At 51.2% G+C, this 72,089-nt stretch overlaps 1 long non-coding RNA gene across 1 annotated transcript; it reads right to left on the bottom strand.

Annotated features, from left to right (window-relative positions):
- Positions 1–41,643: 41,643 nt before the first annotated feature.
- On the bottom strand, positions 41,644–48,755 carry LOC119851901. Its single transcript, XR_005291449.2, has 3 exons — positions 48,589–48,755; positions 47,126–47,326; positions 41,644–42,732 (listed from the first exon to the last, which is right to left on the bottom strand). It is a non-coding gene; the product is annotated as an uncharacterized LOC119851901 (long non-coding RNA).
- Positions 48,756–72,089: the final 23,334 nt, after the last annotated feature.

Below are 72,089 nucleotides of genomic sequence, written 5' to 3'. Positions count from 1 at the left end.
AACCTCGCAGCCTTATTCATTGACAACAGACCCCAATTTGTCTTGGAAAAATTCAAGGAACTTGCAAATGGGAGTTTGGGCACCACACTTCCTCCCCAGCATGCCCAGAGAAACGGGATGGTGCAATCAGCTATGAAAACAGCCAAGAGACTGTTACACAAGGCTGTTTCTTCTGCTTCAGACCCCATTTTGGCATTTTCAGCCCACGGCAATACCCCATCACAGAGGTGCCAAACAGTCCAGTACAGGCACTGGGAGGGTGAAGGATCAAAACCCTGCTAGCAATGAGGGAGATGTGTTGCAGCCAGAAAGATGGAGATACCACCAAGGGGACATGGCCAACAGTCAGACAGCACTGGTATTATAGTACAACAGGTCAGCCAAGGACCTGCCAGCCCTGGAGACAGGCACTCCAGTGAGGATTCAGCCATTAGAGAGACACAAGGCGGAGTGGAGCCGTGAGAGATGCAGGAGCACCCAGGTCATGCAAGAGAAATGAATGATGTGAAGGAACAGGAAGCTCTTACGAGCCAGCAGACACAACATCCAGAGAGAGCCTGTGGAGATATGGAGATCATCCCAGAACGGAGAGACAGAACCACCCAGAGGCCAACCCCAGAGGGCTGGACAAGACCTCCACAGAGAGATGATTTGCTAGACCCAGACCCAGGAGACAGGGAGACAGAGATAGGTCACTCCCGGTGTGGTCACCTGTGGAGGAGACCAAACCATCTCAAAGCCTGTGTAACCAGCTGAGTCAGTGGTAAAGACAAGAGTCCAACTGGGCTACCTTTTAGCAATCTCTGGCCGAAGCAACCTGGGGTGGGGCGCTGGACAGCGCTTATTTGTTTTTAATGCTTATACTAAACTGTTTGTAAAAGAGGGAAGATGTCTCATGATCAGCAGAACTGGAATCGGGTGGCCCATGTTCTCTTGCAGGGCTGCTATTGATAGGACACCGGGGGAGCAGGGCCCGCAGGGAATGGGGCTGGAAGCAGTGCAGCCATATGGACAGAGCAGTGCCTGGGGTTTAATAAAGTCCCACTTGTTCAGCAAAACCATCTTTCAGCATCTCTTTTGGAAAATGAAACAGGGCTTGGGTGCGCAACCAGCTCAGAAGGCTGAATCCTGGGCTCTGCCATACCGGATATCTGCCGGATATGGGTCCTGGTGCTGGTCGGGGCTTCTCTGCTGGGTCTCAGCAGCTCCCCCAGTCTAGGTATCGGATACGGTCGTGGGTACAGACGGGAAGCGCAGAAGTCTGAACTCAAGGCTTGGCAGGTATTTCAGTTCTGCCTTAAAGGCTGGTTCTTTTCTGAAAGAGGGGCCTGTACAAATGCTTTTGGAGGGCCTTGCAATGATTCCAGAGCAAATCTGATTGCTGCAGAAGTAAAAGGATGGTTTTCCTAACCGCCAGCCCTATAAACTCCCCCTGGGATCTGCGAGTCAAGCTGGCCTCTTTCTGGCTCCTGCCAGTAGTAAAGATCCTGTGGGCGGAATTCTGCCCTCTGTTACACCTGTGCATCCCAATGAACTGGGGCCAGCACAGCTAAGCAGAGCTGGGGGAAAGGTGGCCTCCACTCCATCCTGGCCAGGCCAGAGCGAAAAGGCTGCTCTAAGTTATGCCAGCGACCACTGAAGCAGCTGAGGATCATGTGCTCTGTTCTGTTTCCTCCTGCCACTAGCACATCTTACTACTCCCTCCATTGGTGGGGAGAAATGTGTGGCAGGGGACAGGCTACACTGGCTTTACACCAGCTCACAGGGGAGTCTTTCACTACCGTACTAGGGCAGCTTTCCAGCTCCCGAAGCAGCTCCAAGTGGCCGGTGTCAGGAGTCTCCCAAGTTAGTGCTGGTGTCACCATGGGTAGAATTTGGCCCGTGGGTTTGGAAGCCAGTTAGCAATGCTACTAGCAATGCACAGGCCAGAATGAACCTCAGCTCCCTTCCCCAGAGCTCCCGGAGAGCAGTAAAAGCCAGGTGATGTTGAACGGGTCCCTGAAGAGAGACGCACTTCCTCTGAATATCAGGGCCACTGAGTGAAAAGGAGCCACAACATGCCCAAAACTATCGAAAGGAGTGAGCTTTGGCTCTGCCTTTTCCCTAAAAAACTAGCAGAAAAGTTGCTTTTTGGTCAGGTCCTTTATTACTAGTGCATGCATTCCACGAGCACCTAGAGGCCGCAGCTGAGATCAAGGCCCCATGTGCTAGGCCCTGTACATCACATGCTAAGAGACCCATCCCTTCAAGAGCTTACACCCTAAATAGGAGAATCAGAGGTGAAGCAACTTGATGCAGGGCGCACAGGAGGGCCGAGAAGGAACCCAAGGAGCCCCCTACCTCCCCATAGCTCAGTTACTGCATCCCACCTTGCTCGCCCCTTCCTTCCATTTCTGCTTCCTCCCTCTAGTGCCCTGTCTCAATCCTGCCTTTTCTCTGGTTATTTAAACAAAATGGGGGGTTTCCCAATCTCCAGGTTTTGTCTGGGACACTCAAAAATTGAATCCCTCCCCACCAAAGGCATTGCCGAGGAGCTCAGCCCGGCCCCCATCAAGGGAGGAGGAGGGAATTCTCATTGTTTGCTTTCCCATGTCACTCTCCTGCAAAAACAAGCAGAGGGAAGGGTGAGAGAAGCCAACGAACAGAGACAAGGGAAATGTTTAAATTCCCTTCTTAGCTTCATTTGACAACCCGGGGCCCCGATCCTCCAGACCAGTGGTTCTCCACCTGTGGTCCATGGGCCGCTCACGGCTCAACCAACATAGAGCTGCGGCCCATGTGACATCCTCAGGGCCATACAGGTAGTATTGGATGTGGCCCACATAACACCTGGTGTTGAGAACCAATAGGCTGAGAACCACCTCTGCAGACATGCCCAGCGTTAATGACGTGAATAGTCCCTTAAAATCGGTGGGACCGCGCACATGCTGAAGGCCATAGATGCAGACTTCTACTGTTCCCCAGGGGCGCTCCACCCCTGCTCCCCCCCGAGGCCTTGCCCTTGCTCTGCCCTCCTCCCAGAGGCCCCGCCCCCCGCTCCACTCCCCGTGAGGCCCCGCCCCTGCTCCACCCCCTCCCATGAGGTCCCGCCCCGCTCTGCTCCCTCCCCCAAGGCCCTGCCCTCACTCTTCCTCTCCCTGCCCCTACTCTGCCCCCTCCTCGAGCACCCAGCCCCGGAGCACCCATAGAGTCCGCGCCTATGCTGAAGGCTACGCACAGGTGTGTTGGCTGAAGTCTGAAGCAGCCAGGGGTGCTGCAGCGTTAGCCACCCACCCAGCTGCCTTCTTACTCCTTTCTTTCAGGCTATTGATGCCAGAAGGAATAAACCCAGCTCTGGAGAGAGGCACGGGAGAGACACAGACTGCAGAACCGGGGGTAAAGACCCACTACTGGGTAGCATTTTGCACCCGCTTTGGCACAGCGCAGCAAATGGTTGCAATGAATTGGGCCCATTGTGTTTTATCACAACCCAGATTATGAGCCGTCTAGGGCAGGGAGGAGAATTCTCCTGCATGACTGTAAAGCGTCCAGTGCCCCGATTGGTGCCCCGGGGGGCTACTGTCGTACAAACAATACAAGAGCAATCATAATTCTGCCGCTTGTAGGCACACAGCTCTCACCGAATTCAATGGGCTGGATGCTCCATGGGCCTGCCCCTTGCGCAGCGATTTTCACCATTGCAAAGGGAGGGTCAAATGTTCCCCTGCTGGGAGTCAGACTAGCTGACCCTTGTGGTCCCTTCTAACCCAGTTTGCACTGGGTTTTCACTAGTGTAAATAACAATGCAGGACAATGGAGCATTGTGCCCAGTAAGGAATCATTTGCACGTAGAGGGAGGCAGAATTTGGCCGTGTGTAAGACAGAGAGGCAGCTACAGGGAAGCGGACGTTAGATGGCTAGTTAGAACGAACAGGCTTAGAGAGGAAGAGACAGTGAGCCCAATTCCACCAATGCCGGGGAGCTGCGTAAGTGTGAGAAGAAAGAATTTAATCTACTGAATGTTGGAGAGGGGAGAGGGAGCCAGGACGTTTTCTCACTGTCTGTCTCTCTCTTTGTCTCGCTTTCTCTCCTGCGCCGGCTCCCGCTGCCCCCCTCGCAGACAATGGAGCGCATTAAGTTTGCAGAGTTGCAACGGCGGCATTGGGCGTCCGATACAATTACTCACCCGCTGCATCATAATTACAGCAAATGGCCCATTAAAGGAAAATTATCATCACTATGATATTATCAGACAGCGGGTAAATGAATAAAGGAAAGTGCTTAGTCTTCCATTGTCCTGTTAATAGAGACGTCTGAGATGGATAAAGTGAAGTGCACCGCTATCGCCTGGGTCAGTGCTGACATGCAGGCCAGCGGGGGTGACAGCATCGAAGGGGCTCTTCTGGAGAAGGGAGGGGTGGGTATGTGCACAGTCGTGCGTCTGGCAGAGGGTGCAAAGGGGTTGGATGAAAGCTCAGAAGCGAATGGAACCATAGGTGCACCTTATGCACCCAATGCACCCCTGCGCTGCCCTGCCGCCCTGCCCCCACTCCACTCCCTCCCCTGAGGCCCCGCCGTCTCTTCCCGCCCCTCCCCCAAGGCCCCGCCCTCACTCCGCCTCTTCCCACCCCTGCTCCACCCCCCCTCCCCCAAGGCCCTGCCCCGCCCCCCTCCCCGAGGCCCCCACGGCTTGCTGTTCTCCACTCTCCACCAAACCCCTCAGTCCCAGCTGCCAAACAGCTGTTTGGCAGCGCCTCCAATCAGCTAATGGGGGTGCCACCAAACAGCTGCAGCTGGTGGGTGCTGAGCACTCGCTATTTATTTTTTCCCCATGGGAGCTCCAGCCCCGGAGCATCCCGGGAGTCGGCGCCTCTGAACGAAACCCTTGGGCGTCACGCCGACTTCCCCTTTCTGCAGCGCGCTGGGCTCTCACACCAGCATGCGCTCACCAGGCCCAGGGGTGACTCTTTCATCACACCCAGTTCTCGCCTAGCTGCGGTTGTGGCTTCGCACTTAAAGCCCAGCGCCAACTGGGCACCAGCTCGCCAGCTCTCTGCGCAAACCCGGGCTCCAATTCAACCAAACCTGCTTGTGGCCCAGGTTGGCCTAAGCTGGAGGGTAGCTATCAAGGTGTTCAAATATTATGGTGAGGTCGGGAGGACCATATGAAAGCCTAGATAGATATGGATGGGTGCATTGGAGCTAGATGGATGGAGAGAGAGAGAAAAAGAAGGTGGGTGAGTAAAGGGCTGTTACATCCACCAAATAGGGACAGGATGGGGAGCAGAGAAAGTTTCCTCCACCATTCCCAGTCTATGTGCCTCCAAACTGAGCTGGAAGGGATGCATCTAGCAGGGACACGGGAATTCAGACTCCAGGTCCAGCCTCCCTGGCTCCTGTCCTTTAGGAACTGGGCTGAGACACGACCACTCGCTGAAGGCAACAATGCTACAGACTTGGGCTAGGTCAGTCCTGTATAAGGGAGGGGGTGTGACAACCTCTTGTGCATTCATTGCCACAGCTCCCGCACGGGTTCCCAGAGGGTGACGATGCTTCGCTGAGATGCTACAAGTCTGCGAGGAGCAATGATCTGACAAAACCGAGCCCAGGAAAATGCAGAGGGAATCCCAAGGAGCAACTTCCTCTTGGCGTGATCAGTTCTACTGTGGCCCGGTCTCTCGAAAGGAAGTGGTGGAAGCCCCATGGCATGAGTGCTGTAAGGGGCCTCCAGTAATAGCTCTTTCTCTGACCTGTAGGTGGCCAGATGCCGTGGTGATGGGCACCCATGTAAGATCACAGCTAGATAGCCCCGTTCCGATGGGATCCAGCATTCCTCTCCAGATCCCCGGTCTCCTCTGAGAGCCTTGTTTCTTAGGGAGGCCTGGGATGTGAAGCCTTCTGCAAAGAATGAGCTTCGGAATTCAGGAGGAATAAGCCCCGGTGGGCCAGGTTTGGCATTGGTCTCAAGTGTAAAATAGGCAGTTAGGGGAGTAAAGAGGATCTGCTGCTATTCATTTCACAGCTGTCGTGGGATTAGTGGAGCGAGCGTGAGGGGGTAAGCTGCCCCTTTTATCTCATTCAAACATGCTGCTAATTCAGCAGAGCACCGCGGCCAGGAGCGGCTCCCAGCCTAATGGCTGTGTCATTCTCACCCAGCGTGAAGAAACGAGAATTTTAATCCGCTCCCCCTCCCCCCCCGCTTGCCCAATCAGCTGCTCCAGCAGGGCTCCTCCTGGCCTAACCATGCAGAGGGACCCCTGGCACCCCGGGCACTGCCTCACCCGGTCCCTCCATTTGCAGGACCTTCAGTAGCCAGGAGAGGAAATGGCCAACTCCTCCTGTTTCTGCCCAGTGCCTCGAATGGGTCTTTGCTTTGTCCCATCTGATCCCATCAGCATGAGGCTCGACGGGCCACAGCCTCAGCTGGTGGACACTGGTGAAAGCTTTACTGATGGCAATAAAGTTTAGCTGATTTACAGCAGCTGAGAATCTGGCCCAGCCTCAGCAAACATCTGAGATCGATGGGGTTCTTCAGTGATTTTAAAGGGGATGGGACACAAAGCAGTGGGGAACCATCCTGCCGTGGTGACCACAGCAGGGACTAAATAGGACCTAACTCCTCTGGGTGGATTTATGAGCCCTTGAAGGAAGCAGATAAGAAAGGGGAAGAGAATTTGAAAGGGGGCATCTAGGAGCCGCCATGACACCTGCAGGTTTCATTGCTCCAGTGGATGTGTTCTAGCTACACTTTGATACTAAGGTAATAAGCCTGATTCAGTGTTTAATTTGTGCCAGGGCTTGCCAGGGCTGAGCCCCGACACCTCTAGACTTGGCAGTTCATAGCCCCGGCATCTCTGGGCTTGCCTGCATCATTTATAAATGTAAAAGATTGCTTGAGCCCTGGCCACCTCCTTCATTACAAATTAAGCACTGGCCTGAATCATCCTTTAGCAAGGATTGCACAACGCGCAGTTAGCCCCTGATTTCAGAAGGTCCCGAGCGCACCCTTCGATCTGGCACGCACTTACTTGTGCCCCAGAGCGTATTCGGACACGAAAGGGATCACAGTGTCTATTGTAACCTGACCTTTAACTCGGAGCAAGGGCTCATCCCTGAAACACCCAGCCTGGACTTGCAGCAGACAATACACCAGACACAAAAGTACACCTGGCGCACCCAGTCAGATGACTGGCTGTCCAAGTACTGCAAAATCTACCCTAAATGATTTGCAATCACAATTTTTTGTGGGTGCAAAAACTGAGGGTGGAAACTCAGAGGTCGCCTCTGAAAATGAGGTTTTTAAAGGTGTACGGAACACACTCACTTGCATGCATGGCAGGTTCCCCAAAATATGGTTCCCCTGAGCCTTTCTATTGTCTTTTCATCTGTGGATTCTCAAAACACTGTACAAAAGAAGGTTAAGTATCCCCCATTTTACAGATGAGTAAGCTGAGGCACAGAGCAGGGACCGGGACTGCCCAAGGTCACAGAGTTGAGTCCCTGGCAGAGTTGGGGAGTGGTATAAACCCTAAGACAACACAGAACCCAGGAGCTGATTCTCAGTTCCTATGGCATACATCTACTCAAACATAATTGTAACTTCTACTAAAGACCCTACGCAAACGTTTCCAGGACACAAATGTTTGTTCCTACTTGTATTTAACCCTAAAAAGCAGGAATTCAGCTAGAAGCAAATATGTCCTTTGCTACACTGGCATCAGCAGGTGATAATTAACCTGTGATTAAACCATGGCTACAACTAAAATATAGACATATCCACATTCTTGCAATGACTGCTTCCCTAGGTATGAAGCTCCTGCCAAGTGAGAGTGGTACATGCAGCTCAATAAAACTTACCCAGTCTCTCAAAGCCTGAGTCCAGCAGGGACTAGTGATGAGGGAATAACATCATAAGAAGGACCCTTTGGTACTATCAGCAGGAGCAACCATCAGTCAGAAACAGGACTGCGAAGAAGCTGCTGCAAGTCTAAGGGTCAGATTTTTTAAAGGTATGCAAGTGTCTAACACTGACTTCAGTGGGTGTGGCAGTGGCAGATTAGACACTGTGCCACGGGGCCTGTGCCCAGGGGCCCTGGCCAATTGGGGGGCACCCGGAAAAATGGGATCCCCTGTGCCCCGACATGCTCTGCCCCGCCTGGCGCTCCTGCCAGGCAGTCAGGGGAAGCCCCTGCACCCTGACCCAGCTCCCGGCAGGATATGCCTGGTGCGGGGGCGGGCCAAGCCCCTGTGCCTGACCCCATATCCCCAGCAGGAGCACCTGAGGGGGGGTATGGGAGGCTGCAGGCAGAAGGCGTGGAGAGGGGCCCTCACTTGCTCTGGCCCAGGGCCCCACAAACCCCTAATCTGTATGTGGTGTTGAGTGTCTAAATACCTTTAAAAATCTGATCGTAAATAAATTAGATTAGGTGCCACCCACCTAGCCATGGGCGAGACCCCTACAATATGCTCCAGTAATCCCCATGGCCCAGTTCGGAGGTAATGGTAAATGTAAACACCCTGTCCACCCCAAGCATTCAAACGTCACAAGTCAGGCCCACAAAGGTCTTGAGGGGGCTTGAACATCACGGGGATTTTTTTTTAACATCGTATATTGGAGATCTTTTCATTTGCCTTTCAGCTCTGGAGCCTTCAGAGTGCAATCATGTCACATTTTCTAAGCCAGCAGGAAGGCTGGAAACATACTTTTCATTTTCTTAATGAACGCAGAGATTCCCGTGTCATCAGAGGATTCTGGGAGCTGGGGGGCTTTAAGCAGAAACCAGGGTTCTGGTTCTGCCATTGGCCTGCGGGGTGACCTTGGCATGTCACCTTTCCTTGCGCTTCTGCTTCTTCTCTCTGAAATGGGTATATTTGCCTCCTTTGTGAATCTCTTGGAGAGCTACTGATAAATGACTAGATACACGGTTTTTTATTATTATCTTCTATAAAATTTAACAGGAAATGATCACTTTGTATAGATTTTATGGACCATTCCTTATTGATCAATAGAAAATTCTCTCCCCATTACAAAATTATATGGTGTTTCTAGAAACCTGTGGAAGGGATCCTTGCTCTCTGTTAAAATCTATAGTCTTCTAAAGCAAGGGTTGATACGTTCTATTAAACATCGATAGAATCCGGTTGGTTTAATCCCTAGTAATTCTAAAGGGTTTTTCCATATGGGATTCCAAGATGGGCAGATTCATTCATCTTCATTCTTCACCTACTTTCCTGCCACACAACCGGACCATGCTTCACTGTAAGTCTCTGGTTCGTTTCTAGTTTGAATCCTCCACCTGACCCTTTCCCCTTGGGAAAAGCGTTGTGTGAGTGTGGTTGTCACTTCTCCGCAGGCCACCAGCTCAGTGGCTGTGACGCTGTCTGTTCCCCAGGATCACCGTTTCACATCAAGACCTTACTGCGCGTCCTCCGTGGTTGTCTCTCACCCAACAGCGCCTTTGCCTAATCCGGTGCTGAGGCCAAGCAAAGCCCTCGCGCACAGCCCAGTGAAGTAATCCGTTCAGACAGTATGGGGAAATTACCTCAGATCTTCTGAGCATAAAGTTTGACTGGGCTATTGCCTTCGTTGGGAGAGATGGGAGCTACTGTGAAATGGGCACAAAATACAGTGGCCTAGGGCTTGTCTAGACTAGGGAAATTTGACCTGGTGTTAAGTGCATCTAGTAACCGAAGCCCAAATGTAGACGCGATTGTGCCAGTACAAAATAGAGACTCCGCCATTTACCAGAGCAGGCCCTGTCTTACATGCGTACCGCTACACCTCCACCCTGGAGGCCTGCACGCCCAGTGCCGGAAACACCAGTGTGGACAGGACACGGATCCACATTTTCATGCAGTCATGTGCCCGTAGGATCAATCACGGAGCGGGACGTGTGATACACACAGACCAGCAGGTCACCTACATCTTGAACACAGGTGCTAGGTGGCAACATCTTGCATGTGGCACAGATGTCGTGTGATTCCTGGAGTTGTGCATTTCAGCTGCCAGCACACACCACTCCATTCACCATTGTTCCCAGCACAGTCCCACCTGCTGAGAGACACGGTGTGTTTCACCTCCCAAGTTGTGCCCGCAGGAGTGAGTTTTGCATGGCTCTCCAAAGCAAAAGCCTGCCATGCGTCTCCAGGACCCTCTGCAGTACCACTGAGACATCTCCATAGGGTGCCGTGCAGCCTTGCTTGGGGGCGCACCCTCCGAAGCAAACCGATAGCCCAGGACGAGACTGGGCCCTTATGTTACTCAATCAAGAAGGGGCTGGTGGGAGGCAGCTGGACCCGCCGCGCTCAGCCAAGTGAGCCCCCATCTCAGGGCACGCCCCATTGCAAGCCAGTGGGGAAGGGGTTGGAGAGAGGTGGGGAGTTACAGTCCCAGTCTCCATCCCCCCGTCAGCATCTTACCCCAGTCCCAGTCTCCACCCCTCGGCTCCCTATCCCAGTGCCCCCAGGTCCCTAGTCCCAGCCCTGGACACACACTTCCTTTGGTTACTCATCCCAGCTTCCCTCCACCCCGGCTCTTCATCCCAGTCTCCTTCCCGCTCTCTTTGTCCCTGTCTCTCCCCCAGCCCCCAGGCCCAGCTCCTTCCCCTTCTGCATTCAGTCGGGATATTCCTTCAACCGTTTCCATGCAGGTGAAACATTGAGAGCACAATGGAGAATCTCCTTGCTCTCAGTTTCATGCCTGGCGCCACCCTGGGCCAACAGCAGCTGCGGGCAGCAATCGCAGGGGAAGTCCACCTCAGGCCCTGCATCCCAGGGATGCAGCATGCTCAGTGGTGGGTAGCTCCTGCTGGGATTTTAGCTGCCAAACTCCAACAACTCTCTACTGAGTGAGTGCAAAGAAAGATTTTCAGAGGCTCCTAACTTGGATACATTTGGGCATTTTTTTTTCCGGGAACAGCAAAATGCACCCGCCTGACACTAAGGCACCCACCTGCCAGATTTCAGATCCCCGCTTCCAAGCACGGAAGCGCCAGAGCATCTCAACAAAATGGTTGTAAGAGTTTTTAACAGGGGCAGAACAATCTCTTTTTCCCTGGCCTCGTTCTGAGGCACAGAAGAACCACTTTTGAGGAAACTTTCCAGAGCAATTCAGTCAGCAGCAGACACCCAGCAGGGGAAATTTCAGTCTCAGTCATTTAAGCTTGGCAAAGTTATATGCAACAAAAAAGAAGGTCTTATAATGGAAAGTGTCGCGGTACCTTAACTAGGACATTATTACCTGTGCTGCCTGGCATGAGAGCCAATAGGTGGATCTTGGTGCTGGGGGATCAGCAGCAGACACATAACCAGTTAACCTGTGAACTCCTTGCCAGATGAGTTGTGAAGCCAACACTATAACAGAAGTCAAAAAAGAACTATTAGCCAGGATGGGCAGGGAATGGTGTCTCTAGCCCCTGTTTGCCAGAAGCTGGGAATGGGCAACAGGAGATGGATCACTGATGATGTCCCTGTCTGGTCTTTCCCTCTGGTGCAGCCTGGCATTGGCCGCTGTCAGAAGACAGGATACTGGGGCTAGATTGGACCTTTGGTCTGACCCAGTGTGGCCGCTTTTATGTTCTAAACTATGGCCGGAGTTTTGTAGGTGGCGGTGCAGAAGTGAGTTTTAAAGGAGGAGATCTGACGGAGGACAGCGTGGCTTTGTGGATATCTGCAGGGGTGGGTGTGAAGGCGCTTGTTGGAAAACATGCCCCCATTCAAACAAACACAAGCGGGATCATTTAGCCAGAGAAACCAGCCTGGTGAGTATTTCAAAGGATCCATTTCGAGTGGCTATTTTTCTTTGTCTTACAGTGATGCCTGGAGGTCGAACCAGACTCAGCGCTAGCTGTACGAACACATCTCAACAGACACGAGTGGGAGGAGAAGCAGGGGGTGCAGACCGAGGCAGCCCCCGGTTACCCAGCCGTCAGTGGGCAGATCTTGGAACAGAACCCGAGGCAGCTGCCTAGCCATTTGTCCACACTGCAATCACACAAAGCTCCTAAGGCACAGAAAGCTTCTGAAAACATCTTCGCCAGCTCACAGTTTTGCACTCGGCCACAGGCCCGGCCCTGACCTCACCCCATCCTCCAAGCTATGCCCCCACCCTCCCCTTCCGCCCCACCCCCTTCCTGCCTCTTCTGCCCCGTTCCACCCCCAGCACTCCTGTGCCCTCGCTCTTGCCCTCCCTCCCAAAGCCGCCTGCCACACCGCGAACAGCTGATCGTGACGGGCCGAGGTGTGAGGAGGGAGGGGGAGGCGCTGATCAGCAGGGCCTGCCAGTGGGCGGCAAGCACTGGGAGGCAGGGGAGGAGCTGATGGGGAGCTGCTGTGGTGGGGTGCTCAGCACCCACGATTTTTTCCCTTGGTTGCTCCAGCCCCAGAGCACCCACAGAGTTGGCCCCTGTGCACTCAGCCGTCGCACACACAAGGCCAAGTGGAATTTTATCGCATTTCTCTCCTCTCAATATAAAAGGGAGACTGAGAACAAGCATGAGAAATTTCAACCCCAAGCGTTTTCATTCATCTCCCCCCTGCAAAAAAAACAACTAAAGGCGTCAGGACAAGGGCTAAGGAGGAAACGTTTCCTCCTCGGCCATGACAGCACCATCAATGGCTATCATACCCCAAGGGCCTGCTCTAGCGTGTACTGACACCAAGGGAAAGACTCCCTGGATGTTACTGGGGGTTGGAGCAGCCTATAGGGAGGACATACTGGTGGGGTGTTGGGTGATGGACCTGCTGCATAGCTGGCCAGGTGGAATCAGAGTGGAAAGGTGTGGACAATAACCCATGCAGCTAGAATCTGGAGCTGTCACTACTCCGGAGACTGCAGGTCTCTTCCGTCTCCGCCACCGTCTCACTATGTGAGCTGGGCAAGTCAACCGGTCCTCCTCCCTGTTCCTCACTGTCACCCTACCTTTGTCCCAGTGCAGACGGGTCAAAATGCTCAGAGGCGCCGATGCGTTTTCCCCCTTACCTGGGCTGAAATGTCCCAAGTGTGGCTTCGTTCAGGGACTCTTGGCTGCAGTCTGAGCCAAATGTGGAGAAGCAGTGCCCCTGCTCCTTTGGGATCCCGGGTCCTGTTTCAGATCCGAGCACCTCCCTGGCCCAAAATGGTCAATTGACCAACTCCTAACCACAGAGAACTCAGCGAGAGACCTCCCCATGGGATGGGGGTAAGTTACAGAAAGTACCAACACCTCCAGGCCTGTAACTTCCCACCTGACAGAGGGGCATTGATAATAAAGTAAAGGGGACACGTTCGCACTCTATTGCTCAAATCTAGGTGCTTATCAGAGAGAAGGCCCTGGCTGGGGACTCAGGAGATCTGGGTTCAGTTCCCAGTTCAGCCACAGCCTCCCTGTGTGATCCTGTGCAAGTCACTTAGTCCCTCCCTGCCTCAGTTTCTCCATCTGTCAAATGGGGATAATGATATTTTTTTGTCACTGTGAGCAATGTGGGCTGTAAGCAATTGACAGCTGGGATGGTCTTTTGTTGTTCTCCTTGTTAATTATTCTTATTGTCGTAGCACTTAGGAGCCCTAGTCATGGGACAGGACTCTGCTGTGCGAAGTGCCATAGAAACACAGAACAAAAGGACAGTGTGTACAGCGCCTAACGCAATGGAGCCCCAATCTTGGCCAGAGCCTGCCGGCATTTCTGCAGTAGAAATCAACACTAACCATCATATATTGAGACTCAATGAGATGCACCTCTCAGGCAGTAAATCTGTATCCTCCGTCTCATGTACTCGCTCTGCTCCAGGTAAGATTCCCAGCATAAAGCAGCATTTACCCAGCAGATCCATAGATACAGTCTGGGTCCTTCGAGGTCCCCGGATGGCAAGCAAGGAGGCAATAGGCCACGGTCAGTTCTGTTGGGCCTCCACTCACTTCCATCAGGGATGAATTCGGCGGCCCACACCCAGGCGAAATCTACAGGAGCATCTATGGATTCAGAGTCTCAAGCCGTCTTCCCAGAGAAAGCACCAGCGGCCACAGATGTTCTCAGAAGACAGGCCAGGGCAGTGCCCCCTGTGGGGAAGTTGTCAAAGCCCCGAGGAACTCGTGAAGAGTTTTTGGCTCCATTGCCCTCCAGCCCCCCGAGCCAGATCCTCACAGTGCACGGGGCCGCTCCCAGTTACTCCAGCTGCAGGGCTGGTCCAGTGGGACTGAGCCTGTGAGGAGACACGTATCTATCTGATTGCAACACCCCAGGGCAGGCAGTGGCCTTCTCCGCACCCCCTCTCTGCTGGATTGCTCGGAGGCAAGAGGGTAGCCCAACCAGCCAGAGAGGCACCGCTCTCAGCCCAGGCAGGGGGAGAAAGCACCCGGCAGCTTTATACTCGGCTGGATTTATCAGTCTGAGGGAGGCAGAGGCGGATTAAGGTTTGCTGGGGGGCCCCTCCCCACACCTTCTGCCTGCAGTCCCTGCCCCCGTTCCACCCCTTCCGCATGAGTTCCCGCCCGCAGCCCCACCCACGGCCCACCCCGTTCTGCCTCGTCCCCCCCACTGTGGACACGCAACCCATTTGCCTCCTTTCTTCCTCCCCACACTGCGGCCCCAAACCTGGAGAAGCTCTGTCCCCCCTACCAGGGCCCCGAGGCTGCAGTGGGGAGTGGGAGCTCCCCCAGTCCCGGGGTCACAGCAGGGTCTGGGCGCTGGGACTCTCCCGGTCCACCCTGCCCAACACTACTGCCGGGGACTGGGGTTGGGGCACGGGGGCTTCCCGCATCCTGCAGCTTCTGCCAGGGATGGGGTCAGGGACACAGGGGCTTCCCCTGCCACCCCGTGGCTTCTGCCAGGGAGGGATCAGGGACACAGGGGCTTCCCCCACCCCGTGGCTTCTGCCAGGGACGGGGACAGGGCACCAGGCTTCCCCCACCCCAGCTTCTGCCAGGATCCAGGCTTCCACCGCCCAGAAGGGGATTTCTGCTGGGGTGCCCATTTTTCCGGGAGGCCCAGTTGGCTGGGGGGCCCTGGGCACGGGCCCATTGTATAATCCGCCACTGCTTGGGGGCAGTGGTTGTACTGCTTGTACAGTGCCGACCTGCTTGTACTGCAGTGCCCCGCCAGCCAGCCCACCAAGCTGAGAATCTCTCTTCTTCTCCCGATCTGCCCAGTGATCCTTTGCTTGCATTCCTCCCACCTCCACCCCACATTGGATGGGATCAAGCTCTCTCTGGCATGCATAAACACCCACACAGCATGCACCACCAAACAAACCCATGCAGACATTGCCCCTTCTCTCTCTCTCTCTCTCTCTCTTCACACTCAACACACACTCAGAGTACCCCTGCCTCATACAAACAACACCGACCCGTGACCTGTCCCACCCAATCTAACGCATGTCCACTGTCTCTATCAGTTCCCAACGGGCACCTCCTCTCCCCTGGAGCCCGCAGCTTTGGCATCAAGAGAATTATGGGCTGGGGCCAGGGCGCCTGGCACCCCGCGGGCCTGGTCGAAGCCCGTTTCCAGTGGTGTTTTCCGTCCCTCAAATCCCCTGAAACTACTTCAATTGCACACCAATAAAAAGTGCATTATTAATACCCCTCTGTCTCCCGCTCCCTTGCGCTCTCTGATGGGCAATGAAATCTCTCTGAGTTATGCCACTCGGCACTCTTACAATTTAATTACATTTAAAGTCAATCAGGAGCTCCTGGAGCTGAGAGATGCTATTAAGGGGTGGGCAGCAGGGGGGGGGCGGGGCAGGATGGGAAAAGGCCCTATTAGCTGCCTTGCTGTGTTCACTAAACCAGTCCCTGGCCTTTGTCTCCTACCTGCCTGGAACACAGGGAGAGGAGGGAAAGACAATGGGGTCTTCCTTGATGATAAATCCACAGCATGACCGCCCCCCATCCATTCAGCAGCCCTACCCCCACACCCATTTCCCTCCATGGTGCCCCCTGCAGCATCACCACCACCATGTTAGCACAAGGCTATTCCCCAAGCCCCACGCCGCCCCCCACCCTCCAGCCTGCCCCATTGGGTAGCGGCATCCCCCTAATCAAACCATGGCAGGGGGGATCCTCCAGCAAGAACTGTGGGGGCTGCTGCTTGCAGGGCGGGAGAGCCCTGCTGGTGGGGCCGGGCAGCCAGCGAACCTTCCCTCCCCCCTTGTCATTGAGGAATGGCGCACGTCTCGGTTTTAATTAGATGGAGGTAATTGCATCGGTGGAGAATAACATTGTTCATGCCAGTGGGAACCAACGGGGCGTCAGGCTTGGCTGCCCCGCAGAGCCGAAGGAGAGCTGGGCTCTGCTCCCAGGGGAGTACGGCCTTCACTGAGCGATGATATTCATTCATTACTCCAGGAGGGCAAGGGCAACCTTGCAGGCGCTTAACCCTTTTACCCCCAGCCCGCACAGAGCCCACTCATCTCATTGCAGAGAGGGACGGAGCCCAAGGGAACTGGGAGGGGGGAGGTTCGCAGCCTCGGTAGCCATCGGGTAGAGCGTTGGGGTCCCTCTTTAAGAGCAGAGGAGGTGCCTTGCCGGATCAGCATGTTGCCGCTCGAGTCCTGGTGTTCTACCCTTACCTGCAGCTTTAGAGGATGGACGTGGGAGGGCCCCATTCAGTGAGACGGCCCCCGATGGCCTAGGCACTGTCCAGACAAATAACACAGAGTCCCTGCTGCAGAGAGCCCTAGCAGACAACTGTTAGCATCCCCATGGTACAGAGGGGGAATAGGGATACAGAGTGGGCACAGAACTTACCTAAATTCATGTAGGAAGCCTGTGGCTGTGCTGGGATAGAAGCCAGGTGTCCTGATGGCCTTAACCTCCAGGCCAGCCTTCCTCTTTTCCTGTACATGGCGGTAAATTGCTTCCTGACCCTTGAAGGGAAGCAGGGTGTGCCTGAAGCCTCATATTCGATTACCCTTGTCTTTGTCTGTATAACAGCAAGAACACTTAGGGCTAAATTCTTCTCTTTTACACCTGGGTAACAGCATGAAAGCCAAGAGCATTAGTCCAGATTTACACTGCTGTAACCAAGAGTACATTCTGGTCCTTGTACAGCAGCACTTCATGTAGCTTCAATGAGCAGTGCTATCATTAATGAACCACCCTCACAGCGTTGCGTGGGATAGGCTTGTTAGCCCCATTTCGCAGGCAGGGAAACCAGTGCACAGAAAAACCGACCCTAAGCCGGCTTAGGTTCCCATGCGCATTGCCGCTCCGAATGCAGTGAAACGGAGGACGGTACAGTGACAGATTTTAGAACTGATAAAAGAGAAAAGCTTGTCTACAATGTATGGTTAGCCTGGGATACTCACTGCCACTAAATATCATTGAGGCCAAGAGTTTAGTGGGATGGGAATAAAAATATCGTCGGCAGCTCCACTAGCTGGATAAATATTTATAAGGGATCTCAGCCCTTCTGCTTCAGGATACAAGCAGAGCACTAACCTTCTGGGGTTGGGAAGAAACTGCCCCCCCTGGCATGTTATCGGCTAAGTGTCCATTACAGGGTTTTTATACTACTCTCGGAGACAAGACATTGGACAAGGTGCCATTGGTCGAGACACTGTGGTGATTCCTGTGGTCCTGTATCATAGCTCATAAACTTAGCCATCCCTTAAAAAAAAATCCATTGACTGTCTTTAACTCTATACTGCCCTGAATTTCTCAGGCAGCATCATTGGCTGGGCAGCTGGTGGGGTAGTAACCTGTGCTGATCATGTTCTTCTGTTGCTACTGTGGATCTCCCCAGCTGTGCAGGCCTAGGGCTAGAGCACTGGATTGAACTCAGAAGATCTGGGTTCTGTTCCTGATCCTCCCACTGGTCTGCTAGGTGACCTTGGGCAAGACATGTCCCCTCCTTGTGCTTCAATTTCCCCAATTGTAAAGTAGGGATAATGAAACTGATCTCCTTTGTAAAGTGATTGGGCGAGCCACTGCTAAGAGCTAGGCATGGTGTGTGCTGTCTCATGTCTTGCACTGTAAGCTCTCTGATGCAGGGATCAATTTTTCATCCTGTATTTGTACAGCCCCTATCACAACAGTCCAGGGGGCTTCTAGGCACTGACATAATACAAATAACACACATGAATATTAAGAGCAACATGAAGATTCTCAGACTGAGCTGGTCAATTTCACCTGACATATCTGATCAGTTTCATTTCCCGCTGCCTATAGTTGCAGTCACATTTCCAACAGGGCAGCAAATGGTTTACATCCAGAGGAATGCTTTCACTGAGGGCTCCTCACACAAGAACAAGGGGACGTTCATTGAAATCGAAAAAGCGGCAAATTCAAAAGTGATCAAAGGAAATATTTTTTTCACAGAACACACAATGAGCCAGTGGAACTCATTGCCACCGGATATCTCCAAGGCTAAGAATTGCATGGGATTCATAAAAAAGTCTTTTTACACCTTCCTCTGTAGTAGACAGTACTGCTGTCAGAGATGGGACACTGTCATAGCTGTACCCTTGGTTTGATCAGTTTGACAATAACTTCTATTCATACTATGTTTGTAACAGCTCATCTTGTACCTGGTCATTTGCTTCAGGCTCCAAGGCTCCCACTAGCCTGACGGTGTCATCATTAAAGTGGTAGTCTAGGAGTCAGATTATCCAGGCTCCATCACTAACTTGCTATGTGACCTTGAGCAACGCCCTGCTCTGGAACTCAGTTTCTTCACCTGTAAAGCTGACGCTGGCAATGCCCACTTCCAAAGGGGGAGGAAAAGGCTCATTTCATTAAGGCTTGTGGTGGTGCCACAGGACAAAAGCCAGGTATTAGGAGGGGGATTAGTCTCTCTCCAGCTGCTCCCCTGGCCACGAGGGTTACCAAAGTCGAGAGACTTTCTCTGATCTATCTCACGCATCCACTGAGTGATGGAGAAAGTTTGCAGGTACTTGCAAAATCTTGTTCTCTGCCAAGGGCCAGCCATCTGGGATACACACCAGCTTGGGTGACCGGGGAGGGGTGCATTGCTGCAAACATGAGGGAGATTGTAATAATCACCTCCTGGCTATTCCCAGCTGTTGGTAATAAATGGGGGCAGAGGAACACAGTCAAACCTGCGTGAGAACAAATGAATTCAACTTCACTACCCTCCAGCCCAGATTCTGGGTGCCTCTTCCATGTCAAAGTGCTTTAATAGACATGAGAAGGGGATCATTTTCTCATTATACAGATGGGGAAACTGAGGCACAGAACTGGCAAGTGACTGGGCCAAAGCTACAAGGGACTCAGCCGCAGAGCTCTGACTGGACCCTCTTCCCCCACACAGGCCAGGGAGAGCTAACAAGCATGGCTGGTGCAGAGTCAGTGGGCGCGCGGCGGAAGGGGAGAAGCTGCATTTAAACAAGAGTCAGAAATCAGGATCTGAGGCAGCATTAGAGCCTCAGGATCCTCCCTGAGCCAAGGATTAAAACAGATGCAGCTGAACTTACTTGCTCCTCCCCTTACCAGGAGAGGGGAGAAAATGTCATCTCTGATTGCATCCAACGGGGCTCTGCCTGCGAGTGGGCATGGGAAGAGCATGGTGTGAAGCAGTCCCATGTCACTCGATGCCTGCCATCCCCTGCCTCCTGGCTTCTGGCAGCGGGAGCTACCAGGTTTGGGGAAGCCACTGCCTGGGGACAATGTGTGAGGCCTCTTGCTCTGGAGAGGGTTTCACCCTGGAGAGGACATCAGTGAGGGTAAGACAGGGCACTAGGTTTACGGCGGCTGGTTCTGCAGCGGTGTGGGGAAGAGGAGGTTGCGATTCAAAAGATGCCACCCTTCCCTCTGAGCAAGCGCCAAGCGCAGGGTGCATGACAGGGTCCTGTGCTGTCTGCCAGCAGAAACGCGCCACTGAAGGCTTGCGGGTCTTAAAGATCCGAGTGCTGCTGTGGCCTGTTTAAAGAGTAGCTGCTTCCTACCCCAGAGGCAGCTGCATTCCCACTGGACTGCCATACACACAGTGGGCAAAGCCTTTGTGATCCCTTCAGGGTGAAAAGTGCGAAGAGGGGAGTGTGGCCTACCGGTTACAACAGGGAATTGGCCGTCGGGACTCCTGGGTTCTGTGCCTGCTTCACTACAGCTCTAATCACAAATAGTAACCCCTGTTATAATACATTGACAGTGCATGTGATCATGTCACCCTCCAGTGGTCAGACCCAGAGAGGCTAAGATCCTGTTACTTACCAACACTAATTGAGTACAACTCCCAGCTAAGGGAGGGGATCCTTCATCTCCAGTATGAAGGGCTTGTACTTTTGATGCTAAAGGGTCAGACCTCACTAACAGCTACGGTGTCTGGATGTGACCCCCAGTTAATTACACAGGCACTTGAGAAGGAGCGATAACTCAGCCTGGATGGTGCAAAATTTACTCCAAACCTCCCTAGTATTCAGAATAAGGTCAGGTCGCTCGTACTGTAGCGCTTGGAGCGTGAAATGGTTTCAGAGGGGTTAAGATGGGGGAGTTTTACATAGAATGGTTAACTAAAATTTAGCATTAATTAAAGTCCCTTTGTCCTGCCGGGATGGACAACTGTCCATAAATGATGGCTCTAGCCAGCAGGCTTTGAAGTCTGTGTGTAACACCCCCCCCCCCGAGGGCTGACACCAAGTTGTGCATCCAGGCTCCCAAAACCTAGCTGTCTAAAGGCATAACTCCAGTAGTAGACTATTAACCTCTATATCAATGGTCCCCAAACTGTGGGGTATGCCTCCCTAGGGGGGCACAGAGGAATGTTCAGGGGAGTGTGGCAGGGCCTGGGCCAGCCTCCATAGGGGGCAGGGAGGGAACGCCATCCATCCCCACTCTGTCCCCAGCTCTGCTCCCGGCCCCATCCCCAGCCACGGCCCCAGTTCCTGGCCGCAGCTCTGCTCCCGGCTCCACTCCCAGCTGTGGCCCCGGCCTTGGCCCCGGCTTCTGGTCTGGCTGCAGCCCCAGCTACCAGCCCTAACCCTGGCCCAGCCGTGACCCCCCAGCCACAGCTCCGCTCCCGGCCCCAGACCCACCTCCAGCTGTGGCCACTGGCTCCCAGCCTAGCTGCAGCTCCAGCTCCAGCCTCAGCCCAGGGTTGCCAGGTGTCCGGTTTTTGACCAGAATGCCCAGTCAAAAAGGGACCCGGGCAGCTCTGGTCGGCACCGCCGACCAGGCCATTAGAAGTCCGGTTGGGAGCACAGTGGCGACCCGGGGCTAAGGCAGGCTCCTGGCCTGCCCTAGCTCCGCACGGCTCCCGGAAGTGGCCGCTGGGTTCTTGCAGCCCCTAGGCGCTCCGGTGGCCAGGGACTGGGAGGCTCTACGCGCTGCCCCTGCCCCGAGTACCGGCTCTGCAGCTCCCATTGGCCAGGAACCGCGACCACTGGGAGCTGCAGGGGAGGTGGGCAGAGCCTCCTGCCCGCCCATATGCCTAGAGGCCACAGGGACCAGGCAATCGCTTCCTCGGAGCTGCGGTAAGCGCCGCCGGGACCCCGCACCCCCACCTCCAGCCCCAGCCAGCCGTAGTCCCTTCCTGTGCCCCAAACCCCTCATCCCCTGCCCCACCCCAGAGCCCACACCCCCAGCCAGAGCCCTCACCTCCTCTGCAGCCCAAACTCCTCATCCCCGGCCCCACCCCCATCCAGAGCCCTCACCGCCACACACACCGCAATCCCTGGCCCAGCATGGAGCCCCCTTCTGCACCCCAAACCCCTCATCCCCACCCCCACCCCAGAGCCTGCACTCCCAGCCCAAAGCCCATACCCCCTCCTGCACCCCAACTCCCCGCCCCAGCCCGGTGAAAGTGAGTGAGGGTGGGGAAGTGAGTGACAGAGGCAGGGGATGGAGCAAGTGGGGGCGTGGCCTCAGAGAAGGGGTGTGGGGCCTCAGAGAAGGGACAGGGCAGGGGTGTTTGGTTTTGTATGATTAGAAAGTTGGCAACCCTATCTCAGCCTCTGGCCCTGACTGCAGCTCTGCTTCCAGCCCCAGCCCCAGCCATGGCCCCACTCCTGGCCCCGGCTCCCAACCACAGCTCGGGGGGGGGGGGGGGGGGCAGACAGGGGTAAGGGGAGACAGTGACGTAAAAAGTTTAGGGACACCTGGAAGGAGATGTGATACAAGCTTCACAAGAGCATTACATGAGCATGCAGTCATGTGTGTGCCTGGTACCTTGTAACATGTTACGGTGCCTCCCTCAAAGCGTTTGTGGTCTAAAAGTGCCCAGAGAGTTACCTTATGACGGTGGACGGGTAGGGGGGCCGAGGAGGCAGAAAGTGGGGGGAGGTGGGGAGATGCCAGAAGACTCAGGGTGGAAGTGCTGTTCTCAGGAGATGAGGTGAAGACGTAGAGAGCAGATAACTCTAGGGAACGTTTTGGTTTGTATGTATTGTGCTTGTTATGATTTTAACCGTCCTGAGGTGCTTACGGGGCCGTTTCTTGTTACTGATTGAAACGTCTTCCCTTAACGGATTGTCAGCAGTGGATCATACACATACAACCAGCGATTAATTAGTAAAGTAATGATACACAATTGTGCACCTCAGATTATCTAGCCCTCCCCTGTAGCAGCAGAGAGGCATCAATTGGCGCTCTAGAAACGGATGGCTGGATAAATGGAGAGATAGACTGGGTCCAGTGCTACCTGTTTGCCCTCTACCTTTTCGGCTTACTGGCTGGGAACTACATCTAGGCTGTCTTCGAACCGGAACTCTAGATGATGTCAGATGCCTCTAAAGGACATAACTCCTCCAGTTCTCCTTGGGGACATACCTGTAGCCAGCATTGTAGGGAGCCAGTAAGATACATTAGTACTGTGCCTTAAGCAGCGACTGCCTAAGTGAAGCGTCAGTCAAGCGCTCTGATCGCTGAGCAGAGCAGACACTCGCAGCACTTACAGACATCCACTCACTGTCTCGTTAGATTGCAAACTCTCTGAGATAGGGACTGGCTCCTACGATGTGTCTATGCGGCAACTAGCACAACGGAGTCTGATGCTGCCTGGGGTTTTGGGGCACCCCCTGCTATACAAAGAATAATGAGCAGTGATTGTTAAATAAAGGATTTCTCGGCTGTAAAGAGCCTGAACTGTCCATTTCACTCATCTGCTGTCAATCAGGGGAAGCCGCGCAGCTGGGATCAGACTTAGCTCTTCGTCCCCTATGCAGTACAGCTCACCTTGGTATCAATTGAAGCTAGTAACAAGCTTGCACATCTTCCATGGAGATGTCATCTTACACTTACATAGCGTCTCATCCCAAAGCACTTTACATGTGATGTGATATAGGAATCACTTTCCCCTCGCTCTGAAATGCAGCCATCTCTGGGGTAGCTCGCAGCAGCTATTTAACAGCACACAGTAATGCCATCCAGCATCTAAGAGCAGGATGCAAACACTGCATCCTGTAGGGGAACCATACAAAACTGGCATTTGGAGGAAATACTGGCATTTACAGCCCTGTGCTCTAGGAATTATTTGGGAGAAGTTTGATGGGCTGTGTTATACAGGAGGTTAGGTTGATCACAATGGTCCCATTTGGCCTTGGAATCTCTGAAGCTATTCTTGAGATATTTAACTTGCTGAAGAGAGAGAAGGATTTAGTGATTTTTCTGGAGACTAAGTTCATTTCCTACTACTGACTCGCTGAGTGACCTTGAGCAAGTCACTTAATAGCCCCGAGACTCAGTTTCCCCAATTGTAAAAATGAAGATAAATGTGATCATGTACTATGCAGAGGGATAGGGTAGAAGCATGGTCTTGTGAGTAAGGCACTACACTGAGATGCTGGGGATCTGGATTCAGACATCCCTGCATGACCTTGGGAGAGTCACATCCGTCTGTACAATGGGGTTAATAACATGTTCTTTGTCGGCCTTGCCTATTGCGGTCGAAAGCTCCTTGGGACGGGGACAGTCTCTCACGACGTGTCTGTGCAGCGCCCGGCCCAACAGGGTCTGATTTCAGTCGGAGCCTCTTGGCACTGCTGCAACACAAGTCACAAACAGCTGTGAAGCGCTTTGAGATCCCCAGGAGGCAGGTGCTGTCAGCGTTCGCATCCAGCATACCTGGACAGCACTGCCAAGCAGCTGGCACTGGGCTCCGTCCCGCATCCGCCCGCGGTTGTAATATCGTAAGTGCTGTTTCATGTCGTGTTTCTCCCGCTTTCCGGGATCCGAGGGGGGGGACTCTGACATGCAGCATTTATCTCAAACGGTTATTGATCCCCAGCTCTATAAAAATGATTACACTTGACCCCGGCCTGCACTCACTTCACTGTCTCTCTCCGACTGATAGAAGCAGCACACAGTACGTGTGCGGGGGTGAGCCGGGGGAGGGGGGAGGGCACGGGAGGCAACAACGCACCGAGTGATTTATCCAGAGACAAAAGGCTGAAAGCTGCTGGATTCCCCTCCCTTCTCCTCCTCCCTGGGCCAGAGGCTCACCTGATAGAGCCCATCTCATCTGAAGCTCCAGGAGCCTGTGGATTTGCCCTGACGGCTCCTATTCAATTAGATCCAAAGACCTATGTGCAAAGAGCCGTCGGGTTCCTAAGTCAGGCATGCACCGGTAAGGAAATGCCAGTATTCAGGTGGCCCAGACAGCCCCTGATGCGCTATGATACAGTCATTAATTCCATGCTCACAGCCTGTTTTCTTTCCCGCAGGACTCCTGCCTCATTCAGCCGACAGGTTCAATACTTCTCCTCCTCCTCATTCGATATGGAGCCGTGGCTTCGTTTACCCCAAACCTCGCCCTGACACCAGAATTATTCATTTCCTCCTGGTAGGGAGGACGGAGATTTCCTAATAGTCGGGGGAGGGGCAAAGGCCCCACCCCCGCTGTGGCCCAGCCCCTACCCCGCCTCATCCCCCTGGAAGCTAGAGCCGGGTCGGGTCAGAGCCATGGGGGGAAGCTGTGGGGACCCGCCTCCACCTACCCTGGGCAGGTACAGGCCAGGGGCTGCTCTCAGGTCCCCTCACCCCAGGCAGGTGGAGTGTCTGCGGCTCCCCACAGCTGCCTGGGCACCCCGGGCGGGACTCCGGCTTCCAGCCTGGCCAGGAAGAGGAGGGGCAGGGGGCCGGGCCCATGGGGAAAAGTGGACGGGCCAGTCCCATCCACTTTCAAAAGTGGGAGGACCGTGACCCCCTTGGCCCGCACTGTTCCAGCGCCCCTGCCTCCTGGGCATTTCTGTGGTGCTCTCCCCCTGGGATCGCTGGGCTTCCTGACCATTAATGAATTTAGCCTCACAACACACCTGGGAAATCTGGCAGTATTATTTTACAGATGGAGAACTAAGGCCCAGGGAGATTAAGGCCAAACATATCAATAGTGTCCACTGATTTTGGGTGCCCAACCTACGACATCTAGACCTGAATGTTTCCAGACTCTGCAGCATCTTTAGAGCATGGCATCTGTTCAACACACAGTCCCCCGGACTTCAGCTGCCCCGGGAGTGCTCAGCCCGTCTGCACTAGGTGTCCCCTGATGGTTACCACAAAAATGAGGAACTAGGAGCTGAAGAAGTGCCCTGGCCCCCCCATTCCAGCACCCCTGTGAGGAACACAGTTTGTGAACCGTTTGGCCGATGTGACCTGCCCAGCTTCCCATAGGAGCTCTGTGGCAGAGGCAGGGATAGAATCCAGTTCTCCAGGGCAGCATTTAGCTGCCTTAACCATAAGTCCACCCTTTCTCTTCCTGCAATCCCCCACCTCACCCACCACACACCTTCTAGCTTCTGCAACCAACGAGGGAGATGTCCGACAGCCAACAGCCTTCCTCACTACACAACCCAGAGCACAGTCCATTGTGTACACTGCGTGAGGCAAGGGCGCGGTGGAAACAGCCAGTATGTGATCATGTAATTAAAGCCTGTGTCATAATGCATACACACAAGGGCCGAGTGAAGGCTGCACGGGCACCCTTAACTCTGTCGTTGCCTGGCTTTGGAGTGGTGCTGGCTAACGTTTTTCAGACTAAACGTTTTTTCACTGCAAATTGTAAACTTGGGCTGATCGAAATGTTTTGCAAATTCAAGTCACCTTCACCCAGCGAGTTAGGTTGAAAAGAATTAATACAAATTCTGAAACAATGGAACATTTCATTTTCCCAATTTGGAAACAAAACCCTTGATTTTTTTATTCTAAATGACTCTTTGTTTAGAATTTTACTTCAAGCTTATTTTTAAAAACATTAAAAACTTAAAAAAAACCCAAGTCAATAAAATCATTGAATCACAGAAATGTCGAGCTGGAAGGGACCTTGAGAGGTCATCAAGTCCAGCCCCCTGTGCCGGGGCAGGACCAAGTAAACCTAGCTCATCTCTGACAGGTGTTTGTCTAACCTGTTCTTAAAGACCTGCAATAACAGTGATTCCACAACCTCACTTGGAAGCCTATTCCAGAGCGTAACTACCCTGAGAGTTAGAAAGGTTTTCCTAATATCTAACCTAAATCTCCCTTGCTGCGGATTAAGCCTATCACTTCTTGTCCTATCTGCAGTGGTGATGGAGCACAATTGATCACTGTCCTCTTTATAACAGCCCTGAACATATTTGAAAACTGTTAACAAGTCTTCTTTTCTCATGACTAAGCATGCCTGGTTGTTTTTAACCATAGGGCAGACTTTCTAAAGCTTTTCTCATTTCTGTTGCTCTCCTCTGGACTCTCTCCAATTTATCACAGCTTTCCTAAAAAATGGTGCCCAAAACTGGAGGTCACAGGCCTCCAGATGAGGCCCCACCAGTTCTGAGAAGAGCACTGGTTTGAGATTTTTTTAAAAATGTAGCTTTATCCAAAATGAATTTGGGTTTTTTTGGTTTTGGTTGGTTGGTCGGTTTGGTTTTGGTTGGTCGGTTTGGTTTTGATTGGTCGGTTTGGTTTTTGGTTGGCTTTGTTTGTTTCCTTTTAAAGTGCGCTGAAAAAAATTGAAACTTTTTTGTTTCGGGTTGACACAAAACAATTTTTGTTTTGGCCTCCTTAATTATTCATCTAGATCTACTTTTGAGTGCTTGATTTTGCAACCCCCGTTAGGGTTACCAGGCATCCGGTTTTCAATTGGAACGCCCGGTTGAAAAGGAACCCTGGCGGCTCCGGTCAGCACTGCTGACTGGGCTGTTAAAAGTCCAATTGGTGGCACAGCATGGCTAAGGCAGGCTCCCTGCCTGCCCTGGCTCCATGCAGCTTCTGGAAGCGACCAGCATGTCCGGCTCCTAGGCGCAGGTGCAATCAGAGAAGCTCTGGGCACTGACCCCACCCTGAGCGCCACCTCCTCAGTTCCCATTGCCTGGGAAGCATGGCCAATGAGAGCTGCAAAGATGGCGCCTGCGGACACGGGCAGCACGCAACACGCAGAGCCACCTGGCCACACCTCTGCCTAGGGGCTGGACATGCTGACCGCTTCCAGAAGCAGTGCAGAGCCAGGGCAGGCAGGCAGGCAGGGAGCTCACTGGGAGCCGCCTGAGGTAAGCGCCGCCCAACCAGAGCCCACACCCCGAACCCTCTGCCCAGGGTTGGAACTCCCTCCCGCACCCTAACTCCCTCCTAGACCTCACACCCCACATGCCCAACTGCACCCCGAACCCCTTGCCCCAGGTCAGAACCCCCTCCTGCACTCTGAACCCCTCAGCTCCAGCCCAGAGCCTCCTCCTGCTCCCCAAATCCCTCATCCCCAGCCCCACCCCAGAGCCCACACGCCCAGCTGGAGCCCTCACCCCCTCCTGCACCCATCCCAGAGCCCCCTTCCTCACCCTGAACCCCTCATTTCTGGCCCCATCCCAGAGACAGCACCCCCCAGCCAGAGCCTTCACCCCCTCCTGCACCCAACCCGCTGCCCTAGTCCAGTGAAAGTCAGTGAGGGTGGGGAAGAGCAAGCAATGGAGGGAGAGGCGATGGAGTGAGTGTGGGCAGGGCCTCGGGAAGGGGTGGGGCTTCAGTTTTGTGCGATTGGAAAGTTGGCAACCCTAAACTCCAGTGTTCTTTTAACATAGGGATTTTTATGTAATTTTAAGTTTTTGAAACAAAAACTGGAAAACAGAAATTCCATCATGTGGAACCACATTGACCCCCAGCTTGGGTCATTAGCAGGGCCTGGACCTTTAAATCCATAGTACAGATCTTTAACGCTTGAGCTAGTAGTGGTAGAAGGCTGTTATGTTCTGTGTGGACCAGCTATTGGAGGCAGATGAGACATGCATCCTTTGGCCAAGGGTTTCACAGATGTTTGCTGACAGAAGAAGAAACTCAGAACTCCTGGGTTCAATTCCAGATTCTGGAGAGGAGTGTTCTCTAGTGGTTATAGACTCTCCTACACCTGTGTCCCCAGGATCTTCCTGTCCCTCTCTGCTCCTATCCACCCACTATCCCGTCCTATCCCTCCAGCTCCTATCCACCTCCTTCCATCCACACCCTTGCACTCCACACTTATCAACTTCCTCAATCCCTGGCTTTTCCCCCTGCCTCCAACATCCTTGGAATTTCTAAACATTAGAGAAGACAATTTCCTAACTCAGAAACTGTTGCATCCAACATGGGGGAATTTGATATCAGACCTTGTCTTCACAGATAAAGAGGAACTGATCACAGAACTAACAATTAATGGTAGCTTAGGTACAAGTGATCATGACTTGATCGCATTTATAATGTGAAAACAGAATAAAGTCCAGACCAGTAATATATATACCTGATGCTTTAAAAAAGCCAGTGTCACAAAGCTGAAAACAATTATGAGCCAGATTTGCTGGGAGGAAGAATTTAATCAGAAAAAGGGGAATGATAATTGGGAATTGTTTAAGAACACTTTACTAGATGCCCCAAAAGCCACAATCCTACAACTGAACAAGAAAGCCGTATTGGTTAAAAAAAAAAAACCTGATTTAGAGATGAAGCAAAGTCAGCTATAAAAATAAAAAAATATAAGAAATGGAAGAAAGGGGAAGTTGACAGTAATGAAATGTAAATCAGAAGCTAGGAACTGTAGAAAATTGATAAGGGAAGTAAAGGGACAAAGACAAATCTATGGCTAGCAGAATTTAGGGCAATGAGGAGGAGTTCTTTAAGTATATTAAGAAAAAAAAGAATCCTAACAACGGTATTGGTCCATTACTAGATGGAAATGGTAGAATTATTGATAATAATGCAGAAAGGTAGATGTGTTGAATAAGTATTTTTGTTCTGTATCTGGGGAAAAAAAACAGATGAGGTAGTATTATCATAACAACACTCTTTCCATTCCATTAGTATCTCAAGAGGATGTTAAACAGCAGCTTCTAAAGTGAGACATTTTTAAATCAGTAGGTCCAAGATAATTTATATCCAAGAGTTTTAAAAGAGCTGACTGAGGAGCTCGCTGGACTGTTAACATTGATTTTCAATAAGGCTTGGAATACTAGGAAAGTTCTAGAAGACTGGAAGAAAGCTAATGTTGTGCCAATATTTAAAAGAGCTAAATGGAACGACCTGGGTAATTATAGACCTGTCAGCCTGGCGTAGATCCGGGACAAGACAATGGACTGGCTGATATGGGACTCAATTAATAAAGAATTAAAGGAGGGTATATAATTAATGCCACTCAACATGGGTTTATGGAAAATAGATCCTGTCAAACTAACTTAATATTTTTATGGGATTACAAGTTTGGTTGATAAAGGTATAGTGTTGATATAGTAAGGCTTTCAACTTACAGGCATTTGACAACGTTTTGATTAAAAAATAGAATGATATAAAATTAATATGGCACATCCTGATAAACTGGAGAAGGTTCAGAGAAGAGCTATGAGAATAATTAAAGGATTAGAAACCTGCCTTATAGTGATAGACACAAGGAGCTCAATTTATTTGCTTAACAAAGGGAAGGTTAAGGGGTGACTTGATCACTCTCTGTAAGTATCTACACGAGGAACAAAATTTTAATAATGGCCTTTTCCTTCTAACAGAGGAAGGTCTAACACACTCCCCATCCCCTTAGCAGGAAGCTCCTTCTGAACCGAAACTTCCCAGAACTTTTAGGAAAACATCCCATCTGGATTTAAAAATCGCTGATGATCCCAGTGGTCCCTGCTGGCTTTATAACCTATGTTGTGGACCAGAAGATGTCCAATTGAATGGGAAGCAGGGAGCAGGGGCTGGATCTGGGAAACCGGATTTGCTGTGAAGCAGTGACCTGGACCCAGACCAAGCCTGCCAACATACCCAGCCCCTCTCATGTTAATGGGCCCAATCCTGCAAGGTGCTGAGCCCCGTCAACGTCCCCTGACTGCACTGGGAGCTGAGAGCACTCAGCGTTCCACAGAATCAGGCCCACTGTCTGATACGGGCCTAGGGGACCTCATTTCCCCATCGCTCGGCTGCTTCTCGGCAAGGAAGAGACCAAACCCTTTGGGGCTCCGGGCTTGGCTTGATGCGGGATGGGGGACAAGGAGGTGTCACTCCAGGGGGCAGGCCTGTCTCTGTCTGGGAGGCCCCATCATTCCCTCACAGGGAGGCGCTCCCTGCAGCGCCCCCAGCCTGGGTGAAAAAGGATCTTGTCCTTGGTGGCTCTTTGACATCTCTCAGCACTAGCCACCTGCTCCGTTCCCCAGGGCAGCGACCCACTACAGGCCTCCAGCACATGCGCGTGCACGGGCACACACACACACACACGGTGCACATGAACACCCCCCATAGATTCACACACAGAGAGCGCACACACACACCATAGATACACACACAGCATGCACACACACACACCATAGATACACACAGAGCGCACACACACACACACACCATAGATACACACAGAGCGCACACACACACACACACCATAGATACACACAGAGCGCACACACACACACACACCATAGATACACACAGAGCGCGCACACACACACACACACCATAGATACACACAGAGCATGCACACACACCACAGAAACACATTGAATGTGCACACACACTCACCACAGATACAGCGTGCACACACCACAGATACACACAGAGCATGCACACACACACACATATACCATAGATACATAATGAGCACACACACACACACCATAAACACCAGACATAACACCTCACACACCAGACATACACACAACACATGCACAGAGTGCAGACACACACCATAGACACCACACACAAACAGAACATACAGCCCCATACATATAGACACAAATGCCACAGGCTGACACACAGACAACCCCCTAACATGGACACATGGACACTACTCTCAGAGAGGCACACAGACACACACAAGTAGTTCCTATGCACATCCTCATCACACAGACACACCCACACAACTAAAACACACAGTCTCACACACAAATCATCCCCACTGTGCACACAATAGGATGCAGTCACTCACACCTCACAAAAAATACAAATGTGGTGACACATACACACACTGCCCAGGCTTACAAACACAAACACACCCAGTCACATACACACAAACACCTCCCACCTATAACATCCACTATTCCCACAGACATACCAGTGTCCCCGAATACACACAGAATCACATGTCAAACACCCATGTGCACACACCACCCTCAGGCCTACAACCAAGCACACCCATATCCACACAAACACATTTCAACCTGTGCAGAAAGATGCCCACACAGTGCAGTCTGACTTTTGCACAAACACAGCCCTCTGCACACCACACACACCTTTTCATATCCATACCTGCCCCACACACAGCCTCTAACATATAAGAATCATAGAATATCAGGGTTGGAAGGGACCTCAGGAGGTCATCTAGTCCCCCTGCTCAAAGCAGGACCAATCCCCAATTTTTGCCCCAGATCCCTAAATGGCCCCCTCAAGAATTGAACTCACAACCCTGGATTTAGCCAGCCAATGCTCAAACCACTGAGCTATCCCTCCCCCCATAAGCTGCAAGACTTCAACATTCTCTCCCTTAGAAAACTCCAAGGTGTTGCTCTCCCCAGACCAATGCTCAGCCATGTCCCCTTTAGCTCGTATGGATATTTGACTCCATCATGCAACATCTAAACACCAGACATTTCTCCTTTGCTCTGTCGCTTTAAGGGAATCCCCTCTCCTCTGGAATTGAAATCATAGAGGAAAGGGTCACCAACTCAAACCAATTTTGCAAACACAAGAGTTCATCTGAAAGGTTGCCAAACTTTGACAAGTTTCCTTAGCCCCACGTTAGAGTATTTGCAGTCCAGGGCAAAGCACACTCATTCTAGGAACAAAGGGGCTAATTTTTCAAATCTTACTCATGCAAGTAAATCTCCTTATTCGTGGGAATAGCCCCTTCAAAATCAATGGGACCAGTCACAGAAGGCAAGACTTCTTGTGAGTGAGCAGAGTGCAGGATTGGGGCCCGCATGAAAAGCTAGAATAATAGAAAGGCAGTGTGGTTTACTGGTTAGTGCAGCCAACTGGGAGTTGAGAGACCTGGATTCTGTTCTGGACACTGTCACTAGCTCATTTTAGGACCTTTAGGCAAGTCACTTCCTGGCTCTGTGCCTCAGTTTCCCCATCTATGCAAGAGGGATAAGGACCTTCGCAAAGTCCTTAGGCTGTTCAGGGAAAGATTGTGTTGGAGAAGTGCCCAGTAGGGGGCAGGAGAAGAAAGATGATCTGCCAACCCAGTGTGGGGCAGCCGTGGGCGGGGGGGGAAGAGGGCATTTCTTACCCCTAACATCATGGCTCTGTGCCGTTAATGCTGGTGAAAGGTGTCAGATTGCCATATATGGGGGCTGGTGGCACCATTCGGGTAAGCTCACAGACTTAACAAAGGGCTAGACAGTGCCAAACGGCGTCACCTGAATGCTTGGCGCACCCGGAGGCAGTGAGAAACAGCTGGCCACCACCCCTGCAAGGGCACCAGCCAGATACATCCAGCTCTGCTTGGCTTTTTATCCCCTTCATGCCACTGCAGCCAAGCCAGGAAATCACAGGCTGGTGGGCTCCCTGGTGAGAGCCAGAGCTCGGGGCCCTGAGTTGCCGGGGTTGTTTGGGGGTGTCTGTCAGCACACAGTGTCTAGGAGAAGAGGGGTATGCACAGTACAGAGACACAATACACAGCCCCAGCGGCTCTCTTCTCACCCTCCACAGCGGGCATGTGACTTCCCCCGCCCACCATCACAACTAGACCCAATACGGTTCCGCTCCTTGCTTCTGTTTCTCTTTGGCAATGGTGGGCAAGTCCTTTATTCCTCAGAAACAACCACTTTGGTGCGGGGAAGAAAACAAGTCTAGCACCTGTGAGCGACCCTGCCACAACCACCCAGCTGGTGCTCAGAACAACCCTTCCCCAACAAACTTCCTTCCACCGATAACACTCTTCCACAGCAAACCAGCCGGCACCGGGAGCCAGCCACCTGGCCAACACAAACCCACCAGCATCCAGCAGAAGCCCTGCCTGAACAACCCGGACAGCACTCAAGAGCAGCCTTCAGCAACAAGCACCTAGGGGGAGCCCGATTCTCACAAGCCAGCCCCACAGTCATAAATCAGGGCATAGAGCTCAGTGCTGCCCAAGCCGCAGGAGCAGCCCTGCAATAACAAACCGGGGTCTTCCGTGCACACCGCAGGCAGGAAAAAAACATTCCAGTGTCGCATCTCCACAGGGCTTTTGCTGTATTTTTTATCAGCTGAGCGCTACGTCAAATGCCTTGGCCACGTCCTGTCTATCTGAACCGGGTTCGACACAACATACAGGGGAAACGCTGTTCTTTTTGCTCCCGAGAGCTCCCCCCACCCCGATGGGCTGTATCCATCTCAGAATTCCTGGAGGTACAGGCTGCCCAGCACGGACTGTGCTAGGAAAGGTCAAAAGCCCCAGGGAGCAGAGAGATCCATTTACACTGCCCGGAGTGGGGAACTCACAGCAGGGAGCCAGGGATAGCTACAGCAGCTACAGGTTCATTAGGGGACAAAGGGTATCAGATTCCAACTTGGTATGAACAGGCCTGCCCCACCAGACGGGGAGCAAGTGCTAAAGAGCCAAAGGCGGATCAGGTGCTGCTGGAGTGTCCGCTAGCCCACTCATTGCCGGAGGGACATCAGTAATATACTGACCACTCCCATGGGGCAGTCCTTTGGAAATCAGGAGGTTGATCGATCTAGCTATCCTGTTGCAGTGGGACACTGGCTGATCTTGCTGCAGTGCACCACTGCATGTCCCCACTGCAATGTGCCGTTTCTTTACCCTGCCACAATGAGAGGTCGCACAGGCCAGTTGCAGTGCCCGCAGCGCTGCGTGGTCCTGCCAGGGTGCCACACTGCATGGCCCCGCTGCGACGGGACGTTGCATAGGCTCCTCGCAAAGGTATGGTCTCCCTGCAATGCAGCATCCCTGGTTCTGCTGCGATCCAGATTACATCGAGAGCCATTGCAATGCAATGTACCCATTGCGCTGCACTGTCCCATGTGCATGGCAGCGTTGTGTGGTCCCAGTACGCCGCACGGCCCTGCAGTGACATGATGCTCCACCCTCCCACCGCAACACACTACTCCGTGCTTTCCATGCCATGGGATGTTGCACAGATCCCACTACGGCCCAACAACCACAGTGCTGCTGCACCCACCCTGAAGATATTTCAGGATGCATTTCCCTCACGGTGGGCATAGACCGGCCTTGCCAGAATCAGGACTGGCCTGGGAAAACAGGTGGCAACCCCAAAGCTGGGACCGAATGTCCTGGAACTACCCCTCCCCAGCCCGGTTTTCCCCGCAGCTGCAAACAGAGGCAGGGAGGTGGCTACCGTTAATGTGCTCAGATCCACCGCCGACTCTGCCACTTAATGGAGTCCAATTGTCTATTTTTCATTATTGAACAATTTCCTTTATTGGGCTTTTTGGCTCGTCCAGGAAATTAAATCAATAGAGTTCTCAAAGGGAAGCGAGCGAGCGAGAGACGTTCAGCTCGTAATGGGCTCCTTAGACAAAGGCTTGTATTATCATTCCTGTCCCCATTAATATAATGACTCAAGTGCCTGTTATGCCCCCAGTATGAAGTATTCCCACCGTTGGCTGTGACGCAGTCTGGGTGCTGCCTGGCAGACCGGGCCTTCCCCAGAACCAGTCGCAACTCCAGCAAGGAGGGGAAGTGTCCAGCTTGCATTGGCTGGAGGGCAGCATCGGGATGCGATGGGTGGGAAGAGCTGGGCTAGATCTCCTGACTCCAGCTGGGACAACCCCTGCTGTCCCATCCCGCTGAAGCCGAGATTCGTCCTCACTCAGTGGGGTAGGCTTAGACCATGTCTACACTGGGCATTAGGCTCTGCGGCCCACACCCCCCACCACACCCTGCTGGTGGCACTCACCAGCCTAACTAACCTCTGATGATGGCAGGGAGGGCACCAAAATGGCTTCCCGCCCTCGGGAACAACAATGGCCGCCCTCTCGCAAGAGGGCAGGGGCCAAAAAAGAAACCAGGGTCAGCCAAATGTGTGGGCCAAACAGATGGGGGCCACAGGTGGAATCGGGGCACTGAGCAGAGAACCCCAGGCTCTGAGAAGAGAGGGTGGGGCTCAGCAGGCGACCCCCCATGGACCTGGATGCGTGAGTGAGGGCAAAGGGCTCCAGCCCTGTGGTCGCGGTGACAGCTGCCGGCGACAAGGTCACGGTGCGTTGCAGGAGAGCTAGCTGATCGGTCTTGGCTAGTCCGCACGGAAAGGCCTATGGCTGGGGCAACTAAGGCACCATCACGGTTCACCCTGCTGCAGTCCAGATGGTGCTTTAGGATCTGGGCCCTGCTGGGGGGAGACGTAAAGAGGGCCTAGCTGGTCACAAAGGGGACACGGGCTATAGGGCATGGTACATTTCTCCAGTGTGGGCGAGGACAGGATGGGAAGCAGTGTTAAGGACTAGAGCAGTGGTCCCCAAACTTTCAGGGTTGGGTCTCGCGCCCCCCCCCTTACCTCTGTCTGCACCCCCCTCCTTCCGGAGCCAGGAATACCGCCAGGGGTAAGGGGGCCAAGGCTGGGGCCGCAGATGGAGGCAGACCTGGAGCCAGGATCAGGTGCAGACCTGCATCTGGACCACAGTCAGGGGCTGAGGCTGGGAGCAGGGCCAGAGCACAGCTTGGAGCAGAGCAGGACTGGGTGGTGTTCCCTCCCTGCACCACCATGGGAGTCCTGCCCCGCCGCACCCCCTCAAACGTTCCTACGCACCCCCCTAGGGAGGTACATCCCACAGTTTGGAAACCTCTGGACTAGAGGTTAATAGTGAATAGCCGACACCTCCATTATAGACACGGATGATACTCCCTGCCCCATACTGTATTTGGGTGTCTGTGTGCTGGGAGCGTGTGCGCGTCCTGTCCAGTTCTGCCCAATGGAGAGGCAGAAAGAGGTGGAAAAATTTGCAGATGATACAAAACCACTCAAGATAGTTAAGCCAAAGCAGACTGCGAAGAGCTACAAAAGGATCTCACAAAACTGGGTGACTGGGCAACAAAATGGCAGATGAAATTCAATGATGATAAATGCAAAGTAATGCGCATTGCAAAACATAATCCCAACTATACATATAAAAGGATGGGGTCTAAATTAGCTATTACCACTCCAGAGAGAAATCTTGGCGTCATTGTGGACAGTTCTCTGAAAACATCCATTCAATATGCAGCAGCAGTCAAAAAAGCGAACAGAATGTTAGGAATCATTAAGAAAGGGATAGATAATATCCTATTGCCTTGATATAAATCCATGGTACACCCACATCTTGAATACTGCGTGCAGATGTGATCGCCCCATCTCAAAAAAGATTTATTGGAATTGGAAAAGGTTCAGAAATGGACAACAAAAATGATTAGGGGTATGGAACGGCTTCCGTATGAGGAGAGATTAATAAGATTGGGACTTTTCAGCTTGGGAAAGAGACGACTAAGGGGGATATATATGACAGAGGTGTGGAGAATGTAAATAAAGAAGTATTATTTACTCTTTCTCATAACACAAGAACTAGGGTCACCAAACAAAATTAATATACAGCAGGTTTAAAACAAACAAAAGGAAGTATTTTTTTCACAAAACGCACACTCAACCTGTGGAATTCCTTGCCAGAGGATGTTGTGAAGGCCAAGACTATAATAGGCTTCAAAAAAGAACTAGATAAATTCATGGAGGATAGGTCCATCAATGGCTATTAGCCAGGATGGGCAGGGATGGTGTCTCTAGCCTGTGTTTGCCAGAAGCTGGGAATGAGCGACAGGGGATGGATCACTTGATGATTCCCTGTTCTGTTCATTCCCTCTGGGGCACCTGGCACAGGCCACTGGGCTACATGGACCTTTGGTCTGACCCAGTGTGGCTGTTCTTATGTTCTTAATGGACAATGGTCAGCAGCTTGGAAATGCTTCCAGAGGGACAGATTGGAAAGATCATTAGAACCTGGTTGTTAGGATACTGTACATTATTAGGACCTCATGTGGTGCTCGCTGGTGATTTTAATCACAAGTCTCCTGATTGTGGGGGGGTTTTCTTAAACCCCTTGTCCCAGGAGTCAGGTGATGACATGAGAACTGAAGCCGATGACATGCCATTATTTTGACGCCAAACATAATTTTTCAGCGCCCGACTCGTTATTTTTGAATGCTTGTGCTGGCACGATTTAATGTCCATCAGAGTTCATAATGTGCCTAGGTGAGTGAAGCATACACCTATCTGAGTTTGTGTGTGTGTTTGGGGATGGGGTGATACCATACCGCACATGGGGGTAGTGGTGTGTGAGAGGTGGAGGTACATACCGGTCAGAGGGGTCCGTGTGCATCTTCTGGAGAGCATCTGGGTGGTTGTTGTGGGACTGCATATACACTGAGCGTTTGCCTGTGTGAGGAGGCTTGTGCTGGTTTGGGAATCAGGCTTGTGTGTGTGTGCACGTGCACACTGTACAGTGCTTGGGGGGGTTGGGGTGAGTGGACATACTGTACTGGAGTTGGGTGGGTGCACACCATATAGTGCTGGGGGAGTGTTGGAGTGTGTCTATACTGTACAATGGGGATGTTTGTACTGTATAACATTGGGGTGGGGGAGGTACTGCACAGTATTTGTGGGGGATGTTGAGTACAGCATTAGAATATGGGGTGTGCATACTGTACAATATCTGAATGGGCACTGGGGGATGTACAGTGTTTGTGTGGGGGATGTATACTGTACAGTGTCTGGATGGAAGTGTAGTTTACAATGTCTGATTGGAGGATGTACAATGTTTGCGTGAGGGGGGTGTATACTGTATAGTGTCTGGATGGAAGCACACTGCACTGTCTCTGGATGGGGGTTTTGGGGAGTACTGTACAGAGTTTGGGTGCGAGGGGCTTTACTGTACAATAGTTGGATGGGGATTGTATTGTACAGTGTCTGCGTTTGGGGGATGTATACTGTACAGTGTCTGGATGGGATGCTGGGGAGTACTTGAAGTGTTTGGGTGCGGGGGTGTACACAGTACAATGTCTGGATGGGGATTGTACTGTACAGCGTCTGGGTCCAGGGGGGTATATTGTATCTGGGTGGGTGGTACTTCACAGTGGCTGGGTGAGTGTTGGGGGGCTGCGTATACGCTGTGCTTTGCCCGTGCGGGGCGGCTGGCGCTAGTCCCCCCGCCTGTTGCTGGACGGGATTCTTTTGCCTAATGAGTTGTGTGTGTGTTGTGTCTTGCAGGCAGCATGGCAGAGGCTCATAACGCTGCGAAGCTGCCACATAACAAGGTCCCTGTCACCAGCTCGCTCCTGACAGGGCTTCGTAATTACCGTACGGGCCTCTGCGCTGTGCTGGCAAACGTGTGTCAAGCTGTCAGCCGCCCCCGTCGCCCTCTCTCTGCCTTGGCTTCCCCTCCCGCTGCTTCCCTGCTGCCCAGACCCACCACCCAGCCATGCCTGGGGGAGCAGGGCAGGGAAGGGAGCGAACCCTGCCTGGGCACTTCCCCGTGCACAGCACGCAGCATTCACAGCCGTCACCGATCGCAAACAAGGGTGCTTCACCGAGACGTGGTGTTGTCATCATCAAAGACCCTGACTTCCAGCAGCTTCCTGAGAGACCGCCCTCCCATCTGGGTTTGGGACACACACACACACACACACACACACAGAGTATGTGTTCTCACACAAACATACACGCACACACACCACAGCGCACATTCTCACACAAGCATCTCCGCACACACACACGCACACCAGCTCACAAACACTCTCCCACGCCTGTCACAACCATGCACAGCATCACCCCAAATCCACCCCACAGCCTCCCACCCAAAAATACAAGCACACCATCTCACACACTCCCTCACCCATACAGTCTCAAGCCCACAAATGAGGTGAAAGGCAGTAGCCACTGTACATAAATGTCAGATATTAGCGCCGCAGGCTGCTCTGAGTGACACCAATGCAACACCGTCAATACAGGGGGAATTGGATCGGGGAGCAAGAGCAAAATTTGGCCCTGTGTTGAAAATGCACTAACATGAAGCGCAAAAGAAGAGTGTGATTATTTACCAGCCACACACGGCTTCTGGCATGCAACGATATCACAGCATCCATGCTTCTCCTATTGCAGAGAGCAATTCCATGTACAGCAACACAACACCCCACCCTCCCCCGAGGATGCGCCATAGCTCGTGTTTACACCTGGCTTCATCAGAGGCACCCTATTCAAATGCTAATACTTTTCTCTTCCCTGCCCTTTTCCATCTGAGACTATCAAAGCACTTTACAAACACTAACGAATTAAGCCTCACCACACTCCTTTCAGGTATTACTATCCCCATTTTGAAGATGGGGAAACTGAGTCACGGAACGGGGAAAGTGATTTGGCCAAAGTCACACAGCAAGTCAGAGGCAGAGCTGGGAATGGAACCCCACTCTGCCAGGCCTCTACCCCAAGGGGTTCACTGACTTTTACACACTTGAAATGCAGCTCAGCACACTGGGAAAGAATGAATGTGGGGCAAATCTTGCTGGGCATCATCCATAACGAAAGCCCTATCAAATTTATGGCCATGAAAAGCGCATCACGGACCATGCAGTCTGGTCTCCTGCTGTGAAATCTGTATAGTAGGGTAAAAGCACTCAAAAGACCAGAGTTCATGGGGGAAGACCAGTATTTCTCAAACTGGGGGTCCTGACCCAAAAGGGAGCTGCGGGGGGGGGGGGTCACAAGGTTATTTTAGGGTGGTCATGCTATTGCCACCCTCACTTCTGCACTGCTTTCAGAGCCAGGCAGCTGGAGAGCAGCGAATCTTGACCAGACGCCCAGCTCTGAAGGCAGCACCCCCCAGCAGCAGCACAGAAGAGTGGCAACACCATACCATGCCATCCTTATTCTGCACTGCTGCCTTCAGAGCTGGATGGCTGGAGAGTGGCAGCAGCTATCTGAGGGCCCAGCTCTGCAGGCAGCAGCACAGAAGTAAGGGGGGGCAATACCATACCAGGCCACCCTTACTTCTGTGCTGGAGCTGGCGGCGGCTCTGCCTTCAGAGCTGGGCTCCCAGTCAGCAGCTGCCGCTCTCCAGCTGCCCAGCTCTGAAGGCCACGTTGCCACCAGCAACAGTGCAGAAGAAAGGGTAGCAGAACCGCAACCCCCCTACACTAATCTTGTGACCTCCCCCCGCACAACTCCTTTTGGAGTCAGGACCCCTACAATTATGAAACTGTGAAATTTCAGGTTTTTAAAATCCTATGACCATGAAATTGACCAAAATGGACCATGAATTTGGGAGGGCCCTATCCATAACATTAGAAACTCAGACTGGTACATTGATTTCAGGGAATTCAGTTTGCCCACAGTACCCAGCCACCCAAGGCAAGTCAAATCTGGGCAGCAGACTAGCTGGAGTGTATGGCAGAACAGTCAGCATCTGGGCAGGGCTGGGCTGGGCTGACATTTGCAAACACTCTATGAGGGTGCACAGTGTGATCTCTGGGCCAAATTCTGATTTCACTTCCATGAGTCTAAATCTGGAATCTTTAGTGGAGTCATCCCAGATTTATAGTGACTGCTCTGAGAGAGGAATCTGGTCCTCAGTCTTTGACTTCCGCAGAGTTCTCAAAAAGGGGGAGTCTGGGGATATCCGCACTCAGGAATACGTTTAATAATAGTTGCTTTTTGCTGAAATTTCTTGCATTCCAAAGGCCGAGAAACTTAAAATCACTCGGATGGTGTCAAGTACCAGAGGGGTAGCCATGTTAGACTCCTCGTTTTTTTAAAAAGCACTCGTCACAAATATTTGTAATGCGTCTAAATTGTACTAATCCCTGTTCCAAAAGAAGATTTACCACAAACATTTAAAGGTGGGAAATTCACCACACAGATTCTAAATTGCACCCATGAGTCCAAAGAGAATAGAGACCTGATCAGAAATGTGGAGTGCACAGAGCTGAGCGGAGACTTCCTCATGCATTGGTTATTTAGTAAATTTGGTCTCTTTTTTTTGTTGGCTGATCATTCATTTACTCACTAATCAAAAGTCTTCCGATTTTTTTGGAGAAGCCTCAGAGTGCAGCTGTCTCTCAGAAGACTTCACCACTCAAAATAGGTTTGTCAGCTTTGTTTGGACTCTTGGGCATACAGGACTGTATGAATGTAACTCTTAGAATCAAGGTTTCAGAGTAGCAGCCATGTTAGTCTGTATTTGCAAAAAGAAAAGGAGTACTTGTGGCACCTTAGAGACTAACAAATTTATTAGAGCATAAGCTTTCGTGAACTACAGCTCACTTCATCGGATGCATCCGATGAAGTGAGCTGTAGTTCACGAAAGCTTATGCTCTAATAAATTTGTTAGTCTCTAAGGTACCGCAAGTACTCCTTTTCTTTTTGCTTTTCTTAGAATCAAGATTTCCCAATGCAAATACATGAATTTCTGACCACAAAAATTCTTGCAAAACTTTCTAATGCATGTGCATTTAGAGCATTGCGCTGTTTAAAAAGGATACAGAAAACAGAGGGGAAATGGAATAAAAGAAAAAGGACAAGCAAGCAGGGGAGGTGGCTTAAATTTGTGGACCAAAATGATGCTCTTCCTGATGTGTTCCAGGTTCCTAGACACCCTGGTGATGGGTATATTGTAAGTGCCTCGTGTTAGCAGGTGCCTTTTCCACCCTGCCCTGAACAGAATCAGCACACGCTGTCTTTAGTCCCAATTCACCCCCTTCCCATGTGTTGGCCAGTGGTAACTGAAACAATTAAAATACTAACCTCAGTCAAAGCATGGCTATCCCTACAGAGACCTCCCTGTGCCAGACCCTGCTTCTGAGTGACCCAAGAGCCAGGCTCAACTCTCTTATATACAAGGCGGAGTTAACAGGCCCCGCCCAGTGCCTACCACAGCCAATCAGCAGGAGTCAGTACCCCCACTGTAAGACTCCAGCAAAGTCGGGGAGAGTCAACACAAGAGCCTCCAACGGGACACCGTAAATGCTCAGCTGACACAGCAGCCAGCATAGAAAGGGCAGCTAATGCAGCTAGGTGGACTTTGCGCTTTATAGCCACGTTTCCCCTTGAGTGGGTCTCCCACAGGAGGTTGCTTGGGTCTCTTTCTTCTCCTGACCTGGCTTGATCAGCCTCTGTAACCCTCAGCCCTCTTTTTCCTTCCTTTCCAGAAGAGAGTCCTTGTCTGAACAGCACAGTCACGTTCTCACCTCCCCAAATGAACGCTGTCATGAGGTGCCGACGGGATGAAGCAGGCTGTGCAGGAGCCCTGAGAAAGGGCATTGTGGGGACAGACAACGCAGCTCAGCGGAGGCCCTCCGTGAGCATCAGCAGGACAGCGCTGTGCACCATCCTCCCTTTGCATGGAATTTCCTCCCAGTTTGCTCTCGACTCCGAAGGAGGTGGCATTTCTGCTGCTGCTTGTCTGGGTGCTCAGGCTGGGGACACAGCTGATAAACCCTGTGGGAAACCAGAGGGGGGAAAAAAAAATAAAAAAGCACCTACAACCTTCTGGGCAGAACCAACCCCAGACCAGGGACTGCCGAGACTCATCAAGCCCTCGGATCGCTACCCCTTCCTGCTTCTCCACGTGGGCACCAATGATACTGCCAAGAATGACCTTGAGCGGATCACTGCGGACTACGTGGCTCTGGGAAGAAGGATAAAGGAGTTGGAGGCACAAGTGGTGTTCTCGTCCATCCTCCCCGTGGAAGGAAAAGGCCTGGGTAGGGACCGTCGAATCGTGGAGGTCAACGAATGGCTACGCAGGTGGTGTCGGAGAGAAGGCTTTGGATTCTTTGACCATGGGATGGTGTTCCATGAAGGAGGAGTGCTGGGCAGAGACGGGCTCCATCTTACGAAGAGAGGGAAGAACATCTTTGCCAGCAGGCTGGCTAACCTAGTGAGGAGGGCTTTAAACTAGGTTCACCGGGGGAAGGAGACCAAAGCCCTGAGGTAAGTGGGAAAGCGGGATACCGGGAGGAAGCACAGGCAGGAATGTCTGTGAGGGGAGGGCTCCTGCCTCATACTGGGAATGAGGGGCGATCAACAGGTTATCTCAAGTGCTTATATACAAATGCACAAAGCCTTGGAAACAAGCAGGGAGAACTGGAGGTCCTGGTGATGTCAAGGAATTATGACGTGATTGGAATAACAGAGACTTGGTGGGATAACTCACATGACTGGAGTACAGTCATGGATGGTTATAAACTGTTCAGGAAGGACAGGCAGGGCAGAAAAGGTGGGGGAGTAGCACTGTATGTAAGGGAGCAGTATGACTGCTCAGAGCTCCGGTACGAAACTGTGGAAAAACCTGAGTGTCTCTGGATTAAGTTTAGAAGTGTGTGCAACAAGAGTGATGTCATGGTGGGAGTCTGCTATAGACCACCGGACCAGGGGGATGAGGTGGATGAGGCTTTCTTCCGGCAACTCACGGAAGCTACTAGATCGCATGCCCTGATTCTCATGGGTGACTTTAATTTTCCTGATATCTGCTGGGAGAGCAATACAGCGGTGCATAGACAATCCAGGAAGTTTTTGGAAAGCGTAGGGGACAATTTCCTGGTGCAAGTGCTAGGGGAGCCAACTAGGGGGAGAGTAGAAGGTTGGACATATGACCAGGGAAGAGTATAAAAATATTGCTCGGGCATGTAGGAAAGATATCAGGAGGGCCAAATCGCACCTGGAGCTGCAGCTAGCAAGAGATGTCAAGAGTAACAAGAAGGGTTTCTTCAGGTATGTTGGCAACAAGAAGAAAGCCAAGGAAAGTGTGGGCCCCTTACTGAATGCGGGAGGCAAGCTAGTGACAGAGGATGTGGAAAAAGCTAATGTACTCAATGCTTTTTTTGCCTCTGTTTTCACTAACAAGGTCAGCTCCCAGACTGCTGTGCTGGGCATCACAAAATGGGGAAGAGATGGCCAGCCCTCTGTAGAGATAGAGGTGGTTAGGGACTATTTAGAAAAGCTGGACGTGCACAAGTCCATGGGGCCGGACGAATTGCATCCGAGAGTGCTGAGGGAATTGGCGGCTGTGATTGCAGAGCCCTTGGCCATTATCTTTGAAAACTCGTGGCGAACGGGGGAAGTCCCGGATGACTGGAAAAAGGCTAATGTAGTGCCCATCTTTAAAAAGGGAAGAAGGAGGATCATGGGAACTAAAGGCCGGTCAGCCTCACCTCAGTCCCTGGAAAAATCATGGAGCAGGTCCTCAAAGAATCAATCCTGAAGCACTTAGAGGAGAGGAAAGTGATCAGGAACAGTCAGCATGGATTCACCAAGGGAAGGTCATGCCTGACTAATCTAATCGCCTTTTATGATGAGATTACTGGTTCTGTGGATGAAGGGAAAGCAGTGGATGTATTGTTTCTTGACTTTAGCAAAGCTTTTGACACGGTCTCCCACAGCATTCTTGTCAGCAAGTTAAGGAAGTATGGGCTGGATGAATGCACTATAAGGTGGGTAGAAAGCTGGCTAGATTGTCGGGCTCAACGGGTAGTGATCAATGGCTCCATGTCTAGTTGGCAGCCGGTGTCAAGTGGAGTGCTCCAGGGGTCGGTCCTGGGGCCCGTTTTGTTCAATATCTTCATAAATGATCTGGAGGATGGTGTGGATTGCACTCTCAGCAAATTTGCGGATGATACTAAACTGGGAGGAGTGGTAGATACGCTGGAGGGGAGGGATAGGATACAGAAGGACCTAGACAAATTGGAAGATTGGGCCAAAAGAAATCTAATGAGGTTCAATAAGGATAAGTGCAGGGTCCTGCACTTAGGATGGAAGAATCCAATGCACCGCTACAGACTAGGGACCGAATGGCTCGGCAGCAGTTCTGCGGAAAAGGACCTAGGGGTGACAGTGGACGAGAAGCTGGATATGAGTCAGCAGTGTGCCCTTGTTGCCAAGAAGGCCAATGGCATTTTGGGATGTATAAGTAGGGGCATAGCGAGCAGATCGAGGGACGTGATCGTTCCCCTCTATTCGACACTGGTGAGGCCTCATCTGGAGTACTGTGTCCAGTTTTGGGCCCCACACTACAAGAAGGATGTGGATAAATTGGAAAGAGTACAGCGAAGGGCAACAAAAATGATTAGGGGTCTAGAGCACATGACTTATGAGGAGAGGCTGAGGGAGCTGGGATTGTTTAGTCTGCAGAAGAGAAGAATGAGGGGGGATTTGATAGCTGCTTTCAACTACCTGAAAGGGGGTTTCAAAGAGGATGGCTCTAGACTGTTCTCAATGGTAGCAGATGACAGAACGAGGAGTAATGGTCTCAAGTTGCAATGGGGGAGGTTTAGATTGGATATTAGGAAAAACTTTTTCACTAAGAGGGTGGTGAAACACTGGAATGCGTTACCTAGGGAGGTGGTAGAATCTCCTTCCTTAGAGGTTTTTAAGGTTAGGCTTGACAAAGCCCTGGCTAGGATGATTTAACTGGGACTTGGTCCTGCTTTGAGCAGGGGGTTGGACTAGATGACCTTCTGGGGTCCCTTCCAACCCTGATATTCTATGATTCTATGATTCTATGAACCCATAGCCAAATAAACCCAGTCTGCGCTGCAGCCTTGGAACTGAGTACAAGATGACAGTCCTGGTAGCCACGCCTTGGCCTGCCTTCATGTTCTGGGACTGACAACAGAGTCTTTCCTGGTTAGGAGCTTAGCGCCATCTTTTCCCAGTCAGTTCTGGGTGCCTCAGGGTTTGGAGGCCCAGCTTTAAGACCCCTTGAGCCTGACAATCTGAAGTGCTGAGTACCCACACCTCCCATTAACTGTCACTGAAGGTATAGGTGTACAAGGCCCTTGAGGATCAGGCCTGAAGTGTCTCCCAACTGGACACCTGAAAACACAAGGAACCCCACTCCGGAAGCGGTGTTTGATGAGTCACTCTTTATCCTTCAGCGGGCACTTTATGGCCCACTCACCAGAGGAGGCTGGGATTTTGCATCTGATCTCTTCAAAGATTGTTCAAACATAAATGCCCTTTTCATGCCCCAAAGGAGGACTTCTAGAATCTCCTAGACAGATCCTCGACTGGCATGAACTCCATTGAAGTCAGTGCTACTACACTGATTTCAACCAGTCCACGTTCTTAATCTCCCTTGGCAACAATGTACAGCAGAGGTGCCCAATCTGTGGAGTGTACCCCCCCCCAGGGGGGCACAGAGGAACATTCAGGGGGTGCAGCTGGGGCCCAGGCCAGCCCCCACGGGAGGCAGAACCACTCAGCTCCACTCCCAGCCCCATGTCTGGGGATCTGCTCCCAGCTGCCAGCCCCACACCCAGAGTCCCAGCTGCCGGCCCTGCACCCAGAGCTCCGCTCTTGGCCCCACGCCCAGGGATCTGCTCCCAGCCACTGGCCCCACGCCTGGGGTCCCGGCTGCTGACCCCACGCCCAGGGCGCCGCTCTTGGCCACAGCTGCTGACTCCGCGCCCAGAGCCCTGGCTGCTAGCCTTGGCCCCTGACCTCCGCTCTGGTCCTAGCTCCACCCCGAGCTGTGGCCCCAGCCTCTGCCCCGTTACCTCTGTCTGCACCCCCCCCCGAGCCACAGCCCCACTCCAAGCTCGGGAGGGAAAGGGGGGGCGGTATGAGCACGGACAGGATAAGAGGGTGCATGAGGTAAAAGGTTTGGGGACCACTGGGTGTACAGGCACAAAATGCTCCATCCCACCTGCCCAGTGAGCCTCGTGAGGCTACCCCAGGATCTCCTTTCCTCTCCACCATCGCTAGCAGACTCCCCGATATGCCTGTCAAATTCTCCTCCTTCAGGAGGAGGCAACAGTAGCAACAAGGAGACCTGTGCCAACATCTCTGCTGCTCCGCGCTCCCACCTACCCCAAGGCCTGTCAGACGCAACCTCTGGAGGCCAGCAGAGAGGACCAAGAGAGGGTGAAACGTCAGGAGAATGAGGTGGTCTCGCTGCAGAGCTGTTCCAAGTCCCAGCCAGACACTCCAAGTGAACAATTGCAATGGGATCCAGCCAGCCAGGTAGATTCTAGACAGCAGAGGTCCACCGGTTTGGGTAGGCAACGGTGCAATCATCTGTCGGTTCCTGAGCCTACTGGAACACCAGTGAAATCAGAGATGCTGTGGCCATGACGGACCTGCTAAATATAAGGGGACTGTTGCCCCCTTACTAACATTCAGTGGGGGTGTTTTAGTTGCTAGCTCCCAGTACTAAAAGGGGGAAGAGTCGATGGGGAAATCAGGACCCTGAAACTGACAGTCCCCAGAAACAATGGGGAGAAGCCAATGCTCCAGGGCAACCTGAATGACAGAGCAGGCTAATCAGGGAGTCAGGAAGGTCCCGTCCTCCATGTGAGCTCGAATTGCCTGGGTGAGACAGAGTGGGGCCAAGCTAAGGAGAGAGCTGAGCTGGGGAGCAGAGCTGGGCCAGATCCAGAGAGAGCAGACCCTGTGCTGGGAGCAGAGCTACAGCCCCAAAGCCAGAGGCACAGCCCAGAGAGAGCAGACTTGCCCTGGGAGCAGAGCTGCAGCAACCAGAGCCGGAGGGGCCAGAGAAGCAGCCCAGGGAGCTGGAGACAGAGCAGCAGCTGTGCTGAGGCAGGGTGGCGCTGGGGCTGGAGCAGTCCGGGGCCAGGTGTGGTGAGCAGCTGGGGAGAGCAAGGGGGGACCCTGGGCAGCGGGCCCAGCACAGGGAGACGCCTCAGCCAGGAGGCTCTGCAGGCCAGACTCGGGGGGGGATTGGTAACCCCGACAGGGCAGGGGCAACGCTGGGAAGAAGGGCCCTGCCACCTAGAGCCTGAGCGCGTGTGGCCACCACCAGAGCGAGTGTCCAACCCACAGCATCCTGCAGCACAGCCAGGGCCTGAGAAGAAGGCCTGGGACTTACAATGAACAGACTGTGAACTGCCCTGACATCCCAGAGACACTGTTTGTGAAGTTCCCTGCCACAGAGCGGGCTGATGTCTTTCCTTTAACCTTTCCCATTTCCCCTTATTCTTTTTAAAATTAATTGTTGATTAACAACTTGCATTTGCTCTAACTTGTATGTAATGATCAGTGGGTCAGAGATGTGCCCAATGCAGAGAGAGTACCCTGGAGTGGGGACACCCTAGCCCATCCTAGGTGACTGCAGCAGGGTTGGGGGTTGAGCCCCCAGGAATCCTGGGCCCAGCCTTATTGGGGTTACAAGGACTCTGCCAGACAGGAGAGGGGAAGGGGAGTCCTCAAGGGCAGGGAGGCCACTGGGTAAAGGAAGTGGGAGCGAGGACTCAGATCCTTTCACTAGCCCACTTCACTGGGGTATGCAGAAGCCAGGAAAGTTCCCCACAATAGCAGGACTGTTCCCACACTTACATAAATGGAGTCTACTGGGGTTTCCACCAGGGAAGCATTAGTGCGTCTTAGATCCTCTGGACACTTATCCTGATCTGGGGGCACCCACCCAGTGACCAGAGTGGTTGCTAGGAGCCCAAGCGTCAGTGCTAATTTGCATTTTTAAAAAAAAAAAATTGCAGCCACCCTCCTTTTGAATAAGAAGGTGCAGGGCTCCAGGACTACACCTCCCAGCAGGCCAGGCTCCACCTTGACCTGATCTGGAGTGGCCTCCAATCAGAACAGGCTGGAGCATTGCACGCTGGGACCTGTAGTCTCTGCAGACACCACCGCCTCCATATCGAGCTTCATGATAGTGGCTGTGCCATGGGAGCCAATGGAAGCATATTAAACATCCCTCTTGTACTGAGTTGCTGTGGTTTTCAGGCCACGTTGCCATTCCAGGTAATCGTGCTGCTTGTTCGTAGACCCCTCCCATCCTACCCTGCTGGATTTCCTGGGTTAGCTGCGCTATGCCAGTGAACCGCAACGATTCCCCCCCCCGCAACAACCAACCTGGGGAAAGACACCCCAGGAAGTGAACGGTCCCCAGAGAACAGGTGCGACGCACAGGCCGGCTGGGACTGTTACATTAAGGTGCAGCAGCAACAGCCGTGGAGGAGAAACCCTCGTGCACCAGCAGGGCGAGTTCCTGGGAAGGACCAAAGCAGAAGCTGAGCAGAAGAAGCAGGGAGGGGAAAAATCTCCTGACTCCGGCAGACCCTTCCCTCTGCAGTTACCCTTCAGTAAGGCCTGACACAGTTCGGCAGCCCCCCAGGCACTGCTCACATCTACCCCCCCACCCCCACCCCACACACACACAGGTTTCAGAGTAGTAGCCGTGTTAGTCTGTATTCGCAAAAAGGAAAGGAGTACTTGTGGCACCTTAGAGACTAACAAATTTATTAGAGCATAAGCTTTCGTGAGCTACAGCTCACTTCTTGGAGGCATCCGATGAAGTGAGCTGTAGCTCACGAAAGCTTATGCTCTAATAAATTTGTTAGTCTCTAAGGTGCCACAAGTACTCCTTTTCTTTTTACACACACACACACACACACACACACACACACAGTCTCCCCCCCCCCCCCCGCAGTTCAATCTATTTGTGCATCTGAAAGGAATTGCTACTTACAGCTGATGCACAGCTTGTGTCGGAGCCAGAGGCTGGCAAGAGAAGGGCCCAGGCACTTTGAGGATTAAATATACTCAGGTTTATTGCATGGAGGAGGGGAAGGAGAGGGCCACTGACTTCCTGCACATCAGTGCTGTCTCCAGGTGGTGTTCCTGCCCCTGCGCCCTGGGAATGGGGGCAGGGGCCCTACTGTAATAAGTCTCTTGCCTCTTGACGCTTCACGTTCCGGTCATGTGCCAGAATGGGTCCTGCCCTCAGGGTGCCTGGAAATGGGCAGAATTTCCTACAGGGACAGGAAGCCCCTGGAGGGTTAGACTTAGTTGAAAGTAGTCTTATTCACAGGGGAATGGGAGCAGCTTTCCCAACCCCAACTGGTCAAAAAAACCCTCACAAACCACATCCACAAAAATCACAGGAATGGCTTAGAAATCCTGCAGGTTTTTTACAAATGTGTTTGTCCAGCACCTAGCACCACAGGGCCCTGGTCCATGACTCGGCTCCCAGCTGCTACTGTAATACACATAATAAATAATGATCAGTCTTGGGTTCTTTTTATTTTTTTTTCTGGTTTCGGAGCCTTTTAGGGGCCACTCGGGTCCCATTTTCAAGCTTCTCTCTGCAACATCTCTCACGTAATCAGTTCCCAGTCACTGCAGGGGCTTCATGCATTGGTGCACCTTGTGCTCTGCTTGCGGCACACAATAGGTCAGTCTCCCGAGGGCTGTAATACTTTGGTCTAATTCTGGTCCTTGGGTTTAGTGAGTGGGTGCCGGGTGGGGTTGGTGGCCTGTGATATACAGGAGGTCAAGCTGGATGACCTGGCCTTAAACTCCATGCATCTAACAGGAACCCTAGAAATTTGCTCTGTTTAAATGACATTCTCCCCGTATGATATGACTCCAGCTACTGGGGCTTCTAGAAAGACACCAAACTTTACAAGGCTGGTGCAAAAACGTGCACAGTGGCAACACGACTCAGATAACGTTAGCTAGCTCACGCGAGCGGACGCTTTCCAGAACGCTAGACACAGCAAGTTGTACTTCAGCACGTGCCAAGCAGGGCCATTTGAAAGCATAGGGACGCACGCTAACTCAGCCAGCGTTGCACCTGGTACAACTTGCTTTGTCTAGAATTCTGGAGAGCGTTAGATCAAGCTAGCTAACACAATCTCCAAAGGTACCTTTAAATCCTAGTCTAGACAATGCTTTGGAGGAAATTTTCCCTGCAATATCTTTAAAATGATCAGACTAGAGAGCTAGTTTAGAAACAAAGCAACAACAAACATCCTACTGTACCTGCCAGAAAATATAAACTCTCAGCAACAAGGGTGACTGTTTATTTGGGACTAATACAGAAACACTGGGCTTGTTCTCCTCTCTCTCATATCTGTGTCAAGCAGGTGCTAAACGCTACTAGACCACAATTCACCATTCACACCAGTTGTGCCATTTACTGCCTCCCAGTTCCCTACTCTAACCATTAGAGCACACTCCTAACCTGGCAGCTGCTGCAGTCAATATCAGTCAGCTCTTTTAGGGACAAGTGTTCAAATGTAGGTGCTCCAAGCTGTACATGCACAACATGCATTTGCACACGCATGCACACACACACAGCACCTGCACACACCAGAGGGTTAGGGCAAGGCTAATTCATTTTAATGTGGCTCTAAGGCAGGGGTTCTCAAACTTCATTGCACTGCAACCCCCATATGACAATAAAATTACTATTTGACCCCAGGAGGGGGGACTGAAGTGTGAGCCCACCCAAGCCCTGCCACCCAGGGTGTGGGGCCTTTAACCTGAGCCCCACCACCCCCAGCTGAAACCAAAGTCTAAGCCCCAAGTGGTGGGTTAAAATGGAATCACAACCCACTTTGGGGTCCTGTAGCACAGCCTGTGCTCCCTGCCACGGCACCTCCTGCTCGTCAGTCCGGGAATTAGCTCATCCATCTTCAGAGCACCTCCTGCTGGCCAGTGTCTCTCTACTGGTACCTGCTTCCTGGTCTCCACCACTGTACTTCAGGCCCCACATCCCTCCGGGCCCCTTCTCTTGGGTACAGCTTATGGTAGTATTCCCACACTCAGGGTCCTCCCCTTCCTGGGGATGCCCAATCCCTCAGTGACCCCAGCCAGGCTTCATCTAACCCCTTCCCTCGGGGGCAAACAGCAGTCTGAAGTGGCCACTCATCATCGGCAAGGGGGTTGGACCTGTTGCCTCTTCCTCCTTCCCCACAGTCTTAGTATCTCCTCCGGTCCTTAAAGCAAGGCGTCTGCCTGGGGATTTGCCAGACTGGAACTTCCACAGCTCCTCCTGCCCTTTTCCAACACAGCACTATCAAAGTACCCTTTTCTCCTTCACACAACCAGGTCCATCCCTCTCCAAAGCTGGAGAGAGACTGACTGCCTTCAGGCCCTGCCGCCCTTTTATAGGCCCCAGCCTAGCCCGGATTGGCTGCCTCCCAGCCTTCTCTAATTGGCTCCCAGCCCTCTCCAAGGGCTGGCTTTTAAACCCTTCTAACCCAGAGTGGGTGACTGCCCCACTACAGGTCCCAACCCACAGTTTGAGAACCACTGCTCTAAGGCAAAACCCAGCAGGAGCCAGGATAAGGAGCTCAAGCTATTTAGCTTAACAAAGAGAAGGTTAAGGGGTGATTTGATCACAGTCTATAAGCACCTACATGGAGACATTCAATAAAAAGGGCTCCTCAGTCTCTTAGACAAAGGCCTAACAAGATCCAATGGCTGGAAGTTGAAGCTAGACCAATTCAGACTAGAAATAAGGCACACATTTTTAACAGTGAGGGTCATTAACCATTGGAACAAGGCCATGGTGGATTCTCCATCACTTGCATGTTTAAGTCAAGGTGGGATGTTTTTCTGAAAGCTCTGCTCTACTGCATGCAGGCCTGAATTCAGAGACGTCCTGTAGCCTGCTTTGGGAAGGAGATCAGACGAGACAATCACAATGGACCCTTCTGACTTTAGAATCTCTGAATAGATCTGTCCCCGGTGTTTACTTAGGGTGAAACTGTGATTGGGCTACGGGCCTCCCCATTCCCTACATGCCCCCAGGCCAGGCATGCGGGATCCAGGCACATAAAAAGCAGAGCTGAAAAAAAAAAAGCAGAACTCTAGCCCAGATCCTCAAAAATATTTGGCACTTAACTTCCATTGGAATCAGTTGGAGGTTGGTGTCTAACTACCTTTGAAGATCGGAGAAGTACTTGAGCCCCTTCCTCAGCTGGACCGACCACTCGCCCTTCACCCGGCGAGCCTTGTACGGGCTGACAGACTAGTAAGTCGGCAAACGGACTAAAAAACAAATGGTCAGACAGACAGATGAGGTAGTAGACAGAAGTGTGGGCTGGGAGATAGATCAGTAGATAGCAGGAAGTCTGAGCAAATACAAGATAGGTACCATAGTTGAATGATTGATAGCTAGCTACATTCAACAGGCAAATGGATGTAACAGTGAGATAGTGTACAGCAAAAGAAACATGTCAGATGAACAGGCAAATAGATACATGTTGTAGGCAGATAGAGGAGTGATAGATACATGCTGTAGACAGGCAAATGATAGATCCTGTAGGTAGAGCGATACTGTACATAGATGGAAATGTGTGTCAACTGCAGGAGTGGTGTATAATCACCTTTCCCAAGTGCACTGAACTTTCAGATTCACTTGCCTGCAGTACCCTAGGGTCCTCTTTAAAAGAGCACTTCCAGAACCTGCTTCATAAACAGAACTGATGGGGTTCATTCCCAACGTGCAGGTTGTCTTCAACAGAAAATAATCCTTAAACAATCAAGTGCAGTTTATCTGGGCTTCAAACGCACATGCAAAAAAAAAATCCTAAAAACAAAAACAAAAAAATCAAAAGTAAAAAAGAAGAAGGGAAAAAAAAGCCCCACATTCAGAGGCAGCGGAGAAGTGACAAAGTAATTTGCCTTGGCAGTCTATCACGGCTGTCTAATTCCAGTGACACCATTCAGCTGCTGACTGCACTAACTGTCAGAGTCAATTAGCCGGGAGCCCAGCAGCGCAACTGTTTACGGGTGCTAAAATTCACTCCACACGCTGTCGGAAGTGAGAAAAAATTACTTTGAGGGAAGGGGGGAAATTCAGCGGCTGTTTTAATGTACAGCTGCCTCTTCTGAGCCCAGAGAAAACAACGGGAACACAAGGAAACAATGAAATGCGGAAAAAGCAACTCAGAACGTCCCAGCCATGGCAAAGAAGAAGGGTCAGGAGCTGGGGGGAGAGATTGCTTGGTTTAATTCATGCAATGTATAAATTAACCTGCAGAACTCACTGCCACTGCATAGGAAAAGACCTCAGGTCTGGCTTAGTCCCCTGAGATCAAGTATGGAGGGGACAGCCTGTATGAAGAAGGGAATGGTCTTATGGCCCTATGGCAGCTCTGCTCCCTTTCTTAGACTGTGTGAACATAGCATAAGCAGGTGGGCACCAGGCAGGCCATAAGAGAAACAGGCATCACCCCACAGTGGTCACTCAGAGATGTCATACACCTAGAGCTCTCCTTTCTGTGGTGAGGAAGGACCTACCCTTTTGATCTTTGCCTGTGACACCATAGCTCAGTCTCCTGAGGACCGTGATACTTTGGTCTAATTCTGATGGTTGGGCTTGGTGTGCGGGTGCTGGGTGGTGTTGATGGCCTGTGATCTACAGGGAACAGACTCGATCTGGTGGTTCCTTCTGACCTTAAATGCTGACTCTTTAAGGGCAGGGCAGATGGCAACTACTGGCCGCAGGAGCCCCCATCAGTACAGGTCCATTGCATCAGTGCCAGACAGGGAATGGGTGTCAGACACAGCTGGCACAGAGATATGTGCTGACCCCTGCGCAATCTTCTGAGTGCAGATGCAGGCAGAGGGGGCAGCCAGGCAGCCTGTACCTTGGGAGGGAGAGCAGGGGGAGAAGTCTGAATTTTCTCCTCCATCACTGCTTTTCCTTGGGGTGGGGGAGGCAACTGTGCCCTTAAGTACTGCCTCCACGGCGCTACAGAAACAACCAGACTGGTCATACGCGCAGTTCCAAAGGCACTTGTATGAATGAGAGGAGCATCTGCTGTGACTCCAGAGAAAAAGACCCATCAACCTGTAGGCTCCAGGGCAGTCGGATGAGAAACTGGGGTCAGGAAGACCCTCCATGCCATAACACAGAACAACAAGGAACACTTGGCAGCAGGATATGGGATGGATACCCCACTCTCTGAATGCACCCAGCACTGGCCAGCATTGGAGAAGGAACCCCAGACTCACGGACTATTGGTCTTTCCCCAGTTCCTACATTCTTAAAAGGAAAAGTCAGTTATGGCCAGGGGAAGAGGGGTGGCGGGTCTGAGGTGGGGCTGCACTGGTCAGTGAGGAGAGCCACAGTGCAGTATGGTACATCAGGCTGGCGCAAAGCTGGAATTTCACTCAGGAGGCTGAATCAGTTCCAGCAATAGGACCCAGCTCCGCCACCTGGCAGCTGTGCATACAGCATCACCGTGCAGGCAGGAGCTGATACAGCCCCAGGGTAGATCACTGCAGCCCTAGCTGGGGCAGTGAGGAGGCTATGGACTCATGCCCTGCAGAGGGAATGGCTCAGGCCAGAGTCACTAGCCGACTAGAGCGGCAGCTGGACAAAGCAGAGTCTGGCTCAGCCTTAAGAAGGCTGCTATACACACAGTGATTTTCAGGCAGCAGGGACTAAAAGCAGAAGAGAAATGGGGCTCCCCTGAACTTTCCCTTCCTTCTCCAAGTAAGGAATAAAACAACATTGAACAATAAATTGACCATTAACCTGTCAATCTTAAAGCTGAGGATCCTCCCACCTGTGTGTGGCCATTAAAGAGATCGCAAGGCTTTCCCAAGAGCCCCGGTGTCTTGGCTGCATTACACTGGAGGCACAGTAGTATATTCCACCATCTTAAACGCCCACTGCAATGTGGTGCTCTGTTCCTCAGGGGAACATCCAGCACCTTCATCTTCATCCTTGTAAATTGATTGTGTGGTATCCAGTGCAAAGTTTGTCATGTCGGGTGTCTTCGAAAGGCTCATAATGCACTGAGCATGGTTGTTATAGTGATGTTATAGTAATTGTTACAGTAAAGTTATAGTGAGGTTATAGGTTCTAATTTCATGTATATAGTTATGAGGCTGAAACTGTATCCTCATGGCTTAAAATAAGCCCAGGAAATAACTCTCCAAGAGCAGAGAGGCAGTTAACACCTCATGAGGGCAGGTATGGGACAAACCCAGCCCAGCCTCATAGGAACAAAGGGTGCTGGCCTAGGCAGCAACAAAAGAATCTGTTAGACTCTCGAGGGAGTCACCCCCCTTCCTTTGGTCAGTTTGGAACTGCGATGAGGTAATGCCCACCTGACTCTGAAGGCGGGGGGCAAAGCCAAGGGGGAAGAAAGGACATGATAAAAGGGAGAGACATTTTACCATGCTCTCTCTCTCTCTTCCACCTACATCTACAGACATCACACCAAGCGACTGAAGTGCTGATCAAAGGGGAGAGCCTGGCTGAAGAGCAACTAGCCAGCCTGTGGCGAAAAGTATCCAAGTTTGTAAAGGCACTGAAAGTGTTAAGATCAACTTAGAATGCATTTTGCTTTTATTTCATTTGACCAAATCTGACTTCTTATGCTTTGACTTATAATCACTTAAAATCTATCTTTATAGTTATAAAGCTGTTTGTTTATTCTACCTGAAGCAGTGTGTTTGGTTTGAAGTGTGTCAGATAACAAGCCTTGGGATAACAAGTCTGCTACATATCAATTTCTTTGTTAATTGCTGAACTTATATAGGCTTGCAGCATCCAGCGGGCATAACTGGACACTGCAAGACCGAGGTTCCTAAGGTTGTGTCTGGGTCTGGAGATATTGGCTAGTGTCATTCAGTTGCTGGGAGCAGCTTACATGCCTGAGGCTATGTGTGAACAGCCCAGGAGGTGGGGGTTCTCACAGCAGAGCAGGGTAAGGCTGGTTCCAAGAGTCAAGGATTGGAGGGACCTAGCAGATCACTGGTCCAGATAACACCAGAGGGAAACGTCACAACCAGGTTCTTCTTCATTCCCCATCCTAAACTGCGACATGGTGTTGCTGTGTGCCATTCAACAGCTGCTGCCTTCCACCCAGAGGCAGCTGCCTTGGGTGATCAGTGGAACTGAATATTCAGTTTTTCTCAGCTGAAAATGTGAATTTTTTTTAAATCCCCATTCTGCACTGAGACAAAAAGTGGAAATCTTTTTTTTTTTTTTTGCAAACTGAAAATCCAAACAAAATTTTGGGTCAGGTCAGTTGAAACGCTCTGTTTTTATTTTAGACAGAATCAAGGTGGGTGGGGTGAGATCTTTTATTGGACCAGCTTCTGTTGGTGAGAGAAACAAGCTTTCGAGCTTACACAGACTTCTTCTTCAGGTGTGGGAAATGTACTCAGATTGTAACAGCTAAATACAAGGTTGTTTAGCATAAGGAGTTAACATACATTTCAAGGGACCATTCAAGCACCAGGACCCACCAACTCAAAGCAGCACTAGATCCTGCGAAAACAACAGATTCAAAACCTGCAGACATATCTCCACAGCTGCAATGACCAGCAGCACTCCCTCCCTCACAATGCATCTTTCAGGGATCCGGGGGTCCTACACACGCCTATTACAACATGCGGTGTACCTCAGCCAGTGCACTAATTGCCCCCAGAACAACTCCGTGGGTGAAACCAGACAATTGCTACGCTTTCAAGTGAACTCACACAGGGAAATGATGAAAGACAAAAACACCCCATGACATCACCTGTGGAGGAGCACTGGTCCCAAAGTGATCACGCTATATCTGATCAATCAGACCTCATCCTCCAAGGAAACCACAACACCTTCAGGAGACGAGCCTGGGAGCTTGCATTCATAATTTTGCTAGACACTAAAAATCATGGACTTACCAGAGACACTGGATTTATGGCTCACTACAATGATCTATAACCCACTCATACCACCCCCATCTTCATCTTTTTTTCCCTCTCTCCTTCTTTTCCTTCCTTTTCTTCCCCTTCCTTTCCTCCCTATTACTGAGGGGTGTTAATGGTCCATTTCACCTTGAATGGTCCCTTGAAATATGTTAACCCTTATGCTAAACCAGGGTTCATCAAACTGGGGGACAGGACCCCTCAGGGGGTCACAAAGTTATTACATGGGTGGTCCGCGAGCTGTCAGCCTCCACCCCAAACCCCACTTTGCCTCCAGCATTATAATGGTGTTCAATATATAAAAAAGTGTTTTTAATTTATACGGGGGGGGGGGTCACACTCAGAGGCTTGCTATGTGAAAGAGGTCCCAGTACAATAGTTTGAGAAACACTGTGCTAAACCATCTGTCCCACACGTTGTATTTAGCTGTGACACTGAGTACATTTCCCAGATCTGAAGAAGAGCTATGTGTGCCTCGAAAGCTTGTCTCTCTCACCACTAGATAAAGATCTGAACTCACCCACCTTGTCTCTCTAACGTCCTGGGACCAACATGGCTACATCAACACGGCAACAACTTGTTTCGATTTTGACCTTTTAAACTGTTTAAATATTTTTTTTTACTAAAATTGACTTCCATTTCTAAATAAAACATTATTTTGAACAAAATACCCCTGAATTTTTTTTAATTTTGAAAATGTCAAAACCGGGACATTGCAGCCATTTCAAAGCGAGAAAGGTGTCAGAACAGACCTTTTGCCGCAGAAAGTTTTCCATTTCGAAAAATCTGCCTTTTTTTGAGAAAGAGAGAGAGAAAAACATTTTGTCAAAAAAATGCTGACCAGCTCTGCTGTATGTATGTTTGGAGGCCCTGCAGAAAATTTTAATCCTCATCCTTCCCACTTTGAGTGGAGGATCTCAAATCAAGACTGGCTGTTTGTCTAAATGGTATGGTCTAAGAATGATCTGGGGGCAGTTCTCTGGGCTGTGTCATGCAGGAGGTCAGACTAGTTGATCACAGTTGTCCCTTCTGGCCTTGGGATCTAAGAAATCACCTGCCGATATTAAGAAATTTAAACCAGAAAACTAGGTTAGAGCGAATCATTTATTCTCCAGTTTCACCCGTTTGTCACGTTGAGAATCACCCACTAACAGTTTGCAACTTTCTGAAATACACCCTTTATTCAGAATGGGGCCAGAGAGCATGAGGAATGTTAAGATTTTGTCACAGTTATTTTTAGTAAAAGTCACAGACAGGTCATGGGCAATAACAAAAATTCACGGAAACTCATGATCTGTCCCTGACTTTTACTAAAAATAACCGTGACAAAAACGAGGAGGGAAGTTTCCAGCTCCAGGGTCCTCCAGGTGCCTGCGGCGGCTCGGAGATCCCAGGTCTCCCCACTGCCCACAGTGGCTTAGAGTGCCGGGATCCCCCCTGCCACCCACGGCACCTTGGAGCTGCAGGGGACCCCCGCCATGGCTCGGAGCTCTGGGGACAACATCTGGGAGCTGCGGGGTCCCCCCCACCACCATGGTGGCTGAGAGCTCTGGAGCCCTGCCAGCTGACAGCTCCATCCCCATCGTCCCCAGGGACTGAAGCAGAATATGTCACAGAGGTCTGTGACTTCCATGACATAATCTTAGCCTTAAACCTGAGTGAGCCCCGAGCTGATGAGTAATACAAAGAAATGTTCCCAGGGCAGGTTAGCCAATAACTGCAGGGTTTTATGTGCTTTCTTCTGATGTCTCTGGTGCCGGCCACTGCAAGAGACAGGACACTGGATTATATGGACCTGGGGTTTGATCCAGTCTGGCAGTTCCTATGTTCCTAATTTCCGCAAATGAACATTGGCCTGGGACTTGCTGACTGCCCTAACAGCTCCTTCCAACTAAAATTGGAGCACAGTTTGTTCTGCCTGGATGTGGAGCTCACATGGGTATTTGCCCTGCTCTGTTCATAAAACCCGTGTGTCCTAGAAAATTATAAACCACCCCCGGAATCCATAAAGCAGCCAATTTACCATCCCCCTGCCTGAGCTGATTGGGAGTCCTGGCCCTGTAAAACTGCACTTTTCCTGTGGGCAATTTCCAGGTCCAGCCAGTGAATTGCATTGACAGTGCTGAGTTCCTAGAAATAACAGAGTGATTTAAACAAGGCAGGAGGCATTTAAACAAGCCAGGACTGCCGTAACACTTTGTAACTTACATGGCACAGTTCACCCCAAGATCTCAAAACACCTTCCTCCTACTGCTTTATTAGGCTTCGCAGCCCACCTCGAGGTTGGTCAGTGTTAATATCCCCATTTATAGATGGGCAAAGTGCAGCACAGGGAATAACCTGACACAAGGAGTTGAGGAGCAAAGGCAGGGCGAGAATCCAGCTTCCCGTCCAGTCCCCTGCAGCAATGTGAGCCCAGGAACAAAACCGTGCATTGTACCCTTATGTCGAACCCAACTCAACCCTGCTCTACGTCACAGATGGGAGACTGGCAACAAGGAGCATATGCAGAGCAGACTTGGGTGTTTGGGGGAAAAGCTGAATGTTTATAGATTCGTAGAGTTTAAGACCAGAAGGGGCCATTAGCTCTAGGCCAACCTCCAGTGTATCACAAGCTGTTTTTAAAAGCTCAGGTTTCCGTTGTTCCTATTCCCTCACGTTAAACCTTTATTTTAAATCTTTGTATTCATTTCAGAAAGCACAGAGCAAATGCTCACCACAGACAAGGGCAGTCAATACCAACTCACCGAAGATCCTTATCTGGCCCCGTCACCATCATACCGGAGCGCTTCACCGTCTTGAACGGAGAGCTGGTACCAAGTTTGTTTTGTTTGTTTTCCTTGGCAGAAATTTTCAAGTTTTTGACTGAAAACCAAACATTTTTGTCCGAAAAGCAATGTATTTCTGCTACCGACGTTCTGTGTCCAGCCAGACTGACAAAAAAAACCCTGAATTTTTCACAAAGAGCAGACACTTTTCACCAAAAAAAAAAAATTTTTGAATTGAAAACCCAATTTTCCATTGAAGAAGAGTTTGACAGAGTTTCTTCAACCAGCCCAACTTTGATGTCTGTCTCCTCACAACCCCCCGGCGAGGTACGGCATTGTACAGATAGGGACCTGAGGCAGAGAGACTTGCCCATGTTCAACAGGATGTCGGTGGCAGAGCAGCAACTCCAAGTCCTAGATAGTGCCCTGTCCATAGGCCCATCCTCCTCTCTTTCCCATATGCACAACATACCAAGAACCAGAGCCAAGTGAATAATTTTGAGTCAATAATCCACCTGGCAAAGCATGTCCTGGTTCTGCTCACAACATCCCATAAGCCAATTGAACCCCTATGGCCTCAAATTTATTCCTTAGGTTATTTAATGATTTGGGGTGGGAAGAGGACTTTGCAGTTAACACTATTTAAGCTGCCTTGGTTAACCGTGATTGGGCCAGTTATGCATGGAGGGATAGCTCAGTGGTTTGAGCATTGGCCTGCTAAACCCAGGGTTGTGAGTTCAATCCTTGAGGGGGCCATTGATGGATCTGGGGCAAAAATTGGGGATTGGTCCTGCTTTGAGTAGAGGGTTGGACTAGATGACCCCTGAGGTCCCTTCCAACCCTGGGCGAGCCTGCAGCAATTAGTAGTCGTGTACCAATCGAGCGCGTCGGTCTGCATGAATCCTCACACATGGGCCTGTGGAATTCACTTTCCACCAACCTCCGGGCAAGGGCAACTCAGCTGCAGGGAGATGGTCGGGGACAGAATTTGTATTATCGTAGCACCGCAAAGCCCCGGCTAAGATTAGGGCCTCATTGTGCGGAGGCGCTGTGCCACACGCATTGTGCAAGGACAGTCCCATCCCTGAATGGCTCACGACTGATGCTCACAAAGAGCCACTGCTGACGTGGATCATTGCCAGCGCCCATCCGTGTAAAGCCCCACAGCAGCCAGGAGTGGAGTCCCTGGCCCCTATTGACGTCAATGGCCAATTGCACTGGGATTTCACCCTGTCACTTTATAGCCACATCCCCCTGCTCTGTCAATAAATGTGCTGGGTAGAGACCACCTAACCTGCTGGCAGTGATGCACTGAGGACCCCCAGTTAGGGGGACCCAGAAAGTAGTGTGAACATTCAGGACAGGGGTGGGGGGAATAGGCATCTGTATAAGACAAAGCCCCAAATATTGGGACTGTCACTATCAAATCGGAACATCTGGTCACCCGAGCCCCAGGTGAACTGCAGGCAGGGAGGAAGGGAATTGAACCAGCCAGCAAACCCCCCACCGCTCCACAGACCCAGTGGCAATGGTGTCATCCAGACCTTGGTGCACAACAGAAGGAAAACTTATAGCCAGGCACTGCTTGCCTGGAGCAGAGCCCCTCCTCCTGTTGTTTTCTGCTGTCTCGCTGCCCTCCATCTGTTTATGATCCGCTTGTCTTGGGGCAGGACCCTGGTTCTCTGTCTGTAATTTACCACGTTCACCGACGGTGCTGTCTAAATAATACAGCATAACCACAGCACCACGTCACACCTGAGCCAGATGGGAAAATGCCCTCTTGGAGATGTGGGCAGAACAACGTTTCCGCTGCTTTATTCAGCAGGGAGGCGGTGGGTGCCAAACGGTGGGTGTTCGCCAGGGAGACTTTCCCTGTCTGTCTGTGAATGCACCTCGAGCTATATCTGAAGCCCTTTCCCACTTGCTGTCCTAGGCCTGGGCTCCCCAAACAGCCCCAACGCACAGGTCTGGGCTCCCCATACATACCGCTCTGCTGATACCCCTCAATCCTGACCCACAGCCCCCTCTGCTACTCAGACCCCGGCTTTCTAAGCAATGCTACAACCGCAAATAGTCTCAGCTTCCATGCAGCAGCACCTCACAGCTGACTTTCAATCCTCCCTGTTTCCAGTCCTCCCTTCCCACCCCGCAGTTCTCCCAGCCAACACAAGCTCTAACCTGCCCTTCCCTTTCCAGACCACCTCTGCTCATGCTGCACTGGCTCCTTGTCTCAGATGGCGTTATAAAACAGGTCCTGGAGAACAGGGACCAGCCCCTTGCCGTCACACTGAGCCTGGATTTAAACCCAGGTGTAGACAGGAGAATGGACACCCATCGCCCCCTTCCCACCTGTGCATTGAACATCCCCAGCCCCACACCCCTGGCATTATCTGCAGCAAAGAGTTCCCCAGCCCCATCCCAGGGACATCCACCGACCGCACAGGAGCCTCACCCATCTCCTGGCCCCTCTCAAGCAGCATGGCCATGTCTGCATGGAAGGGACAGGAAAGCAGCCCATCCTGGGGGTAAAGCCAATGAGGACAGGTGGGCTGAGAGAAGAGCATCACCAGTCGCCCACCCCCTGCATGATCCCGGACCCTTCACCGCTCGCTGGGTCTTTGGGGCACCAAGTATTTATTGCATTTGGGTGATTTCTCCTCCGGAGGGCATCTGCCTGCTGGGTCCACCTCCCTTTTCGGGGCCCTGGGCCATGTTTTGGGGGGTCTCCACCACTGGATATTAGGCTGGGGGGTGGATAAGCTTTTGGATTCCCTTCCCTTAGATAAATGCATCCTTCCCTAGCTTTGGGGTGAACGGGGGCTGGTACCAAGGCCCCTGAGGTGGGCATGTGCAAAGGAGGCTGGGGCAGTGCAGGCAGGGGCATCCTGCCCCCCAGGAGAGCTGCAGCATAGGACTCTGTGCCAGGTCCCAAAGGCAGATGCAGAAGGGATTTGGAAAGGACGAACTACAGGGTCACAGATCCAGTGGCTCAAAATCCCCACATGGGGGGGCCATGGAGGGACAGCAGCTGCTATCTCTGCCCCTAAACTGTAATAGTGTCTGCAGATAGGATGAATTACAATCCCCTGGCTTACCCACAGTTTGGGGAGTAGATTCCATCACCTCACTCCCTCCAAATTTCCTATGCAATGTTCTGGAACGTAGCATAGGGATAGTGCACAGGGCTGGGATTCAGGAGACTCAGTAGCATTTGGATAAGGCACTGGGCTGGGATTCAAGAGACTTGTGTTCTATTTCTGACTCTGCCACTGACCTGGGTGTGTGACCTTGGGCAAGTTACTTTGTCTCTCTGTGCTTCAGTTTCCCCTCCCAGCCTTTGCCTGTCTTGTCTCCTTGGACTGTGAGTTCTTCAGGGCAGGGACAGTCTCTTACTATGCCTATGTTCCACACCTAGCACAATGGGGCAGTGATCTTTGAAATGCTACTATCACAAAAATAACAGTATTGTGATGCAGTTTGGTATGTGTTACACAACCCTCTCTAGTGGCTGGTCCACAGAATATAAGAGTCTATTACAGCAGCCAGCTAAAGAAACTACTTATTCAGGCAAGTGGTTGAGGGGCTCCCTTTTGGTACTGGAGTCTGAGGTTCAATACCGAGGGCTCCCACCCAGCTTTTGAAAACAGCATTAAAGGGCAGTATTCTTATAGGTCTATGATGTTACAATGATCTGCCTTATCTAGCCATCCTTGCACGTCTGTCTCCATTGCTGGGTGCAGTTCCACAGTTATGATTTTTATTATTCATGTTGCAGGAGTGTTAGCAGCACCAACCAAGCTCTGGGCCCCATTGTGCCAGGCTCTGCACAAACACATGGCGAGAGCCAGCACCTGCCCTGAAAAGCTTCCAATTTAATAGACAAGACAAAGGCAGGTCATTATCCCCCTTTTACAGATGGGGAAACTGAGGCACCGAGAGATTATGTGCTCACGGTCACACAGGGAGTCTGTGACAGTGCTGGGAATTGAACCCAGATCTCCTGAATCCTTGCCCAGTGTCTTCACACAGGGCTATGGCCACATGGCACTGTCTCATATAAAGGACATTTAAAAGTCCTCAAACATGTTCAGATTGGCTAAGTGTCCACATGAGACATAAACAAACAAAATAAATTATTGTACTGGACCCCAAAGGGACCTTCCCCAGGGACTGCTCCTTGACATGGGCGGATGTCTTGCCTGCTCCTGTGACTCCAAGGGCTGGGTTGCAGAAGTATAAGTGATAGGGCCACCCGTGCCAGACAGCTTGAAGGGTAAGAGTCAGATTAAAGGCAATCCACTGGTCCGCCTCATAGGGGTCGGGAGGATGCCAACAACCCGCTCCTTTAAAAAACCAAGTGGTTATGGAAACCTACCCTACTGCTCAGATGAACACACTGAGCTCAGCATGGTTGGCCCTACAAGTGAGATGATGACATGAAGTGGCCAAACTCGCAAAGAAGCTGTTCCCCTGAAGAATTTTCTCTCTCCTAAAGTCTGTAACTAAACTCGGCACATGGATGGTGCAGACACAATACACGTCTGGTGCAATGGTGCCAGTAATGCCAACGTGCACTAGGCACCTCACAGGACCGCTAAACCGCACGTGCCTTGTGGAGCTCATGGGCTGGAATCTCTCAGAGAGGAATGAGTAAAGACAGCTTTGTGCAACCAGGCTGGGTCCCACAGGCAGGCCAAGAGTACCATAAGTTCATGGACTGTGTCAAACGCTGCCCACTGATCCCAGCAATACCAGCAAGGATGACTGACCCTTTTCCATAGCCCTGCAGAGCTCATCCGTCGGCTCAACTATTCACATTTCTGCAACATATCCAGGTCTGAGCCAGGGTCTAAGATGCTGAACCATAGCATTAAAAGGGACCACAAGGGTCATCTAGTCTAGCCCCCTGCCAAGATGCAGGATTTGTTGTGTCTAAACCAACAGACAGGTTGGCCTAACATCACCTTCTTAAGAAGGAGACATTTCAGACAGGGCGGTAGTTGGAAAAGCCATTGCTCATTGGCATTGGCCAGTACTTTCTTGAGTGTCGACTAGATGCAGAGAGTATCTGACGACACAGACTTTCAGGAGCTCTTCCAGCAAGAATGGCCCAAATTCCACCCAAGTGGAAGTTTATTTATCAACTTTTTTGGACCCAAAACGCTTTTTGAACCATACAAAAATGTTCATGATGTTCAAGGTTTTTTAATTTCCACCAAAGCAACATTTTTCATTTTGATTCAGTATGAAAATTTTCATTTCAAATTGGTTTGAAATGAACAAATTCATTTCTATTGGAATTAAAATGAACATTTTGTTGTTTAGGGATTTGAGGGGGGCCATTCCCCTTTATCATTTCTTGTTCCTTTCCCTCCCCAACTCCTTTTCTAATGGAAAAAGAGGGTAAAATGGGAGAGCAGGATGGGGAGGAGAAACAAACCAAACAAGAAAGTTTCATGTTGACAATATATATAGGCTTGGAAAGATTCGAGTTTTATTAGTAAATGGCAGGAAACATAGATTTCACCAGACACACACAAATCAATGGAAATATTTACACCTGATAACAAAAATTTACAACATAAGAAAAATGCTGATTGAGAACTTCTTGGAGGTTGATATAAGGACATTTACTTTGTATATTTTGACATGGGGTGTTGACAGTTTGTGTTTTAATGGTTATAAAGCTTTAACTTGCTGAATCTCAGCTTCTCCCATCATTAGATAATTATTGTCTGGCCTCCCCATTACCTGGTCCCCCCATAATTTCCTGCAATTGTGAAAATGTAAATTGTGAAAATTTAAATGCCTTGATACATTGCACTCAGGTTGCAGAGCATTGTCACCTGCCAGTTTCATTCTGGTTTCGTACCAACAGGGCTTGTTTCTCATGCCCTCCTGTTTAAGTGGTCAGAGCTCACCGGTGAACCTGCATTCTCACCAGCCCCGGAGGATTCAGCCGACGATCACTAAGGTGACTTGACCCTCCAAATCCCACAGCTCCAAATATCACCGAGCTATTGCCTGGTGGGGAAGGATGACCTGCCCGACACAGAAAGAGGGGTGGGCACCAGAGGGAATTTTAAAAGGGGTGTAGCAGTGTTCAGTTTATCATCAACACCCAAAGTTTTTAGTCCCATTTCCCTGTAAACTCTCTGACCTCTCAGACAAGTCCACGGATCACCCCCAACTCTCCCCAAACTCAGGATCTTTCCCCCAAGGTGATTGTCTCCCCTTCTGCCCATTTCTGGAGCTGGTTTTCTCTTTGGTACTCCTTCAGCATACACGCTTCTTGGGTATGAATATTGCTTCTGTTCCTCCCTGGAATGAGCTGGGTCTGGTGGATATAGACCCCAGTCCTGTTCCACTCCCAGTAGCCTCTGAAAGGATTGGTTACATGGACTCAGCTGCTACTTGGGATTTGCCCCCCCACACCCAATGTGACAGTTCACATTGCCACAGGTCAGTATCTCATTGTATAATCCTACAATCTACCACCAGCCCAGCCCAGGGCATGGCAGAGAATTTTAGGAAACCAATAGGATCCATTCATCTCATCTGCCCAATCAGCAAGGGAACATTTCACTACTAATTGGGATCTTTGACATGCTAGCATTTGCAAGAATAGGCAACGTAAGGGCAGTTTTCTCTTTAAAAAAAAACAGGGAAATGAAATGCAAAAAAAAAACCATGTCAATGCAGCATTAAGAGTAGACAGTTAAAAGAAGACGGAAATGAAAAAATTAAGGTTCCTAAAGGAACCTGGCTATGCTGCACATTCTGTATATTTTATGGGATTCGTTTTGTAGAAGACAAAGTCCTACCAAGATCCAGTGTCTGGAAGCTGAAGCTAGACAAATTCAAACCAGGAGTAAGGAGCAAAATTTTAACAGCAAGGACAATTAATCACTGGGATGATGTACCTAGTGATGTGGTGGGTGTTCCTGCACTTGGAGGCTTTAAATCAAGGCTATATCCCTTCCTAAACCATGCATTCTAGCTCAGCTAGCACTTATAGGCTTGATGCAGGAATCACTGGGTGAGGTTTTTCTGCCTGTGTCATGCAGGTCAGATTAGATTATCATAATGGTCCCTTCTTGATTTTAAGAATTATGCATAATTTATTGAAAGACAAGAAAAACAGGAAAAGGAAAAACTGCATAAAGTAGATGGGTGAAATTCAGCCCAGTGCAGGGCCCAGGAAGCACTGAATTCCCCCAGGGTGTAAGTGGGGCCCAAGCTTGGTGCCTGCTCTTGGCACTGGAGTGAATTTCATGAAAAGCCTTGTCTCTTTAGCCCTCCAGCCTGCCCACCATAGGGAGCTGGGGAGGAAAGCCTCCCCCGACACTGCCAACAGCAACAGGGGATGAGATTCAAACAGTAGCTCTTCATGGCTGCCTGAACCATCCAGCGACAGAGCCCAGAAATCAGAGCCACGGAGAGCTGAGTCCCTGGGGTCTGGCTGCCATGGGCTCTCGGGAGACACATTAACTTCCACTGAAATGATGGAGTCTGCCCAGAAGGTGGAAGGTGAACATGACCCTGGCCCGACTGCTGATCTTGGGAATGGGAGCCCTTGGGAATGGCTGCCCTCCCACAGGCCTAGTTGAACACGGTGGCCCCTCCGACGCGGGATGGGCACAAGGTGGTGAAGATCAGGGTTAGTCCTGAGGGGGCCCTGTTGGTACATTGCCAGGTTACAGATTTGCATCAAACGGAGCAGATTGCAGACATCCTGATATTAATAGAGAGGTGAGGCCAGGGAGATGACCACTTCCAGCATGCAACACTCCATCTCGATCCTGGCAGCTGAGGATGTAACATGCCGTCTGGATCCGAGTGTCCAGATTTTCAGAGGCGCGCAGCTCCCAGGGCAGCCCCGCTGGACATGTTGGAAAGATATCGAGGTGCCCGAGTGGCAGCAGCGCCCTGAGGAAAAACTGGCCGTGCTGGTGGGTGCGGAGTTGTTTTGAACATCTGGCCCCACCTGTGCAGGAATGGGAGCATTGCACACTCCAAAAACCACACCAGCATGTATCACGTCTGCTTTCTCACGGAAGAGTTTCACAACTCGCACGTTCCCCAGAGCCACAGCTCCAATCAATGTAATCCTCGCTGCTGTTTTACATTCACACGGTTTCCTTCGCCATCCTAAGTCGGAACAGGTTTGGCTTGGTTGAAAGCACTACTCCCACAGAACAGGTCATGACGCCCCCCAGAGAAGAGCTTCCCAACCTGTCCCAGGGCCCCAGGAACACTGCTCTAGGAGACGAGGCACCGGTAGGCTGTCACTGACTCACTGTTCAACTTTGGAAAAGTCACTGTCCCACTCTGTGCCTCAGTTTCCCTTTATGTGACTGGGGATAATGGTACAGACTTGCAGGTGTTCCATCATCCATCAGCTAGAGCGTGTATGTCTACCTGAGCCGGCAGTTACACTTCCAGCTCCAGGGTGCAGACATACCCTAAACAACATGCCCAAGATCATGCATAGGAATCCACAGCAGAACAAGGAGCGGAACCCAGATCTGCCCGGTCCTGCTCCCGTGCCCTAACTGTGCACCCGCCCTTTCTCTCTTTAATGCTAATAATACAAGAGATGATGGCAGAATCAGCCCGGGCGACGGCGGGCGAGAATGCTCCCCAAATGATTCACGACAAGGCCCGTGGTGGGGGTTAAGAGGAGGAGGGGGAGGTAGGGCGAGAAAACACACACGACAAGCTTGTCAGTTGACTTCTTAAGTAAAAGCCAGCAAGCCAGGCAGGCAGACGCCGAGTCAGGTTTCTCCCAATTAAATTTAACAAGAGACGCCCCTGAATCTTTCATGAGCGTTCGGAAATTTTAGTCCATCTGTCTTCCTCTCCCCCCTCACTCTTCTAAACGGCACAACACTTCGTCTATCAGCCGTGGCTTTTGTAGCAGCATAAATAATTTCCGAGGGACTTTAAGACATGGGGAAGTGGGCCCAGAGGCCTCACTCCATCCAGCAGCCTGGACAGGCAGCCTCCTTCTGGGCTGTTTTGACTTCATCATCAGCGTTACTGTCATCTTCATCCTCCTCCTCTTTTCCCCCCTCTGTTCCCGCCTGATCGATTGTCATTTTAATTATCTATCGGCCCCTCAACGTGCCGGCAGGTAACTCAGCCCTAGTCAAGCTTCAAAGTGGCTCCTGGGTCTCTGTGTGTTTGTGTGCAGTTTGCGCACAGCATCAGTTGCTTTCAATTAAGCTCTGAGCTAACCTGAAAGAGAATCCATGGCTGCTGCCAGAAACAAGCAGAGCAGGTGGGGAGAGGAAGGAAGGGAGGAGCATGTCATTGGGTTAACATGTTAGGACTACAGCAGAAAGTGGTTGGCTTAAAGAGGGTGAAAGAGCAAATGGAGGCATCCTACCCACACAGGGCAGATGCCTCCAGGAAGTGCTATATGTTACATCCACGTCATACACACAGAGACGTTAGCTAAAAACATCAAACACACTTACTGAAAGGTTGCAATGTGACTCTATTTGATTTGTTAGAATTCAGAGCGACAGCATATAAGACCCCAAAACAGAGAGAGACAAAGCAGGCTGCTCCCTGAAACAGAGTGGCACAACTCACTACCCAGCACAAGACCTAAGTACCCCATCCCTTTGGCTGTTACTGTGAGGAATTTTACACTGATGCTGCTGCCCCAATGCAAGCCACTAGTGTCAACATGCTGCACTCAGGTAGCAAAGCTGGGCACATTGTACCCCACTACATCACATCTACACTAGGGATTTGCACACTGGTGTAACTGCCCTGATGCAAAGATCCCCAGCGGAAACAAGCTCTTGATCCCTCAATATGACACCTCAGTGGTTATGAGCCATCAGCTGCTAGAGTTATGTGAGAATGGACATAAGGTGGTTATCAGAATGACGTGATTTTTTTAGGTCTTCTTTCTTATGACCTGCCAGGACTAGGGTAACTTTGATGGATCAGTAAACTCTTCCAACCACTCGTCCTGGATCAGTGATCAGAGCTAAAAATGCTGATTGCCCTGAGGGATGGATGAGAAAATCAGTTTGGAAGAAATAACAAGTCTACCCAGAGCTAAAACAGAACCTTATTTCTTGTGTAAAAAGTTTTGGGCTCTTGCCTTTAGTTTGTTTATTACTTGCTGCAATGCAGGCACCCCTCTGCATTTCATGTTCCACCAGGAACAGGAGCCAAAATCCTGAAAGATTTTGAGCAAGGTCATTGTAGCTGCTTTCCTGCCCCAGAAAAGACCTGTCTAGGAATCACCAGGAAAATTAGTCCCCATGAGGCTCCCGGACAAATGAGGCTCAGAAAAGCTGGAGATGAATTTCTGAAACTTTGCCTGTTGCTCTGGACAGCAAGGTACGCTGACTCAGCCTTTTCCTTCCTTCCTAATCACACCCCCATGCACTCAAAGAAGGCTGGAATCACCAACATTAGGGATAGAAAACAGCTATCTAATGGGTCGTTTTAGTCCATCCTTTGCAATCAGTCTGCAAGGAGGCAACACACTTTGCAATGATGATGACAGATGTCAGCCAACCCCGGGAGCCACTGCTAGATCCGTTGCCACTGTTCTTTGGACAGTCTAGTCGCAAAGGTCCCTTTCCTAAGGAGCCCGCTCCACAGTCCAGGAGATCTTCCCAGCAGGAAGTTTCTCCCAGTATTAGGTCAGCTCCTCAGACCAGCATAGTGCATGGAAGTTAATGGAGTTCCACTGATACCAGCAGAGAGTCTGTTTCATTCAGACAAAATGTCCCCTTTCTTAATTCCATCCCACTCGTCCTAGTAACAGTCTGTCCTACTATCCTAAACCATCCCTCTCGGAAGCGAGGACAATCCAGATCTCTCGGGTTGTACTTTCATAGCTCTGCTGCTGACTTGGGCAAGTTACATCCGCTCTTTGGGCCTCTGTGACGCCCCATGGATCAGTCGAAGAGATCGCAGCAGCTCCATTGTTAAGTGGCGAATTTCACTTCTTTTTCTGCTCGAGAACAGATTGTAAAATTCACAACTCTGTTGCCCAAAATTGCTCATCAATGTCTTTATCATCACTAAAGAAGCACTTGGAGGCCTTCACTGCAATCCAGGTCCCATTGTGCTAGGTGCAGTGCAAATGCATAATAAGAAACAGTCCTTGCCCCTGGAGCTTACAATCTAAGTAGAATCTACAGGCTTTACAATCCAAATAGACCTAAGGCTCTTCCCTCCCTACTCCTAATGAATAGCTCACAAACTCTTCAGAACTCTGATACTGAAATCTACACTGGATGAATCACATGGGTTTATTTCCATTCCCTGACTGGGCAGCTTATGTGAATAATTAAAATAGGGAAAATTGCAAATGTTGAATATTGCAGGCAAGTGCACAATGTGGCTAATTTGAACTTGAGCCTTCCCTGTCGCCCTTGAGGCAGGTCAGTATTATTCCCATTTCATAGATGAGGAAACTGTGACACAGGGGCTTCATAAACATCTATAACAGAGCTTGGATCAGAGCCCAGATGGCTTGTGTCTGTGTAATCTAAACACCAGTGAAACTGCCTTCACCTCACCATACACCTTGAAGTAATTTGCAATCCAGGAGGAAACTTCCATTTTGCA

The sequence above is a fragment of the Dermochelys coriacea genome, chromosome 2 (genome assembly GCF_009764565.3).
Source record: "Dermochelys coriacea isolate rDerCor1 chromosome 2, rDerCor1.pri.v4, whole genome shotgun sequence".
NCBI classification, from domain to species: Eukaryota; Metazoa; Chordata; order Testudines; family Dermochelyidae; genus Dermochelys; species Dermochelys coriacea.
This window is presented reverse-complemented; position numbering and strand designations above follow the sequence as displayed.